General features: G+C 49.3%; 1 protein-coding gene across 5 annotated transcripts; it reads right to left on the bottom strand.

Annotated features, from left to right (window-relative positions):
- Positions 1 to 4,799: 4,799 nt before the first annotated feature.
- On the bottom strand, positions 4,800 to 47,509 carry BCORL1 (BCL6 corepressor like 1). Of its 5 annotated transcripts, XM_045538007.1 has the most exons (14): positions 47,303 to 47,391; positions 43,233 to 43,269; positions 42,836 to 42,926; positions 39,241 to 42,579; positions 34,411 to 34,576; positions 33,264 to 33,344; positions 30,905 to 31,294; positions 26,966 to 27,189; positions 22,493 to 22,714; positions 19,940 to 20,106; positions 18,920 to 19,065; positions 11,851 to 11,928; positions 10,607 to 10,760; positions 4,800 to 7,037 (listed from the first exon to the last, which is right to left on the bottom strand). In XM_045538007.1, the coding sequence occupies exons 4-14, from the start codon at positions 42,460 to 42,462 to the stop codon at positions 6,755 to 6,757; spliced, it is 5,133 nt and encodes a 1,710-aa protein (XP_045393963.1). In that variant the 5' UTR covers positions 42,463 to 42,579; positions 42,836 to 42,926; positions 43,233 to 43,269; positions 47,303 to 47,391; the 3' UTR covers positions 4,800 to 6,754. The 5 variants fall into 5 exon arrangements, with proteins under 5 accessions (XP_045393963.1, XP_045393961.1, XP_045393962.1 ...); XM_045538005.1 differs by lacking the exon at positions 43,233 to 43,269 and having other exon boundaries at positions 47,303 to 47,509; XM_045538006.1 differs by lacking the exons at positions 11,851 to 11,928; positions 43,233 to 43,269 and having other exon boundaries at positions 47,303 to 47,509.
- Between the last annotated feature and the right edge of the window lie 18,027 nt (positions 47,510 to 65,536).

Genomic DNA, 65,536 nt, shown 5'->3' with positions numbered 1-65,536 from the left:
TTTAAATTCTTTCCACACTCACAGAAAAACCTTTCCAAAAAGCAAACAAAAGGCTGCCATGACTTACATACTTCTGTTAATGGTGCCACCATTTTCCTGACCTTCTAAGCTCAAAATGTCAGAGCCACCTAACGGCTGTTTTCACTTCTCCCAGTCCTCTCCTCTATCTCCTCAAAGTCCAGCACATGGTTTGTGATGTCTCTAAAATCTGGTCTTTCTTCCACATTCCCAGAGCCCCCAGCCTTGCCCAAATTACCCAAAAGCTCCCTCCAACACACACATCAACGGCCCCTAGTGTGACCTGTCGGAACCCCTCCCATCTGCCAGGGTACCCATTCTGTCCCTTCCTCTGCCAGAAAGCCTTCAGTGACTCCTCGTGGCCTGGTAGGGGTGATACTCAAAACACTGACCCTCCAATCCTTTCTAGGCAGCCTGGCATTAACCCTTTAGTTGCTGAATCCAGTCCAGGGGTCTTGGAGGAGGAACGGGGGAACACATGTAGGGCTCAGGGCAGTAGTTCCAGAAGTATTTTAAGTTTAGCATCAGCCCCGCCTTTGGGACAAAGCCCCAAGTCCTTGGCCTGCCGTCAAGACCCCTCACCATCAGGTCCTGACTGACTTCCCCAGACAACTCCCCCTCCTCCCTCCGCTGGCCTTGGAACATGCCTCTGTGCTTTTGTTTTACTTGGCTCTGCTCAACCAGAATGCCCTTCCTATCCAGCTGGTACCAACTAAATTGTGTCCATCCTCCAACACTCAATTCATGGAAGCTGCCTCCCCAGACCAGCCTATCCTTAAGTGAGTGAGTTCTTTATTTTAAACTCACTGCAATTGCCACTTTTTAAAGGCAACTGATCATAAACAGCCTGTGACATCTCCTGTGGTTATTATAATAAATCACAAACTGTTACTTAAACCTTCAATGGCCTGTACCTATTCAGTCTCCCCAGCTAGGGTGTTACCTCCTGAGGAACAGGGGGGCTGTATCACCCACAGAACAGGGCACAGTACGAAGCAGACAGCATCAAGGAACGGTTACTGATGGAGTAGGTGGGATATGGGGACCCAACTTGGAGTTTGGTGACCCCTGATCTCCCCTCTGCACAGGCACTCACCCCATGTGCTCCACTGCCCAGGGCCTGCCGTCTCTGGCTCAGTGACCTCATGGTACCCCAGCCCACCCCTACCTTAGCACTTGAGATTTGTTACTACTCTGAACATCCTATGCCTCTAAAGAAACTTCCCTGTCCAGTTTCTTTCCTTCTGAAAGTGTTAAACCAGCTAATCAGATAAACTAACCTGTGCTGATGTAGTTATGGGAGAGGACTAGAGGAGAGCCTCAGGAAAAAGGTTCATTTTAACCAGGGTCATGTGGCGACAACATCTCTGCCTTTGTGATGGTTTTAATGGAGTCACCAGTCAAGAGATGACCCTTATCTCCCAGCAGCTGATGTGTCAGTCCCTCCTCTGGGCTCCCACAGCACTTTGTATATACCTCTTATCATAGCACATAGCACACTGTAGTTCCTTAATTATGTGTTTATGTATGTTCCCCCCCATAGACTGTGAGCTCCTCAAGGACAGGGACTGTGTGTTAGTCACTGATGTATCCCCAGCGCCTAGCACAGTGCCTGGCACACAGTAGGTGCTCAATAAATGTTTATTGAAAGAATGAATAAGTCCTGATTCTAATTGTGAGGACTTATGCCCTCTCCTATGGCAGACAAGAGAGGGAGGACAATTCATACTTGGGAGCTATTGCAGCTTTTGCCCCCGCATGTAACACTGCAGGCAGTTGCTTTCTTTGCTTCTGTCTATAGCCATCCCTGGACAACAAGGTCCGCAGGGAGCCCAGGGCTGCTTCCAGCTGTGCCTGGGTGCCACAGGCGACTCCTGAACTCTAGCCCTCTGCTGCTGCTGCCTCCTTCCAAGGACTGCCTCACCACTATTTCCTCATCCCTGGGTGGGACTGAGTGGTGGAAATGTCAGCCCTGGTGGGTGGGGCGGGACGAGAAGTTATTCTGACAGTCACAGGCCTTTCTGATCCCATCACGTACTCTAAAAGAGGCAGTTGACTTCGGAGCCGGAGTGATAGTGCTGAAACCGCCGGACCTGGGGTAAGGGCTCATTCCCCTCCCAGAGGTCGCAGCCTCGGAGACCTCGGCCCTGGCACGCTAGACGTGGGGGCCGACGTCCAGCAGGTGGTGCTGTCGAGCCGGCGACGGGGGCGGGTGGCCTGGCGGAGCCCGGGAACGGAGGGAGGGGTGTCCAGGGCGGGGCCAACTGCTCCCGGCAGAGGCTGCCGCTGCCGGGGTCTTCCCGTCCTCTGTCATGCCGCTGCACCCCCACCTGTCCCTGGGCGGCTCCGGCCCCACCAACGCCCTCCATTGCTCCGGAGCTTCGAACTTTCCCCCGGCCCCCGCCGCCTTCACTTTCCAGGGGGAATTTAGCGGTCCGTTGAATGCGCTCTCCCCATTGGCCAGTCGCGCCCTGGCCCCGCCCCCGGAGGCCCCCTCCCCCAGCCTCCCTGACCGGCAGGTGAGCGCACGCCGCGCCCGTGCTCCCGCACCAGCCGCCGCCAGCCCCAGGGCCGCGGGCGTGAGCCCCAGGCTGTCGCTGCTGCGGGGCGCCGGACCTGGGCCACTCCTCGCCCGGCCTGCCTTTAGCTATACTCGTAGGTGCCGCCGCTTTCTACCTTGAAACAGGAGAGCGAGCGAGGCACCCGTGCCATCCGTTTGCCAGCGAGGGCCCGAGCCCGGGCTCAGGAGGGAGGAGGGCGCGGAGCCGTGGAGGCGTCGCACCCAGAGGCCGGACGCCGCGGCTGCCGGCGCCCCTCGCGGTGGAAGCCCGTGCGCTGGGGGGACACGTGGAGCCCCGCCCCGCTGCGGGTCCAGAAGGCCCGAGCATTCCGCGCCTCCCCCAGCAGCTAAGCAAGTCGCCCTCGGGTTAGACGCCCGCTCTCCTAAAACTCGCGCGCCGGTCCCAGCGCGGGCGGGACACAGTAAAATACCCAACAGGCTTCCCGGTTATTGGGTTAGAGTATGGAAGGGGCGGGAGTTTACTGCCCCCTCGCCCCACCCCCTAACCCACCTACCCCACGTCAAATGGGGATGCGGATATAGTCCCTTCTCTGGGAATACGGAGACTTCAGCAGGGCCGTTCTTTGAACCCCAAAGAGGAACATTCTGGGAAGGCAGTCATTAATGGTAGGCTCGAGACCTCGCTGAGGAGGAGGAACTAATGTTGCCTAAACAGCCGTCTTTTGTCCTCGGTATGATTCTTGTTGGTCGATGGGTAAATCGATTAGGTTCTCACCCAAGGTCGGCCTAGGCAGGTAGTGGTGGTGCTGGCTCTTTCTCCCACACCATACTGAAAGGATTAGGAGATCATTTAATAAGAGGCCACCGACTGACCAGAGTCCTCACCCCAAACCTTACTAGGGATGTAGATTTAATATCACAGTCCCTGATGTTCACAACGGGCGGAAGGGCAGTTGGACCCCAAGTAACATGTGGCAAAGGACCCCAAAGCAAGCAAACAAGAAACTGCTGTTTGGTTCCGCTTTTAACTCCTCTTTTTTTGTCTCCAAACATTTGCTCAGATTGTCCCCTCAGTTCAAATGTTCTTCCCTGCCACATCTAATTCTTGTATTTCTACTTATTTAAGTATCAGCTAGGCATCACCTCTCCCAGGAAGTCTTTCCCACCCACCCCAGTGTCCTTGCCCATCCCTTTGGGCTCCCACAGCATCCTGGTCCTAGTTGAATCCTACACTCACCACGTGGCTTTCATGACCTATTGATATGTCTGACTTCTTTACTTAGCTGCAAGTTCCAAAGAGAGGATGGATCTGAAATCAGAACCCTTATGGGCTTGTTTGGGAACTGAGAAAGGTGGCTATTGTAGGGGGCCTCAGGATCAGAAAGCGGGGAAGGGAAGGCCAATGAGGAAGATTAATGCTACGGCTCAAAGAGGATGATGTCTCTACATGTGAGCATCAAGACCCAGGACAAGCAGGCCCGAGCAAAGACAGCACAGCTCACAGTTTACTCCTGGGGATGGCTGGACTCCAGCCTGCCAGACACACAGGTCCCCTCGCCTCTACACTCTCTGATAGGGCTCTCCAGACACTTAAGCCACAGAGAGAAGCCCTAAGAACATAGCTTCAAAGGGCCTCATCCCACCCCCTTCCCCTCAGACAGAAATGGGTGGTGCATTCTGGAACCAGCAGTTACAAGAATCATAGCTTCTACCACTGTTTTTCAGAATTAGGAGGAAAAACTGTAAAATCCAGGATGGGCATCTTGCCTTCCTAGTAGCTGGGTCACAGGCAAACAGAACCATGGAAGGCCGGCACTGTGTGGGAGGTGCTGGCGTAACAGGAAGGCAGTGAGAGGGCCACGCAGCCAGAAGCCACCTAGGCAGGGTGATCCAGGGCGGGCAGGGGATTTCCTTAAGGAGGCTCATTCCCCACAGACACCAAAGAGAGGGCTCTATGGCAAACAAGGAACACTTGGGCACAACCCCTGCCTAATGCAACGTAAGCCGGATACTCAATTTTCCCCACCAGCCCATCCACCCCGGATTTGCCCATCTTGCCTTTTCTTTCCAGATAGTGACCCAGTGACCCAAATGTTCACTAGCCTCTCCACCTTGCCTTCGTGCACCATGCCCCTCTGGACCCGCAACTGCAAGGCGGTATCAAGCGTTTCCCCATTTGCTGAATTGGGATGCCCATCTTCTTAAAGCACCAAAAAGCCACAAAGGGGAGAAGAGTGAAAAGAGAGACAGGAGACAGAGGCCCCAACACAGGTTTTTCAGTATGCAAGTGTTTTTGACTCCACAGCCAGTTGCTTAAAATGAAACATAAAGGGCAGCCAGAATACACAACCAAATGCAAAAAAGTAAAGGCAAACGTAAAACATAAAATAAACCACACAATACCAGGAACCCCAACAAAACCAAAAAATTAAAATCCAAAACCCCTCAACTTTATATATATATATATATATATTTTTTTTTTTCTTAAAAAGGGAGAACAACTGTTCAAAACCAACTGGGCAGTATGGCAGGGGTGGGGAGCAGTCCTACAGAAGGGGGCCCAGAATCTGCCCCGGGGAACAAAGAACAAACACAATACAAAGAAAATATCCACCAATGCTCCCGAGTGGGTCAGGAGCCTCCAGAGAACAGATTGTCCCATCCTCAAACTGGCTTTTTTTTTTTCCTTTTTTTAAATTTTTTTTTCCATTTTCTTCTTTTGTTGTTGTTGTTTTAGCACCTGTACAATAAAACTGTACCATCTCCAACCAGAGCTGGCCACAGCGAGGCCCTCATGCCTTTGGATGGTACGTACTCTCTACAAGGATTGTTCGGAAAAATAGCAATCGGTAGAAAAATAAGAACAAGGGTGGGAAAGACAATGCCACAGAGGGGGTGGGGACAGGGAAGCAACCCAAGCTCCTCTCTCTCTCCCTCTTTCCCTGAACAAATCCAGCGCTGGAGGCCCGGAGGCTTGTGGGGAGGCCTGGTGGGGCCACACACTCAGCCCCAGGTCTCCAGCAGGAGTGGAGCCCGGGCTGGAGACCAGTTTCCTGCGCTCACCTAGGAAACAGCTGACGCCTGGATTTCACATCTGGCAGTCAGTCCGGGAGCCCTCTGCAGATTCCAAAGGAGAATGGGGAGTAGAGGGAGGAAAGGAGAGGAAGGGGTGCTGCCTGTCTGGGAAGGGGCAGAGATGGAAGGTGAGGGCTGGGAGGTTTGAGGCTCAGTATCTTGAGAGGGGGAGGCTAGGACGGGGCGGGGCTGTAGGGGAAAGATGCAGGAACAAATCCATATCGTGCCCTTTGAAGGGAGCAGTGAAGTAGGCATCAGGTGGGGACACCCTCACCCCTCAGACTCCTTTTCCACTCTCCTTTATCAGAGTAACTCATTAACTCCTCACCCCACAATCCTCCCCTCCCCGTAAACAATCTCAAGATAGCAGGGCTGCTGGGGGCAGGCCGAGAGGAGAAAAAACTGGCGGGGGAGGGGGAGCACCAAAGCCTCCGGATTTACCCCCAGCCCCCAGCCCTGGGCCAGCAGCAGCCAGCTTCATTAGTCACAAATCCAGGTCCCCCAATCCCACCCCACCCCACTCCCTCCCCAGTTGGGGGAAAAAACCACCTGGGAATAACTCTGTCAGAGCTTATCAAGAAAGAAAAAGAAAGGAGGTAAAGAAAGTCCCTCAATACAACAAGTTGTCTCAAATTGTCACAGTGATACAGACTTATCAGAAACCAATGAAACAATACAAATTAAATACTAATAAAATAAATACTATGGAAGACAGAAGAACACAGGGGAACAGAGCGGGGGCGCTCAGAGATTTGGGCTTTTCTCATTTCTCCATGGGACAGGCCATGGCCACCCAGGGCCCTTGTCAGGTCTTGGTCATACACAAGGAGGCCAGTCCAAGGGACCCTGGTGCCACCTCCCCACCACCCCTGGGACCTCTTGTCCTCAGACAAAGTTCAACTTTCCACCCCCATCACCAACCACGACAACAATGACGATGACAGGGAGATGAGAACTAATTGTAACCAAAAAAACAAAAACGGTCCAGTCACTAATGCTGGCATTGATAAGGCGGCTTCTTGTTGGTCCATATTATTGCCTCATTCTGCAGTCTGGTGCTCAGTGGGGGAAGACATGGGAGGTGGGGGAAGGGTGAACTCAGGAGGAGAAAGAAGAAAAGGAAGGGGCTGTTTTCCCCGGTCAACTGCTCCAAGAGTGGAATTCCACCTCCGACCCTAGGAGCCTAAGTAGCTCTATCTCATACTGCACCAGCTCTACAGTCTCAGAGGAGCCTGGGGGAGGTCTGTCCTCCAAGCCTCCAGGCCTCTCGGCAGGGGTCAGCAGCTGACTGGAGGCCACCTGCCGGTAGAACTCAGCCTTGGGCATGTTGACGATTTCAAAGTGCGGGAACCGGGCCTGAAAGATCCTGGAGGAAAGCTTCAGCCTCTTCAGGACATCAGTGAAGAGGAACCAGTTGGAGGGCCTGAAAAAGCAAGGATAGGAGTTAGGGAAGGTGACTCGGGAAGCAGAGGGGAAACCGACCGGGAGCACCCCACCAGGCCTATGGAGGCTGCTGCGTGACCACCTGAGTCTTCCACTGTGACTCGCTGCCAGTCTGGCTACCCCCAACCCCAACCCCACTAAACCACAGGCTTCTTGGGTGTAACTGAGGCAAATATTTTCTCCTGTCCTCTACATTACCTGGCCCAGATTTCAGCTAAATGGCGAGTACTCAATCCATGACTGACTTCGTCCAACAAAGAGTGAGCAGGAGGGAAACGGGGCCTGCCAGGGCCTAAAACTCTTAGCAGGCTTCCCCGAGGCTTAGCCCGCACCCCTGCGACCTGGGATTTACCATCTGCTGGGCCCAGTCTTCCACCCACCCCTGCCCCTGCCAACCCTGGCTAGTTTCCCTCTCCAGTTCTCTCTCCAGCCTCCCCTGCCTTCTTGTTCTCCAAGATCTTCCCCAGCAGAGGGGGAGCCGTGGAGAAAGGCCTAAACTGCGGGTAATCCAAAAGGCATTTCTTGCTGGCTCTGGAATGCATTAGACAAGTTTTTTCTCCGAGGCAGCACCATCGTTTCTGCAGGGCCGGAGCTCACATTACAGCAAGTCTGACTTTGCTGAGCACACCCGACTGGGCGGCAGCCTGGGGACAGCTGGGAGGGGTGCTGGAGAGGCCGCAGGGGCCAAACGCTTCCATGGACTAAACCGGGAAGAAAGCGCTGCCTCCCCGCATCAGTGGTTTACAGAGTTTTCCCTCCTTGCCATTCCACTGCCCCAGTTCCAGCCTTCACCATTTCTGTATTGCGTCAGCCTCCTGTTTTCCTTTTGCCAAAAGTCATTCTTTGGCACCCCCACCCACCTTCATCAGATCCTCTCTTACCATTAGAGTTTTCTAAAAAGAAACTGACCTACTCCCTCCCTAGACAGCTTTCAATGGATCCCCAGTGCCTCCAGAAAAACTCCAAATTCTTTAGCAGGATATTATACAAGACCTTCCAAACATAACCGTATTCAACCTCTTGAGCCCAATCTCTACCCAGTAAAACACAGACACACAAACACACGCTATATCTCCCACCCTATCACATGCCAGCCATGAGATGATAAGACTACCCCTGCTTTCTGAACTTTCTGAACCTGTATGTCCCAGTGCCTTGCCCTCCATCCTACCCTCCATTCTGGACTACCTCAGATGCCACAGTACCCATGAAACCTTCCCCCATGGTCTTGTGGTACTCGGTTCAGACCCCTATTATAATACTTCTAACAGAGCCCATTTCAGAAAGGATGCAAAAGAAACTTCACACTGTGGTTCTCCCCATGACACGGGAACAGGGACTTGGGGATGACTGGAACTTTTTTTACTTGATGAATTGAGTTTTTTACAATAACAAATCTGCTTAGGACATTTTGTCTTTTTTTTTTTTTTATTAGAGACAAGGTCTCGCTCGCTCTGTTGCCCAGGCGGGAGTGCAGTGGCACGATCATAGCGCACTGCAGCCTTGAACTCCTGAGCTCAAGCCGTCATCCCACCTCAGCCTCCCAAGTAGTTGGGACTACAGGCGCATGCAACCATGCTAGACTAATTTCTTTTTATTTTTTGTAGAAATAGGGTCTCACTATATTGCCCATGCTGGTCTCCAATTCCTGACTTCTAGCAATCCTCCTGCCTTGGCCTCCCAAAGTGCTGGGATTACAGGTGTGAGCCACTGTGCCTGACTCATTTTGTCTTTTATTAGAGTTAATTATATACTTGTCTGTCTACTCCACTAGCCTGTGGATTCTTTGAAGGCCAGAGATATGTTCTGGTCCTCAGGGTTTGACCTGGTGCAGCTGCTCAAGACATGTTTATGGAATCGAATGTTCTATATAGCACCTAGAACATCTGCCCAGACCCATAATCCTTATCCCTAAAGTGCAACATTTCTTCCAAATGATGGCGAACTCTGTCATCTCACATGATTAGGGAAAGGAGTATTCTGGGTTAAGAGAAAGGGGCTAGAGATACCATATACTAGGACCCTCACTCCCAAAGAATGGGGAAAAAAAACCCTCAGAACATTCACCCTGGTCATCGGAATTCAGTCTTGCCCATCTGATGATTTAGATGGCCCTTCTGAACCCCACGGGGCCACAGAGTCATCATTTTATATCACCACCAACCCCCCCCTTCTTGAAGAACAGAAAATTTCACATTATGCTACAGCTATGGGAAGGGCAGCTTCAGAACAAACGCTGGAGGATATAACATCAGGAAAACCAGCTTTGCCGGTACTGAGCTGCAGCTGCACGAGGTGCCTGCTACCTGGTTCACTGAGTAACACGTGGCCCTTGGTGGCCTGTGTTCTGTCCACACCTAAAGCAGACTACCCTGGTCCTTTTACTGCCTGGGGCCCAAGATCCTGTTTCAGAGAAGGAGGTGCTGAATACTTTGGAGGAATTAATTAACTGCGCAATACTATATCCCAGAGGCCCCGCCCCACCCTCAGGGATCAGCTTATGCCCAGAAGAACAAGGACCAAAAGCCCCTGAAACTTGACCCTATTAGTGTCATCATATAGGCTATTTTTATTCTTATTAGGCAATGGGGGAAGGGCTGCAAAGAAACTGTGGTCCAGTGGGTAGGGTCATAAACCGAGGGTCTCACTTGAAGGGTGCCTAATCCACCCATCGTCCACCCGGCTCCCTATCCTGTGCACCTCATGCTACTTCACTGGTTTTTCAAACAGGATCTGATATTTCAAGAAGAGTTATCAAAGAAAAATTATCCTTAAAATTGTTTGCAAAGGCATTTGAGATACATGAAGACAACCAATTAGGAAAAACAATAACGGAGGCTAAGAACAAAAGGGCAATTCATCCCACGTCCTCATTCTCTAAACCTGTACTTTCACATGCTGACCGTGTGGGAGACCGACAACCCTGGCCCCGCCGGCTGTGCAACTCCCTTCTGCATCATCAAATAAAGATTAAATTGGGTTCTGTCTAATGTTAAGTTCCAGGTACATTCTAGTCTCTGAAAATGGGCGATCCCTGTTATAATATGCACAGTAATCTGAGCTGATGACAGCGTTGGTGCCACCACCTCGTCAACACTACGGCTATGAGAAGCAAGGCTGTAGATTACTTAAGGACCCTAGTGACCCCACAGCCATGGCAACCATATGTCCTGGCTTTTCCAACAATCTCAATTTCAGATATTCTGTCTGGTTGTCCCCAGAAACCACAAAAATATTCCAGAGATTCTAATAGTGTATCAGCCCAAATATCTCCCAGATTATCTCTCACACCCAGGACCCTCCCCAGAGTGAATCTAGATTTTGGGTTCAGAAAATCCATACAGTTGATGTACTTAAAGCCTACAGCCGCTAGTTTGAACATAACTAATCTGAGCTGGAAGGGTCTTTGTCACATATTGTCTTTCCCATGCTCCAGCGCTCACTTGCCAGGTCTTCACTTCCTCCTGCAAAACTCCACCTCCCCGGGGAGGTGGGCCAGGGGTTGGCAGGATCTTGGCACGGGTCCCTGTGGATCTCTCAGCCACTTACCCGGAGGATACTGACACTTGGACATTGTAGCAAGGGAGAAGAGGCTTGTCTGAGAATTCGAACATGAAATCATCCTCTTCCCCATCATCTCCTTCTTGATCAGAGGTCCCAGGAGGATTATGTAGGAGGTCACAGGCAAACCCGTCTTTTTCCTCTGTAAGGAAAGCACATAGGGATTAGGACTCGGCTACATGCACAAAACTGAAGAAAAGAAATGCTCCAGCCAGATACAGGGGTGTGAAAGGTGGTGCTGGGGAGACAAGAAGGCCACAGGCCCCTGGTTGGGGCCAAGGTTTGCTGATCCCACGGCTCTCATCCTTGGGCGGAGATGTGAAAGTTCTAGTCCTGGAAGAAAACATTTTGTGGCCAGAGATTTATTGTATTCCTCTACCCTCCAACTGGAAAAAGCAAGGTGATGTGAAGGATGAGCTGCTCAGCTGTTGGAGATGGAAGCCTGAAGATACTTTCAGCAGTCAAGGGCAAGGTGAAAACACCTGCCCTTCTCTGGCTGCGGCTTTCCCAAGCTGCCTCACTGCCTGCCGGGCTCCCTGGAAGTCCAGCAGAGGCCCAGACGGTTCCCTTCCCTAGCCACGTGTCTGGGGGTGGCCTGCTGCATTTCCACCCAACCTTCTCCTGTTCCAGCTCCCCCAAGCTTAGAGGAGGGTGCTTTCCTTCACCTTCAGCCCCTAGCCCAATGGGTGAATGCTAGACAACCACCATGGATAAAGATGTGATCTTTCAGGAAAAGAAAGATGGGCCCAGAAGACTAAGGTCTCAGGAGAAAGCAGCTATCTGAAAACCGTTTGTGTATTGTGGGGCAGGGTGAGGGCAATGACAGCTTCCAGGTGAGGGGCAGGGCCCCTCTTGAGTATGAGTAATACCAAAAGAGGTGACAATACCCATAGGGGCTTCTGGCAGGCTTAAGACAAAGCAAGGGAGGAGACAGAGACCCTGGAAGAGAAAGAATTTAAAAAGTGCCCAGGCTGGGGAGTGGTAGAGGGCTAACAAGGGATGGCTTCAGTCCAAATCTGCGTTGCATCTCCTGGTGTAGGCCAATGACTTCTGAGTCTGGGGAAAGGATGTGTTAGGGTTTGGGCTAAAAGGGTCTGTAAGCTATTAACAGGTGAAGAAGGGATACCTCCACAAGGCTACTCCTATCTTTGAGAACAATCAGTGAAAGCCAAACCAAACTCCACATCTCTGTGGCATAGATGAGGGGGGCAAGAATCCCACTTAAAACTTACCTAGCACTGAACTGCTATAAAAATCCCAGGATACACCAGGATCACCCTCTGCCCGGCCCTGAAGATCCGAGAGGTGATCTGATGAAAGAAGAGAAGGCAGTGAGACAAAGAGGATAGGCTGAAGAAGGAATCTTGAAGCAAAGTCCACATTTATGGGGCTAAGAGAATGGGAGAAGGGAAGGAAGGACCATAGGAGTTGCCAGGTGTGACCAGGGAGAGACCTTTCTTGTTCTTGGTCAGAGATTGCAAACCAGCAACCAGGAGCCCAATCTAGCCCATTGACCGCCTGAGGCTTGGCCCAGTGTTTTAAAAGAAAAAATTTTTTTAAATTCTCTTCCAACATTTTAAAATTGGGCAATTTCCACTGAGAAATCCAGATTTCCAATTTTCTTGTGAAAAAAATCAGAAGATCTGGCAAACCGTGTCCAAATTCCTGCCTGTCAACAGTTGGCTAGAGAGAGTGGCAACACATGTGGGCTTCGGTTCACCACTCCCCACCCAGCCTGCTTCCCTCTTTTACATGATCAGCCTGAAGGCATTTAGCTTTGAGACCTCCTGCCTTAAATGGTATAGGGAATTACTCTACAAGCAGAATCCTAGACCTAGCTCAGTATTTTAATTCCCTGCTGGTCACAACGTTCATATATCCGATCACTATCTCTCCAATTTATAGTAAGATAAATAAGCAGAATTCCTTCTGCTTTGTCTTTGGAAAACATGGAGGGAATGGCCAGGTTTATTCTCATAAAAACCACTGGCTTCTACTCCTAGGAATATGCCCAAAAGAACGGAAAACAGGTGTTCAAACAAAAACTACACGAATGTTCACGGCAGCTCTATTCACAACAGCCAAAAGGTGGAAACCATCCAAATGCTCATCAACTGATGAAATTTCTGCTGGAAATATTAAATACTTCAGCTGCTGGCAAAAACAGCTGAGTGATTCCTCAAAAAGGTAAACACAGAATTACCGTATGACCCACCACTTCCACTCCTGGGTACATACCCCCCAAAGAACTGAAAACAGACACTCAGACATGTGCGTGCATGTTCACAACTGCACTATTCACAATAACCAAAAGGTAGACATGGCCCAAGTGTCCATTGATGGATGAGTGTGCTTAAACAAATTGTGGTATATCCATGCAGTGGAATATTATTCAGCCCTAAAAAGGAAGGAAAATTCTGACACATCACCACGTGATGTTAAGTGATAGAAGCCAGACACAAGAGGCCCACATTGTATGATTCCATTTATAGGAAATATTCAGAAGAGCCAAATCCGCAGAGCTAGAAAGCAGACTGGTGGCTGCCAGCAGCGAGGGAGAGAAGGGAATGGGGAGTGACTGGTAACAGACATTGTTTCCCTTTGGAATGCCAAGAAAGTTCTGAAACTAGGTAGTGGTGATGGTTGTACAACATTATGAATGTTCTTACTGTCGCTCAATTGTACAGTTTAAAATGGTTATAACAGTAAATCTTGTGTTATGTATACCTGAACACAATAAAACAGTTTTAATAACCTTTTGCTCACTTGCTCTAAAGAGAGACATCAGGCCATGCCCTTAGCCTCCCTGTTTCCTAGCTAGGCATTATCTAGTGGAACTGTTTCACCTCCCAGTCCCACCTGCACAAAAAGCTGGTCCACTTTTTGTTGGCTTTCGTGACAAATTCAGCTGTGTCATCTGTGGGCACATGGCCAGTGGTTGCCAATATGCCGCCTAGTAAAACTGGCAAACTGACTTAGTTGTATGTGGTTGCCACCAGCCCTCAAGTGACACCTGTGCAACTGGACAGGAGAGAGTCCAAAGGGCACAAGTAAGGTGAGGGTGTCCCCTGAAAACCAAATCCCAGGAGGAAGCTGGTGGCCACTCTTAAAGGAGTGGAGCTAGTCTCCTCCAATGGAAAGCACCCCCGTGACCCAATATCCCTCTGGGATCATCCTGTCAACAAGAACGCCTATGAAGTGTTGTGAGCTACTAAAAAAACCCTCATTTTTAAGCAATCTTCTAGGAAATGAAGAGTTCCCCGGGTAGGATAAAGCAGCCAGTAAGAAGCTTTCAAAGTAATGACTGATCAAAGTGGGAAACCTTTAGTCATGTACGTTAGGTTGTCTGTGCCCTCCGTGAAAAGACTCTGAGGTCCTGCTGCCAGCTCATGTGCTCTGCTGTACCCTGTGCCACTTGAGAGTTGGAAGTAGTTTCTTCCAGAAGCATCTGTCAGGCAGGTAGGTGTCTGTTCTGTGCCTAACCCTGTGCTAGGTGTCATGGGAGATAATAGAACAACAGTGTAAGTTCCAAAAGGGCAGGGACCATGCCTGTCTTGTGTACCATCAATCACCTCCCGTGTCCTTAAGCCCAGTGCCTGGTACATTAGTGAGAGCTTAATAAATATATGGAGAGGGAGCGAGGCAGAAACGAATTACCACAAGGTACGACTATGAAGTGCGTGTTTTACCAGCACGCTTGAACACATGCATTCAAGTGACTGCTGCCCCCACCCCCCACAAGAGGTCACACAAGGATTCCAGCAGAGCAGCCCTAGCTCACCACATTCCTGGGGCTCCTCTCTAGGAACTGCCTTCAGAGCCTCTAGCACATTCCTCTAATTCTCTTTGCTGACTGCAAATCTTTGTTATTTGCAGGTGAATTTGCCTTTTTGAGATAGCCAAAAGTTAACTGGCAAGAGCGAAGATGTTAAAGTTGGAGCAGGCCCATGAGTGGCACACAGGAGGAGCGCCAGGCTTCGCTCAATGGTGCAGCTTCAATTCACGTTTCCTCACAAACGTTCACATCCAATCAGGACGAAGAGTGACCTTCCTCTTCCTTGATTCTCCCTGTCCCCCATCCCTGGCCACAACTTTCAGTCCTTTACTCCTGCCCTTTCCTTGAAAAAGTGCCCTGGGCCCAGCAAGTCTAATCCGAGGTATATACCCAAAAGAATTAAAATGGAGACTCAAACAAATACTTGTACATGCATGCTCATGGCAGCTCTATTCACAATAGCCAAATAGGTGGACACAACCCAAATGTCTATCAGTGGATGAATGGATAAACAAAATGGTGTATATTATCCACACAATAGAATATTATTCAGCCATAAAAAGGAATCAAGTACTGAAATATGCTAACCCGTGGATGGACCTGGAAAACAGTATACTACATGAAAGAAGCCAGACACAAAAGGCCCCATATTATATGATTCCATGTATATGACATGTCTAGAATAGGCAAATCCATAGAGACAGAATGACTAGTGGTTGCTGGGGCAGGGAGCAAGGGGGAATAGAGAGCAGTGGGTACAAGGTTCCATTTTAGGCTGATGAAAATGTTTTGGAACTAAATAGAGGTAGTGGCTGCACAAGGTAGTGAATGCACTAAATGCCACTGAATTGCTCACTTTGAAATGCTTAATTTTATGTTGTGTGAATTTCATCTCAATAATTTTTTTTTTTTTTTAGAAAGCACCCTCAGGGCTTCATTGTAAGAATGGAGCCTCTCATCTCAATGTGAGCGGCCACCCTAGCAATCACCTTCTCTTTTCCATGATCCCATCACACCCCTCCCCATCTCCTCCAACTAAGCCACCAGCTGAGGGACATGAAAGGAGAGGAAAACAAAAAACAAGTGGTCTTCAACATGAGGTCAGATGGCAGAGGTCTCTGGCAGGAAAAACAAAAACCTGTGATTGAGTGACCTCAAGTGGCAAATTGCTAACCCTTTCATCAGTGGAAGGTAGAGCAGTCCTGATACTTCCTCTGATGCCCCAAACCAAACTGCACCTATTCCCCCCAACCCCCACATTCTTTCCTACAGAGGAGGAAAAACGAGTCTGTTTTCCTTCAGCTAGCTTGGTTATTGCTCTTTTCTTCAAGGGGTCAAAGGTAAATCAGTCACATGCCTGCCTATAATTTGGCCCAAGGGGGAGGCCCTTTAAAGGCCTCTCAGGGGGTTTGGACAGCTTGGTGCTCCAAGCCCGAGCATGAGGTAGAAAGGCCTCCTGTACCTAGCACAGCACCCAAAATCTAATAGGTGCTCAATAAGTAAGTAAATAAATAAATGGATAGATAAATGAATGGATGAAGGAGTGCCAGTCCCTCCTTCACGATCTCAGCAGAAATGGGCCTCACCTTAAGCCAACCCAATATAAGAAAATCCATGTTTACAGCCCAGATGAATTACCAGCATCTTCTGTTTTACAAAAGGACTCACTACAGGATACCCGTAAACAGAGACCTTTTCGTGTGGACTTAGGAGAGGATCTGATGCCCCAACAACTTTTCCAGAACAGGGGCCCTGCACAAAGCCAGGGAAGCTCTACACGAGGCACCTGATGCTCTCACTCACCTTTCCCTCCTGCAGAAAATGGAGTCCTCTGCACCCTACGGGGATTCGCCTTCATTTTCTGCCCAGTGGGACCTCCACTAGGGGAGGATGATGACAATTAATCTACAGAGAGTCTGGGCTGGCAAATGTTTGGGGATGAAAAGCAAAAAGCTTTTTAAATACCTCAGCCAGACGGCCAAGGTAAAAAAAAAAAAAAAAAAATCCAGGACTCCACGAAAATGTACCTAGGTGTAGGGGTTGGGGAGGCGGAAAGGTGGAGGGCAAAACTTCCCTAGACTCCGACCTCCGGCCTCCAGCACACCCTACAGCCACGACACCACTGCACCCAGAGGCTCCTGGAGATTTTCTGTGGGAGGGTGCACAGGGAGGAAAAATGAGAGACAAGAACTCAGTTCAAGGCATCAATACTGCCCCTGACCATGGCCACACCACATTATGAGTACACTAAATGCCACTGGATTGCTCACCTAACACATGGTTAAGTTAGGTAAATTTCACCTAAGTTTTTTAAGAAAAAGCTTCTGAGAATTGTCCTCTCACTCTCACCCCCTCAAGCAGCCTTTGGGCCCAAATACCCCCTTCCTTTCTGGGCACTTGCTGACTCCTGTCAGTGCCTGCCTCTCTGGGGTGTCGGGCCAAGGTCCTAGAACTTTCCCTAACAGCCAGACAGAGCCCTGCCTTTGCATGGAAAAGAGGTGGTCCAGTTTATAACACTCTATCGGCTCCCGAACCCCACTATTAAGCCAGCCCCATGTCCACAAATTGAGCAAGGGTGTGAAGATCTGAACCTGGGTGCCCAGCCTGGACAGGCCAGAGAGAGCTAGAGCTAATGAAAGCCTTTGCTATGTTCTGTGACAGACTGGTGTTCGAGTTAGTTTAAGGAGTTGTCAAAAGGCTGGCTACCATAATAACATGAATTGACAGAAAGAAGAAGATGAGAGAAAAGTGTTATTTCTTATTTTTCAACTACTTAAAATGGTTTCAACATTCAGACTCCTTTGGGGGTTGGGAGGAGGGCTTAGAGAAGCAAGGAGTTCATCTGCTCACTAAGGTGGTCAGAGAGAGCCTCCGGACCTTCGGGAGGGCAGGTTCTAGCCTAAAGAGGCCTCTGGACTAGACAAGTTTATCAAAGGCAGAGCTTCATGTGGTGCCTTTATCATATTGAGATGCTCTAGAGGTTTGTGCCAGACTTTCCTGGGAAGCCAGTGGAGTGCAGACGACGTGTGTATGTGTCTAAAAGAGAGTGCACGTGTGCACAGTATGTGGGAGGGGGCCACAAAGGGTGGCTTGCCCCGAGCCCTGTACTCCAGTGATGGCTCAGCTGAAGGGAACAGCAGTCATCACTGGCCCAGGAGGAATGACTGAATGAACATCCCAAAGCTGCTCTCCCCCTCAAAGACAGGGACTTGGGAAGCCAGAGCTCGGGGGGGAGGGAAACGGAAAAGGCAGCCCCTTCCTGCGTCCCACGAGGAGAGGCTGGGCCAGGCTGTGCAGGCCTGAGGCCTGTACTCCAGGGTTTAGTCAGCTTGACTTGAGACCTGGGTGGAGGCTGGCTGAGCAGGAGTCAAGATCTCCCTTGGCGGCCTCCTGTCATCCCCTCCCAGCCCCTGCCTAGTCCTCCTTCCATGGGGACCTTCAGTTCAAGTCCCTTTGTTTCTTCCTCCATCGTCAGCTCAGTTAACCTTTGTTCGATAAACAAACGAGCCCCTTGGTTGGAAGCCCAGAACTATATCTCTGGCAGGGTAGGGGTTCAGGACTAACTGGGGCCAAAGCCTGGGTGAGAGGAGGGAGTAGTCCTGGGCAAATCCTTGGTCCTGTTGGCTCCTGGTCCAAGAGCGGTTCTACCACAAACACTGAAGCCTCTAAGAAGGTTCAGAGATACAAGTCCCAGCTGCCCCGTCCCTCAAGCAGTCTGAAGAAGTAACTGCTAGAGCAAGGGCCAAGCTGTGATGTCACTAAGAGGCGGGGTTCCTTCATTCAGAGGTCAAGTCTGAGGAGATTGCTACTGAGCATGCCCAAGCTTGACTCCCCTCCTTCCCTCCTCCCCTGCCCAACTCCACAGAGCTGTTTAACTGCAGACAAACAGCTGCTATCCACTAATGAGAAATAAATGCATGTTGGCTTGTGGCCCTTGCCATGGGCTTCCACAATAGACACTTTTCCAGAAGGGGCAGGTGAGGGGGGAAAAGAAAGGCATGGAAAGAAGGGGGACGCTGAGATGCAGAGGAAACATCGCAGTTTGCACCAGCAAGGGCTGTGAGGAACAAAGCTTCAGGAAGGGTCCCAGGGGTTCCACTTTGATCATAAACAAGGAGAAATTGCAAAAACAAAAGCAAAATGCTAAGTGTCACTGCTTTGCAACTGACATCCCATTCAAAGCACAGGTCAACAAATTCTTCCCCCAACTATGTCTACTAGTGGGGCTGCTGTCCCACAAAGAGGCATGCACACCCAAGATACCTAGCTGCGAAATGGGTCCCCGTGGGCTCCCAGATCCTGAAGAGGATGCAGGCACTCACAGCTAGGGGATGAGAGGAAGCGGCCCTCTGGGCTTTTTAAGTGGACAGAGATTTCTGAGATGTTGGAGGGAAAGCATGTGAAAACGGCAGATGCCCCTCGTGGGAGCAGTTTGAGATGGAGGGAGATGAAGAGGACGTCCTCACCAGTTCAGGAATCAGAGGCCATCCCTAAGGATGACGGCTTCAAGTCTGAGAAGTGCTTACCACTGAGAAAGCGCTTCATGGTGTCGCTGCTGGCCAGCTTCATGGCCGTCTGGCCCGAGTAGGTAGCCAGTGTGGGGTCGGCCCCATAGGACAGTAGGAGCCAGATGGTCTCCAGGTTGTCGTTGACCACTGCATCATGAACTGGCCTGCAGAGGTGAGACAAGGGTGAGGATAACAGGGCCCAAGTGGGAACAGGGGTTTCTAGGCTACAGGCTGCCACATCGGGGAAAGAAATGAGACGAGCCCAGGGGAACCCTGGTGTGATCGGGGTTAAGGCTTAGGGCAGGGGAGCCACCTCTGGCCTGCAACCCCCACTACCATCTCCCCACCTCCTCCCTCCCATTACTCTCTCTCTCTCTCTTATGTTCTCCCCGTGTCTTGGGACAGCCCCTAGGGCATGGTGTAGCTCCACTGGTGGTTCTGGAGTTGGGCAGAGAATGGGTCCCTGACTTGGGATAAAGCTAAAGCAGCTGTGGGGGGTAAAAGCGAAGAACCCAGGTGACTGCCCAAGAGGAAGATGAGCAGAGTGCAGAGCCCCCTTCTACTTGTTCTGCAGCTCCTGTCTCTACTTTGCCCAGGAAGTAGGCCCTCTGGTAGAACAGAAGAGAATGGGTGCAATTTCTTTAAGACACAGCACGCAGAATTTTTAAAAAGTACATAGAGATCAAATTTAAAAAATCAAATCTGGAATGTGACCCTCAGGTCAGTCTCCCAGTTTCTAAAGCCTCGGATTCTGCCTGAGACAAGTGCCCGGCCAAGCTGAGTGCAGGGAGGCCTGCGTGGTCTTCCCGGTGACCGCTTCACGTGATGGGATGATTCCCAGACAACTGCAGCCTCCCTCTCCTTAGTAACCAATGAGGACTGGCCACCCAGGAGCTCATCAGCCCGGCCCTAAACTGGTTCCCTCTTCAGTCTAGACAGGTCTTTCCGACAAGTCCTCTCTGTAACTTGCAGCCTGGTGTGCTGAAAAGGTCCAGGCCGAGTGAGGGGCTGAGCCCGGGGAAGGAGCAGCCTTCTTGCCTCGTGCCATCCTGCGCGCTGCAGTTCACGTTGGCCCCGTGCTCCAGCAGGATGTTCAGGATGTCGGTCCAGCCCCGGGAACAGGCCTCATGCAGGGCTGTGTAGCCAGCATTGTCACGGTGATTCACGTCCTCACTGTCTTTCTGGAGGCAGTAGAGAACAACGTCCTGTGGAGACAGGGACAGCTCCGTGGGCAAAGAATGGGCTAATTCTTTTTTTTTTTTTTTTTTTTTTTTTGAGACAGAGTCTCACTCTGTTGCCCGGGCTAGAGTGAGTGCCGTGGTGTCAGCCTAGCTCACAGCAACCTCAAACTCCTGAGCTTAAGCGATCCTACTGCCTCAGCCTCCCGAGTAGCTGGGACTACAGGCATGCGCCACCATGCCCGGCTAATTTTTTCTATATATATTTTTAGTTGTCCAGATAATTTTTATTTCTATTTTTAGTAGAGACAGGGTCTCGCTCAGGCTGGTCTCGAACTCCTGACCTCCAGCGATCCACCCGCCTCGGCCTCCCAGAGGGCTAGGATTACAGGCGTGAGCCACCGCGCCCGGCCAGAAAGGGCTATTGAACTCATCCCAGCGAGACTCGAAGGTCCCCCAGTATCCAAGAATTCTCAGAGCCCACCCTTTATAGGAGGAACAAGTCTCAAAATCTTTCCTTAACAAAGTCTGTCCTGAGCTGCTATCACCAGTGCCCCAGCTCTGGGCTGTTTCTTTGGCAGTGGGGAGACATTTCTTATGGCCAAGAACACTCATCTGGGTAGTAGTTGTTGGGGTGAAGTCCTCAGGGAGGCTCACCTGCTCACCTAGAGCTCAAGCGCTTAGACCTTGACTCCCTGAGCTTGGCAAGCTAGCCCCAGACCAGAGAAATGAACACAGCCTCTGGTGGTAATTCGAGAACAAGAAGAAAGAATTGTTTTAAGGACTACCCCTGGATGCTGGTCTCAGCAGGACCAATGCTCATGCCAGGATCGTCCCCTCAAATCAGGATCATCTGAGTATTACCTAGTAGTCATTCATGCACACTTTAATGACCGACTTCCTCGGGCTGAGATGATGGGACCAGAGGCTGGACTTCAGGGACCTGAAGAACCCTAGCTAGAAAGAGAAGAAGCTGGTGGATAAGCTGAGGGGGAGGAGAGAGGCTGGCAGCATCACTGGCTGCCTGGCTTTCTGAGCATCGGACGCCACCGGTGCACTATCACCGACCCTCTCCAGGGCACTGGGGAGATGGGCTGCTCAGCTGTTCTGCCTGACAGCTCCAGGCTGGCTGGCTGGAGCCGCCTATATACAGAAACTGTCAGGCTGCCTTTACCCAGGAGAAAGCACGAGGCCTCCTACTCTCTGTACCTGTGCAGATGTTTGTCTCTTCCTGAAGCCCCAGAGAGCTTCTCCTGCCCTCCCGACTGGCTGCCCTGTGCTCCAGCCCCGTCCTCTTTGCTCCTCCAGTGGTTTCCCGTTTGCTGCTTTTGCCCAGGCTACAAGACAATTAACCTTAACGGCACAGACTGGTCTTCATTTCTGCTTCAGGTCTCCCTTTGGCAGCTATCCAGGCACCCACACCAGGTGCTTAGAAAAGATGGGCGGCTTGATGGTAACACACTGTCACGTCAGCTCTCCTGGGCTGACCAGCCTGGCCAGGAGCACAGCTGGCTTGAGCCAGTCAGGTATGGGGATCGAAAGCCTTAGAACAAAAGGCACGCTCTGCAACTAACCCAGCAGCTCCACTGCCAGGAGCAAACCCTGAGGAAATAATCAGTGTTGTGGATAAAGACACGTGTTCAACAATAAATGGGGAACAACTGAAATGTCCAACAACATAACTTAATTATGGTAAATGAGTCAGTCTTGCACCCCTACCCTGGCACTTGGGAATCAAAAGGCCTTGGTTTGAATTCAGACTCACGTATATGTAGTAGTTGAGTGATCTTGGACATATCACTTAATACTGCTAAGCCTCGATTTTCTCATCCATAAAATGTGGATAATAAAGCCTATCTCCAGGCTTACTGTGAAGGTTAAATGATATGAAGTAATCAGAAGCCCTTAACATGACAAAAGAGGTGTTCAAGAGGCCAGCTTCCTTTCCTGCCTTCTTTCCAATCTATAGGGCAGTAGTGTAAGGTGGGGTTAGCTCAGCCTTGCCCCTTAAACACACTCCGGACCCCTCTCCTGGATGCCGAAATGAGAGGATGCCAGAGGAGGAGATGAGATAAGAATGAGCAATAATCACCCCTTGTTCCTCTCTGAGCGGGGAGCCACCATACAGGGAAATTCAAGACAACATGAAAATCCAAAAATCCCACTCCTGGTCTAGGAATATACTGCATGATATTGTGTTACCATTTCAATCGCGTTCATCTCAAAGTGACATTCAAATGAGCTTGCATTCCCACACACTGAGATCAGAGCGACGAGGGGCAAGTAGCCCCAGGTGCAATCTGGGCAGTAGAGGGAGGCCAGCCTGGATTCGAGCCCCAGAAGGGCCCATGGAGAGAAGCTTCCCCACAGCTGCTCAGCCCAGTGGCTCCCCGTGGCTGGGGAGCTCCCTTACCTTATAGCCAAGACGAGCCGCCCTCTGCAGGAGGGTCTCGCCAGCGTTTTTGTTCACTATGAGTCGACGTGCCTCTGGGGGGATCTGCCTGGCTGTAGGTGACTCTGAGGCCTCCTCTGGGCCGGCACTTCGGGACTTAGAAGGTGTACATGGTTCTGAGGGTTTCACTGTGGTGGGAGATTTGGGAGATCGTGTCTTCTGCTGGTTCCAACGACCTTTGCCCTGGAAAGCAGAGATGCGGGTCAGGCCAGGCAACATATCCCATCCATCATGGCCACTCCACTCTGCTGCCAAGGCCATCTCATTTCACCTGTGTCCATGCCATGCTTTGCTTACAGTACCCTAAATGGCTCGGACCACCGCCAGGTTTGAAGCTAGAGGCTGGGCAGGTCACTACCCACATGAAGTACTGCCAGGATCAGCACAGGTTCCCATGCATTTCTGCTCAGTGGGGAGATGTGAAGAGGCTCAAATCCTCAAGCCCATAAGCCAGGGATTGGAAATCAGAGATTGAGGAGACATTCCAGCTTCTCTCAAGCACTCTGCTTGCCTTCTTTACCTGCCTCCAATCCCCACTTATTGAGGTTTTTACAAGTCCTATGTATAAATAAGCAGAAGCAGGCTCTGAGAGTAAAGAGAAGCGCAGACAGCTATCTTTGACTTAAAGAGTCACAGCTCCTACAGCCTCACTCTTTTTGCAAATACCTTCCCCCCCCCCCACGGGCCACCCTCACAGGTGTTTCCCATCTTTCACCACACCATGTCCCCAGATCATACTCAGGCCCACATGGGGTGGTAGAATGAGCTCACGCTTGAGAATCAGACAGACTGGAGTTTGAATCTTGCCTCTGCCATCCATTAGCTACAGGACCTGGGGCAAGGGCCAACCTCATGGAGCATCACTTTCTTCCTTGCAGAGTCTTTGAGATAATGAACTACAAAGGCTCCAGAACAATGGACAGGGTGGGTGCCCACAAAACATCAGGAGAGTCGTACCCTCCTGAGCAACTCCTGTGTGCCTCCCTTTTCCCCCCATTTTGAACTGGAATATCTACAGAGGGTTCCCATGTCTGTCCTACTGTGGTATATTGGGGCTATGGGGGCAAGTAACCTGTCTCTAGTTTAGGGGTCTTCAGATTGGGAGGAACTGTGCTTGAAGAGCTATGCTTAAGGAACCTGATCGAAGGAGCCTCGTGTGCGCCTGGACCTAAGTTAGATGATGAGATTCTCAATTGGGAGCTGATGCCATAATTAGATGAGCCTTTGGGGGGGCTTTTGGAGGGGGTATACTTTGCAGATGGGAGGGACATGAATCACTGGGGGCAGGCAGAGGGCAGATGGCCCCTGGCAATCCCCAGCCCCTGACATTCAGGCTCTTGTGTAGCCCCCTCCTGTGTTGTGTAGGGCTGACCTGTGTAACCCATAGGAGATTGCAGAAATGACGGTGTGTGCCTTCTAAGGCTAGGTCCTAAAAGCACTGAGGCTTCTGCCTTGCTCTACTTTCAGATCACTCTCTGTGGGGAAAGCCAGCTGTTATGTCCTGAGGACATTCAAGCAGCCCTTTGTAGAGATCCATGGGGCAAGGGAAGGCAGCCTCCTGCCAACAACCTGCATCAACTTGCCAGCCATGTGAGCAGATACCCTGGAAGCAGATTCTCCAGTCCCAGTCAAGCCTTCAGATGAATGCCACCCTGGCTGACACCTCACCGGCAACCTCGTAAGACACCCCAAGCCAGGCTCAGCTAAGCTGCTCTTGAATTCCCAGAAACTGTGAGATGATATTATACATGCTCATTGTTGTGTAAAGCTGCTAAGTTTTAGAGTAATTTGTTATACCACAAAGATAACTAATACTTCCTACTTATCCAAATCCCTCAGAGCATCAAGGTCTCACTTCGGTCCTATGTCTTCTACAATATTCTATAACCCTCTGGTCCCACTGCCCTGTCTCTCTGCATATCCAGAGCACCTAGTCTGAATCACATCATCTGATGCCTGATGCCTCACTTTCTTCTTTTGTTCCAGTGTTTCACGGGGAAGTCTTGCCTCTCCTCCTAGGTTTTAAGCTCCTTAGGGGAAGGGTTCGTATTGTCATCTTTTTTTTCCATTCCTTAAAGCACTTAAATCAGGGCTGGGCACATTATTGCAACAAATATTTGTTGACTTGATTCAAGCCAGCCATGAGCAAGAGCCTTGGGCAGCCAGAAAAGTTGCCTAGAAAGACAAAGTCAGGAAAGGAGCAGTAGCAGAGGAAAAATGAGGGCACAGGGCCTTTGTTTCCTCTGGTAAGCCCCAAGACAATGAGAAGCCACAATCAGTCCCCATCCTGAAAGGGCAGAGAGGTATAAGCTCTAGCAGGAAGGCACGAGCTCTGAGGGTATAATGCTGCTTTATCACCAAGAGGATAGAGTGTACAATGGCAGGACTGGAGGATGCTGGGTAAAGTACCCAGGGTTTCGCTAAGCCAAGCCAGGAACCAAAGGGTGCCTCTCCTTCTGGGGGCCAGAGCCGCCAGAGAGCAGAGAAGCAGGCTGCCTGAGACAAGGAGGAGCAAGAACAAGTGGGGGGACCCCTCCTCCCTCCCTTCCCCCTGGCTCTGAGCCCCCGTGGGAAGAAGCCCTTGGCCAATGCCCTGCTTTAGTGTTACAGGAGCATCCCCCGCCCTCCCGCCGCCCCCCGCCTTGCTTCCCACTACAAAGCCCTGTGCCATGGGGGCAACTGGAGCAGGTGGTGGTGACTGGGAGAGAAAGAAAGGCGGGAGAGAGAAAGGGAGGCCCTGGGGATGGACAAAAACCTCTCCAGGAGAACATTTCAGCAGACACACTGCCAGGCAGAATAACCAGACAGAAGCATTAGCGCATGCTGCCGAAGGTCAGGCGGCTGGTTACCTTTGTGTGGGACGGGGCCATCCATGTGAGTGTCTGGGGAGGAGCAGGGGGAAGGGGAGGGGAAGACCCACCTTTTGCCAGAGCTGCTTGGGGTGGCACTGTTTTCTGTCCAACTGCCCCCCTCCCCCAGTGTCTCCCGGATACAAACAGAAGCCACCCATTCAGAGCCTGGGAGGCATATGGAATAAGCCGAGGCTCCAGAGGCTGACAGGCCTGCTTCACGTCCCCAACTCTGTCACTCATGACCACCAAGTGACCTTGCACAAGTCCCTTAACCTCCTTGAGCCTCAGTTTCCTTGCTGAAAATGAGGATACTAAAGTGCCCACCTCCAAGAGGCGTTGCAGGAATTAAGAGCGATAATGTGAATGAAGTGCTTAGCACACATCAGAGTTCCCTGTCTTTCTCCCATGCTGAGGATCAGAAGAAATGGACACTGCTACCTTGCCATGCCATGCCTCTGTTCCCTCCTTCCTGCCCCTACCTGAAGCACAATGATGCACACCAGCACTTGGAAAGCACTTTATGGTTATCAAAGCCTGTCACAGACATTGCCTCCTTTGTTCCCCCAAGTACCCTTGTGAGACAGAGAGGGCATGGAGCACCAGCTACATTTTTAAAGATGAGGAAATAAGCTTGAGTACCTTGTCTGAGCTGGAATGAGATTCCGGGAAGAGGAAGGGAAAAGGAAGGAACACAAACACCTGGGTCTCCCAGCAGTGCCATTCAGGGACTCCTGCTCTGGAGCTGGAGAGAGCCATAGGAATCACAACCACCAAAACAAGCCCAAACAACCTTTTGCTTTTGCTTGTCAATGACAAACACATATTATGGGTATACACTTGACTCTGGACCTTCACTTCTCTCAAACGTGAGGCTTACCCTGAATGAGGACCGTCTGATTTTTTTTTTCTAATGGTACAAGATGGAACCCAACACCAATGCCATAAACACCAGACCCAAAAGAGATGTCAATTTTGAACAGGGGTTCTAGGAGTGCTTGTCTGGCTATGGATTGGTGAGTGTCCACTCGCTCCTATGCTTCCACGAGAAGCAAAGGAACTAGGCAGCAGGGGTGGGGAAGGATAGCTATAACTGGGCCCAAGTGGAATTCCGTTGGCCCCACCCTCAATCAAGCATTGTCTGGACATCAAAACCTTGTTCCTACAAGTTGTTTTCTACCTTGATTGACCCAGAAAGCTCCATGATTGATTTCCAGTGAGTTAAGCCCAAACAAAAGCTTCTTGATTGGATGTTAACAAGCTATTCAGGCTAACATCCTGCCATATTCTTTAACTCTTCCTTAACTCAAAGGAGATCCAAGGATTGTAGAGGAAAAGCCATCGTGGGCCAAACCCTATAGTTAGCTATAACTATAGTAGTAGTTCCCATTCTTCAAATCTGCCCTCCCACCCTTCTAGAACTAGTTTAGAAGACTTTCATAAATACGAGTTAATTTGATCCTCCCCCTCCACTCCCTCCCTCTGTTCGTCCCACAGAGGATTACTGGCTGAGGAGCGTGGGGGGAAGCCTGCCTTCTCCGGCCCACTCTCCTCTCCTGCACAACTCCCCTTGATGGCAACGTACCTTTGCCTCTTCTGAGACGTTTGTCATGTGCTTGGTCTTGCACTTTCGTTTTCCTGATGGCTTTTCTGAATTTTCAAGGCAGGCTGGCTCCTCCAGGTTATTTGGGAGGAAACCATTTGGTGAATCAGAGATCCCTTGGGCTTTGTTGGGCAAAAGAAGGTTCCTATTCCTGAGGCGGTGCTCCGAACTCTGTGAGGAAGTATTCTGCTTACGGGCCTTTAAATCTGACGTCAAGAAACAGGAAAGAACGGATGTCAGAGAAACGGAACACAGAAAAGCAACGCCTTCCTCTAAGATGAATCAGAGGACTTCGGGGATTAGAATTGCAGTGCAAAGATGTGTAACTATCAGCTATCGGTATTTAGTGCAGTGCTGCCTACTCCACTAAATGCTTCTTGAATGGACACACTATACTTCAACATCAAAGTCCCTCCTCTACAAGCAGGAGACAGCTCCCAGCCCTGCCAGCAGGGGGCGGCCCATCGGGCTATCTCCAAGATGAGGGTAATTTTAACTGTAACATTTCCTCATAGCCCAGAGCAAATGGGAATTTCTTTTCAGCTTTTCCTCCATCCCCTTCGTCTCTTTCTCCACTCCAGTATGAAAGCAAATTTAGCCACTCTGCTGACATTAACTGTCAAGTACAAGGGAGTGGGGAGTAAGTGATAGAAGGCTGCCTGCATAGCCTCAGCTCTATCCACTTGACTGCCCCGAATGTCACCCTCTGAGGATACAAAGATCAAAGCCACAGAAACTTCCCAAAACCAGAAGGTGCCATGGGCCTACTTAGCTGGCAGTCAAGAGTGGAAACCTGCTCCCCTCCCTGGGTGGAAATCAAGTTACCAGTGTAACTGGAACATACTGGACAACATCTCTAATTCTAGCCACACCTCACTGAACAAAGCACATTCTAATTTCAAAAAGGCCTGCTGGAAACTCCTCAAGAGCTTCATCCCATAGGGTCTGTCTTAAACCCCATGCGTAGGGGTAACAGATTGTGTTTACCCTTATCTTTTAACATCAGTGTTATGTGGCTGGGTCACTAACTGTGTGACTGGCTAGAGGCAAGTCATAATTGCTCTGAGCCTCAGTGTCCATATCTGTAAAATGGGGAGAATATAATCCACATCACAGGAGTGGCATGAGAATTAAATGAGGTAATTCATGCAAAGCCCTTTTGTAAAGTGTTATAAGGAATAAGGCATCATTATAGTATTATTTATTAATAAGTGCAAGCTATTAAGTAGGGCCATGCCCATGTGTTCTTTGTCTCCACCACAGGACTGAACACCATGCCTAGCATATGGCAAAAAATCAGTAAGTATGTCTGTGAAGTGAATTAACTGCAGCCTCAGTTTCTCCAATTTGTGAAAAGAAAGGATTGAGATCCAAGAGTTCTCAAGTTGCCTCCTCCGACCTTGACACAGGCTCTTGCATGTGACATTGCCAAGGGCAGATCCAGATGTGAGAGTCATCGTTCCAGTATGAGGAGCTGGCTATAGCTTATGCTCAGCTTTTGGAAAGCCAGTTGTCCTTACCACCCCTTTCTCCCAACTAGCCCCAGCCCACTAGTGGGTCCCCACACCCTGTCCAAGAATTACTGTACTACATGGTCTGTAATGACACTTCCAGCCAGAAAATTCTAAACTCAGGTTGGTTTTTTTTTTTTTTTTTCCTTTTTGAGACAGTCTTGCTCTGTTACCTGGACTAGAGTGCAGTGGGGTCGTCATAGCTCACGGCAACCTCAGACTCCTGGGCTCAAGCGATCCTCCTGCCTCAGCCTCCCAAGTAGCCAGGACTAGAGGCTAGTGCCACCGTGCCTGGCTAATTTTTCTAGTTTTTGTAGAGGCGGGGTCTTGCTCTTGTTAAGGCTGATCTCTAAATCCTGACCTCAAGCGATCCTCCCGCCTCGGCCCCCCAAAGTGCTGGGATTACAGGCGTGAGCCACCACACCTGGCCTAAATTTGAGATTTTGATCCAACAAGTTTGGGCTGGGGCAAAAGAGGAAGGAACAGAACCATGCCTTGTGAGGACCTCAAGAAATATGGGGAAGCCACATTATAGCATCCAATGCCCAGGCAAAGAAACAACCCCCTACCCCGTTTACCCAGGGCAGGGAAGGCTCTGGAGTTTATTTAATTACAGAGGAGCAAGGGCTTTATAGTAGCATACAAAGGACCAGAGAGTGGAGGCAGCAGATATATGAGTGGAAGTGGCTCTCCCTACCTCCTCCACAGGTCAAGAAGGGAGATAGCCAAGCCCAGGATGAAAGGAAAGGTCATGAGGCTCAGTCAGGAGTAGGGTGACCTGCCTAGTCTGGCCTTTGCCTGACCCTCTGATGTCAACCTGAAAGATGGGCAGCAGTAGGAGGGATTGGAGCTTTCTGAGAAGAGAGATGTTTGTCAGGCAATTCCTGCATGAAGATGCCATCATCAGATCTGGAGGAAGGTGACCACGCCACATGTCAAAGCCAGTTGCCTCAATGAAAAATGCTTAGACACATCCATAGAAGGTGAATGACCCACTTTCCAACAATTGGAGCTGCCCCCAAAGCAAATAGGATGCTTCGATCGGTGGTGTTCTCCGTGTTACTGGAGGTGTTCACACGAACACTAGCTACCAGTCAAGAATACTGTGGAGATCTCTATCTCTGCATTGGGTGGAAAACTGGACCAGGCAACCCTGAAGGTCCTTCTGGTTCCAAGAGCTGATAATTTCCATAGGAAGCTTCCAAGCTAGCAAACCAGTCGCCATTAGAGAAGATCGGGTAATATACAAAAGCTCCTCTTCATCCTAACACAAGTGGCTGAGGCCAACGGCTTGACAGCTCATTCCTGACCAATCCATTATGGCTCTGGCAGAAGAAAGAGAAAATTGTCCCCACTCTCTCACACAGTTGATGAAAATTAGCTCAATTACTCTCTTGAGTGTAGGGATGGGTATCACATATATTTCCACTTAAACAGAGCTGGAAATGAGGTTAAGCCTTCTTTGCATTATAGCAAACCCAGAATCTACTGCCCACTCAATGGGATTATTCAGTTATAGCTAATAAGGAAACTGCAGATGTTTACCGGCAGCTCAGGATGAATGCATTATAGAAGGCAATCAATTGGTGCTTCCAGGGTAGAGGTCAGAGAATGAGAGTGAGAAACATAGGTGTTCTTATGGAAGCCAGAGATACGCTTTTTGCTCATTTAGAAATCCACTATAGGAATGGGCCCGAACAGTATGTAGTGGAACATACTGCTATTAGGCTCTTGTGACAGTCTGTGTCTCCATGATTGTATATCATAGCATCTGATGCGGCCAAAGAAAGCCTGGTTTTCTCTTTGGGCTGCCTGCTTTCCCAACTCAGGTCCAACAAAAATGATGCCACCTTGCTTGGGTCACCTCAAAGCTTCATTCCGCCTCTGAATAATCATTGTGGCTTTAACTGAGAAAGCAAAGTCGTGCCCGCTTCTACTTGAAGTTCTTCTGTTGGTTTGAGGGAACCACTATACTTCTTTTTAGCTTAGGGGCTTGAGGCATCCCAGGAAAGGCAGCCGATGCCCTCTTTCTTCTTAAACCCAAGATTCTAGGAGAGAAAACCTGTCCTCCCGAAAGACTCGACTCCCTCAAGCCAACCAGAGAACTCCCTGGTATCGAGTTGTCCCATGCCAAGGATGTCACCATGGCCTTGCCTACAGGTTCAGACTTCTATAAGAAAGCAAAGGGCTTGGGCCCTTCGTCCTCAGCTCACCTGTAGGCCGATCCAAACTCATGCAATCTCAACCCAAAGCCAAAAGTTTGGGGCTGGAGTTGAGTGACCCCCTCTGGCAGCTGGAAGTCATAGCACCAGGTTTCTCTGGGTCCCGAGGCCTTTGGCTGGTGTAGAGATGCCCGAGAGTTGCCAGAAGCCACACTGGCTGCAGTGACAGCAGCCCTGGCCAGCCTTACCTGCTCTCCCTTTCCGCCGCTGCTCTTCTTCTTGCTCGGTCAGGTACTCCCCAGTCTGATACTTTCTGCTCTTCTGCCTTCTCCGTTTCTTCCTCTTCACCAGGCCCTCCTCTTCATCTTCCTCCTCCTCTTCATTGGTGTCCCACATTTGCCGGGCAGCCTCTGTCCTCCAGGGCATTTCTCGGGCTCGCCACAAGTGTCTGCGGCCCTGGCTCAGCAAAGTCTTGTCCTGGGCATGATGGCTGCGATACTGGGTGTCCCGCTGAGTCTTTCTGACCTTTCGACGCTTAGCTGGGGTGGGGGCCACCTCCTCTTCCTCTTCTGTGGGGAAGACTTCTTGGCTTCCCATGTCACTGTCTGCCATACCAGCAAAGGAGCTACAGATGCTTCCTGTGGACAGGATGCACAGAGGACGGTCAGGTACCTCCTCAAAGGAGAAAGTATGGTGTCGAAGCGAGTGCCCTGGACTAGGAGTTTGAAGGTCTGGGTTCAAGTTCAGGCTCTGCCAGTTATTAGCTGTACACTTTGAGAAAGTTCCTTCACTGCGGTTTCCTGATTTATAAAACGGGGATACAGTTCTCCCCTTATGGAATGCACAGGGCTGTTTTGAAGCTCAAATGAGATCTTTCACCTGTAAGTGCTTTAGAGAGTCTGATATACCAGACAACTATCAAGTATTAAACAAACACACACATCCTTACGCATCCACGTTACTGTGTCACTTGAATTCACTCCACAAACTCTTGCTTAGTACTTAAGAGGCACCAAGCATTATGTGAGGGGCAGAAGAGGGCCAAAGGCTCCTGGTGTTTGAGAAATCGGGGTCTAGAAGAGGTCAAGGGAGGGCTGAGGGCTCCCCAGCCCTTGCTCACTCTGTGACACCACCAATCTCAGGGACAGAGCCACCCTGGACAAGCAGAATCATCACAAAAGGAAGAGTCTCAGGAAAAGCGAAGCCAGCAGTCCCTTTCCTATGAAACAGCCTGGCTGAGTCATGCCCAAATGTGCCCAGCCAGGCCCTCTTCCCTTAAATTGACCCCACCTCCTCCTGAGTTGCCAAGAGCTCAGGGGTGGAGCTTTCTCATGGCACCTCCCCACACCATGCTGCAGCTGTCCCTCACCACTGGGCAGGCTCTTCCCCCTTCTCTCCCAACCAGCAGGGGATGGATGGCACCTTTCTGGCCCGCCTCAGCCAACTTGCCAAGAGACCATTTTCTCTCCCCACTCTTTCCTCCAACTCTGCTAACAACAGAAGTCCAATCCTAAATTGGCCCAGTTTCGCACTACAGGAGATCTGACACCTTCCTCGGAAACAGCTGTGAGACATTGCCATCTTTCTCCCAAGGCCCAGCTATTAACTCGACAATCGACAGACCCAAGCAAGGTCAGCAGAAGAAAGAAATGGTTCGAGGCAAACAGAACAGCCCTTGACCAAAGCTTCGAGTCAGTCAGACCATGTAAAGACAGCAAACAACCAGCGATCTTTCCATTGTATAGACCAGGCAGGGAACGAAGTGTTCTGGTTAATCTAACATTCTGGTTAACACAGAATCACCATAGAGATCACCAATTTCCAAAGAATCAAATGCAGTATGGCGTGTTTAACACTAAAATGGGACTGGCTATAACGTAATCACTCTTTGATTGATTCAGAATTTTGCGAGGCCTCCAGGCCATCATTACGAGCCCCAATTACCACCACCGCACTCGCCATGTGTGGAGGTGCCAGTTAATAGAATGTCAGACAACTGAGTTTACCCTGCGCCCTGCCTCCCCATTCTGTCCAATTTGCATGGAAATCTGGGCAAACCTAGGCCACCACCTCTAGCCCTGTGCACCAACACGGAGGCTCACAGAAGGCAGTGGGGACAGGAAAGGGCTATTTTTTCTAGCCCCTGGGGGTTGACTGATACAAACTCAGGGGGCCAAATGTGATTCTGCTGGCCCTAATGAATCAATGAATGACCTTTCCAATTTTGATGATGCCGGTCACAACGGGCAGTAAGACCGAGACCCAAAGGTTAAATGTCTGTGCCTGAGATTGGCCCTAAATCACAAGATGCCAAAACATGGAGGAGAACCAGCTTTCTTGAATGGAACAGGACTTTCCTCTTTCTCCCACTGGGTCCCAGTGAGATGTCAAATCCCTGCTCTGAAAAGTTAAATAGCCTTAAAATCATGGGCAATGCCCCCTATCCCCACCCAGGGCTCACTTGTCTCTGCACGGAGCTAGCCATCTTGGCACAGTGAACTCAATTCCCAGCACTCCACCTGGACCAATGGCAAAGCGCTCAACCAGATTGCTGCCTCTTTTTTTGTAGGCGATCCCAAGAGGGGCCATTGCCTTAGTCTCACTCACCAGACTGACTGCGCGTCCGGGTGCTCAGAACCACAGGGATGAAGTCACGGAAACTGCTCTTTGCTTTCTTTTCCAAGGAACCTGGAGGAATGTGTGATTTCAGGGCAGAAGGCAGAAATATCACAGATTCTAAAAACCAGGAAGCCTACCTGAGAGGTTCAGGTGGCAAAAATCAAGCGAGGGTTTGCGTTTACCCCGTGGTTACCCTGGGTTGCACTGATTAGCTCCCTTTACGCTGCTATCGCATGTGTACCTCTTGTAGAGAATGAGTATTTCCCAGTAGTTTTTGAAAACTGGGAATCTGGTCACTTTTGCTGACACCACAGAAGGCAGCACACAGTATCGATTCGACAGCATGCCAGAAAGGAGGCCCGGCCACCCGTGCGACTCTGAGGCTGCCGCGTCTCAACAAAGTTATAACTGAGCTGGAGCAGGTCCCAGAGAAGGGCAACCTCAATGAATCTTAGAGGACTGAGCAAGGCGGGAAGATGGGAGCAGGGAGCAGTGAACAGAGCAAAACTGCCATATAAGAGCAGACTAGAAGAGACAGGTCGTGTCAGATGGGCGAGACCATGAACACGGACTACTCTGGTCAGGAACGCTTGGGAATCTCTCCCTGATGAGGGTGCGGAGGAACTATTTGTGGCAGAGTGCACAGGTTAAGCACACACACTCCCCCACACCCCCAACACCCTGTGTGTTCCTGAATGGTGATAAAGGTTAAGAACTTCTCAAAACCCTTCTAGCTGGCTAGCTAGCTATTTAATTTCATCTCTTTAGAATGGGAGTTTTCCAATATTCTCAAAGGGAGAGAAAACAGTGTCATGAAACCCCCATCCTGTTTTTGTCTAAATCCTCCTTAAGCCTGTTTCTTCTCTGAGCCTAGACCCACTGCAGGGAAATGGGTTGGCTACTCTCCTGTAGGACCCACATTTGTCTTTCTGAAAACCACCTCCTTCGGCCTTCAGAGTGTGCCTTATTCTAGCACCCAGGGAGAGCAGAATGAGCCCCTGCTCCTCCTCCCTTGCCTCAGCCTCCAGAGGTGTCAATCATACCTCCTTTCCCAAGTGAAGAAGTCTCACCTTCCCAGTCAGTATCTGACCCCCTGTCCCATCACCACCGTGCCACAGGCATCCTCTCAGCCTACCTTCCTCGTGGCCCTCGGCTCGTTTTCCTGGAGACTGGGACTCCAGCTTTGTTGGCTTCCGGTGCTTGTGCTTTCCCCTGACTCCATTGTGCTCTTTACCTGAATCTGAAGCCCCCCTGGGGCTTTTCTTGGTGGGTTCCTGGGGGTCACTGGGCGGCTTCCGGCCCTGTGGAGAGTTAGAGAGAGTCAGGTCTGAGGTCAGTTTTGCTTCATAAGAACGCTTTCTCGGGGTTGAGCCACATGTCCCGTTTCTGACACGTGGACATGAGCCACCCGGGGTAGGGGACCCAGGGGCAGGGCCCGCCAAGTGCTGCCTTCCACAGTGGGCTCCAGGGGCTCTTCTGGATTGAATCCAGTACCCTGGCTAATCCCCAAAGGCATCCATACCCCATCACTTTACAGAGGTCTAGAGAGTCTGCATTCGTAAGCTATTGAATAAACACCCAAAGTCATTTTAAAAGGTGCAAACTCAGGCCCCATACTCTCTATATCCAAACACCAATGGAGAGACGGGCATTAAACAAAATGCCTCTTCTGCAAGTTGGGTGACTACATTGTTCAAATAACTTTACTGTGAATGGTATTGACACCAACAACAGAAAATAATTCCCAGTACGGGCCAACTCAAGAAAAATTGTCTATTTTCACATGCAAATTAATACCAGAAAATAGATTCAACTAAGGAAAGAAGAAAAACACGAGACAGAAGCAATTCAAACCTCCCTATACTTATGAGACACAATGAAAAGGCCCAGGCATTAATAATACCACTTTATACTCTGCAGCACTTTCAACTTTTCAAAATGCTCTCATCTCTGTTATTTGACTGTATCCTCCCAACAACCCTGAGAGGAGAATCTAATATCATCCCCACCGAACAGGTGAGGAAACTGAAGCTCCAAGACAACAGGTTGAATGATTTGTCCAGGTCAACGCACAGCCCAATGTGTCTACTTGCTCAGGGGCTGCTACTTACCAGGCCACCCTGCAGGCTAGCCTAGTTGTGTTTGCAGTGACAAAGACACAGAGCAGGGACTAGGCTCCTGGTCCCCAGCCTATGCCTCTTGGCATCAGCTCTCACTACCTCTCCTCCCCTACTCGTGTTTGGCTGCTTCCACTCAGCCCCTCACGCCTACTGCCTGGTGCATCCGAGAGGCACAATGGCTGTGTCCACACACTGCAAGGGCACTCTCAGCCTAGCAGCCATGTATTCTCATAAGCTTTGAGGTCCCTCCAAGCAACCAAACAAGAAATAGGGCAATGTAGGGATTTCCAGTATTCTAGGATCCAGGGAGTGCAGAATAAGCAAAACATTTGAACAACAAAAGCAGGTACTAGGAGGAAAAGAAGAGCTAACCTGCATGAGTTGTTTTTCCCCTAAGCAGACCCACACCTCACCTTCTAGAATGTTATCACTGTCTAGCTCCAGCTGAGGGGATAGCAGATATCTAATGCAACATTTTCAGGGATGGGAGCGTATCTCAATTCTCCAGGGACAGGGAGTCACCACTACCCATCAAATCCTGGGGACTCCCCCACCCCATGAACTCCTCCTGCTTCTCATTCAGCAGAGGGCTGAGCTGCAAATTCAAGTTCAGTTTCCCCCTTTGCTTGCTGCCAGTTCCTACAAACCAAACTGTTAGGAGAAGGAAAGAACTGGAGAGGAAAGAGGAAGATGTGGAACTGCTGCTTCAAATCTGACCTTCAGGTATGGCCAAGAGAAAAACTATTTTTAAGTCATGGGGAATAAAGTCAAACACACATAAATTTGAACATGTCCTATTTACTTCTGAATATCATTTTTAGCTGGCTCTTTCAAGTACAGATCATTAACTTTTACTTCCTAAGATAGACAAAAACAAGTAAAACAGAACATCCAGAAGGGATTTCTGTCTGCATCTTCCTGCCAGGGCAGCACTGAAAGTAAAAATATATTACATTCTCCAACTTATGCAAAAAGTTGGGAGAATAGGGAGGCCACCCGAGATGAATGTTCCGGTTAACAGAGTTTTGAAATATTTTCCAAAGAACTTTCCAAAGAATGAGAAGACAATAAAATATGCCCAGCACCAAATGAAGCTCTCTTTGCCAATGATTCAGAAAGAAGGCCCTTTAGGATCCTGAGAGGCCTTGGGCAGGTGGTGCAGGCGACAGGAAACTGTTCTGATTCTTGGCCATGACCTGAAAGGGGCTGTTTGGAATGAACCCCTGATCTAAGTTTGCTGATCAATGCTTTCCTTCTCAGGAAAATGGAACATAACAAAAGAAAGAGGTAAGTTATTTTAATATTTGCTATACTCAAAAATGCACATTTACTAAATTGTTACAGGTAGTCACAAAGGGCTGCTTCTAGGCCCTTGATCCTGTAACTTTATTCTCTGCCCTCTGCATCTGTCAGTGGACATAATGAACTGTTAATCTAATGTAGGAAGGGGTAGTGCTTGCCTGTCATCTGCAAGACATAAGCTCCATGAGGGCAGGGACCACATCTATTTTGTTTGTAATCCTAACAATAACAGCAGCAGCCACTAATACTAACTGAGCACTTGCCATGCACCAGGTACTGTTCTGAGCACTTATCTTTATTGTTTTTGAGACAGGGTCTCACTCCATCATCCAGGCTAGAGTGCAGCGGCATCATCATAGTTCACTGTAACTGCAAACTCCCGGACTCAAGCGATCCTCCTGTCTCAGCATCCTGAGTAGCTGGGACTACAGGCATGCGCCACCTCGCCTGGCTAATTTTTAAAAACTTTTTTGTAGAGATTGGGTCTCACTATGTTGCTCAGGCTGGTCTTGAAGTCCTGGCCTCAAGCGATCCTCCTGCCTTGAACCCCCAAAATGCTGGGATTACAGGTATTAGCTACCATGACTGGCCTACTCCTTTTTTTTTTAACAATAGCTTTATTGAGATACAATTTATTCTGATATACCATGCAATTCACTTATTTAAGCATACAATTCAATTGTTATTAGTGCAGTCACAGAGTAGTGCAACTATCACACTTATCTAGTTCCAGAACGTTTCCATCACCCCAAATGGAAACCCTGTACCCATTAAGCAGTCACTTCCCAATTACCCCATCCTCCCCAGCCCTAGGCAACCACCAGTCTACTTTCTGTCTCTATGGATTTGCCTATTCTGGACATTTCACATCATCATCTAATTTAATCTTCACAACAGCTCTATGAGTGGGTACTATTATTGTCTCACCTACAGATGAGGAAGCTGAGGGCCAGAGAAGTTAAGTAGCTTGACCAATATCACACAGCTAGGAAGAGGTGGGGCCACAATTCAAACTTGGGCTCTATGCCTGGCTCCATACCACCCTCCTAAAGATAGATCCCCACTGCCTGAGAGGGACTGGCATATAGTAACCATTCAGCAAACACTTGCTAAACACTCAGTGAAACAGTCCTATAGAAGGAGAGTGAGAGAAAGTGTGGCAAAGCTGAAGCCAAAGGGACGGAGTTTGAGTTACAGCTCTGCCATTTGGTAAGTCTGTAACTTTGGGTAACTTATCCTGAGCCTCGGTTTCCTTCATTTTCTCACCTGGAAATTGGGTGTAGCATTCACCTCAGATAGTTACTGTAAGGACTAAATCAGACAACATATATAGAAAGCACTTGACATATAGTAGGGGTTCATCAAATGATAGCAACTCTCATGACGTGAATTATTACCGTTCTTATTACCACCAAGGGCAGATTGCAGTTACCAGACCAAATGTTACTTTCTGTACTATGTCATGATCCATGTTCCTATTTTGTGTGTCTCTGACATACACGCATGGTTGTGAGGTCACTGGATAAAACCCACCCCAACTCTTTCCCAGGGGTTCTTAACCTGGAGTCCCTGGGTGGGCTTTAGGGAAGGGGGTGGGTCCATGAACCCCCTGAAATTATCGGCAAAATTCTGAGGACAGGGTCCATAGCTCTCATCAGCTTTCCAAAGCGGTCTATGATCCAAAAAAGACTAAGAACTTATGCCACAAACACTGTACTCTGGCTAGAAATCTGTTCCTTAGTATATATCAACATCTGATTTGAAGGCTTGTTAACCAAACTTCAAATTATTCCACATTTGAGCAAGCCCTATCCTCAACTGTCTTAAGACTCTCCTGGGATCACCAGTGGCCTCCAGACCCCTTCTGGAGGACCAATGGATTCGAGTCCGATGTTCCTGGCCAATCTTTTTGCCTAGAACTCTGCCGCCATCTGGAGCCTATTAAGAACCAAGATCCAGATGCCCACCTGCCTTGCACGCCACGTTCCCAATGGGCCAAAGCCCAAAGCATTTGAGGGAGTAGGAAACTGGTGGGTTAGCCCCGAAGCCAAATTGGCTGTGACCTCACCAAACTCCAAGCAAATCCTAAGCAGTCTCCTCCCACAGCCCCCTGCAGTGGTGCAAGGAATGACCCTGTCAAAGGCCCCTTCCCTCCCGAGTCCCCAAGTTCTCAAGGCCAGTGCTCATCTCAGCAAAGGAAAAGGAAGAATGGTTATTCAGGGAAGAAAGAGCCTGTTATTAATTGATTTCCCTCACCAATACCTTCTTCTGCTTTCCAACCTCATCTGGGACAATGGCTTCCTTAGCCCCAGGGACGGAATCATTTCCCACATCCGATACTAAAACACTGTATAGAGAAAATATGACTTAGAAAGGGGACAGCAGGTCATTATTCACTTTAGAAAAGCCTTGCAATCAGTTCAGTTCACACAGCTACTCAAGAACACTGTGCCACGAAGGAGGGTCACAGGAGGTTACCATCTGCAGCGTGAGGCAGACCAGCAGCGTCTGGGCGCCACCCTCGACCTTAGCCTGGCACTCACCTTTGGTCTGTGGGAACTCCGGACTACGGGCTTGGTTTGTGGTTGCTGCTCCTGCTGCTCCTGCTGCTGCTGCTGCTGCTGCTGCTGCTGCTGCTGCTGCTGCTGCTGCTGCTTCTGCTGCTTCTGCTGCTCTTCGTCTTCCTTCTCTTTGCCACACTTCATCTTCTTGGGTAGCAGAGATTCGGTCACATCATCTGGCTGCCACTTGTTCTTGCAAGCAAAGACCCCTACACTTTCCTGTTTAACTCGAGCCTGCCCGGCCTTACCCCGAACTTCAGTTTGGCCCCTCTGGGGAGCTGCTGGGAGGCCATCGGCCCGGAAGCAGGTGGCTAAATTGAAGACCACGTCACCATCCACTTTCTCCATTTTCACCCGCCCCAGATCCACCTGGCTTCCAAGCTGTGAAAGCTCTGTGCTGGAGCCCCTCTTGCTGCTCGGAACCACATCCAAGATGAGTTCCTTGGGGTGGCTGTCATGAGGTAGCAAAGGCAGCTCAGGCATCTTGCGCAGGTTCTCGGGGGTGGCCAGGACCAGCTCATGGGACATATAGGTAGCTAGCACTTGGTTCTTAGGCTTTGTGTCTCCTGCCAGCTTCACGCCACAAGCTCCCTGGGGGCTTTCCATCTTAGGAGTGCTATCAGAGCAGAGCTGGCTCTCTGATTCCTCAGGGCCCTGATTTACTCGAATGTCCCCACTGCTAGGCTGAACAGACAGTGCCAGGGTCCCTGTCTGAGGGCTGAGGGTCAGGAGGACAGGGTTGACTTGTTCTTCATAAGGCTTGGCAGCAATCCGGCAAGTTTTGTTCTTTGTGACAGTGTCCTGCTCTGGAGGAAAGGGGCCCCCAGGCCGTGGCTGCCCCTCAGGAAGTCCGTGCACGGCTTCACTGGAGCCAAGAGATGGCACACCAGAAAACTCAGAAATGACGCTGGTGGGCCTAATGGGCACCCCCTGGCTGGGGGTCAGCTGCCCGGCACTGGAAATGCCAATGGAAAGCAGAGATGTAGGGTGGTATGGTGACCAGCCAACAGGCAGGACCTGGGTGCTGGTGGGTTTCCCATTGACTGAACACCGTGGATAAATATTTGCCGGCCCAGTGGGTTTCCACAAAGAAAGCTCCTTAGTTTGACACCCCGGCAGCCCAGGGGCGATGCGGGCTGGGGTATATCGTTTGACTGTGCTTGGCTGTCCCTCAGCACCAGCCTGGTTGCCCTTCTTGCCACATGTGGCACCAGTGCTCTTAGGCTCTCCTTGATCAATGATGGAGATGGGCTCTTGCTTGGGGAGATGGCGGGGGTCACGGTTGGGACCCAGGTTGGTGTCTTTGTTCAGCAGCAGGGATGCAGGCACTGGGTTGGCCACTCCCACATAAGTGCCAGGAATGGTGCTGATCAGCGCAGTTGAGTTTTTCACCCAGGTGCTTGGGTCTCCGTTCCTCACAATCTCGGGAAAGATGACAAAAGGTGAGGAGGTGGAGCCCAGGCAGGAGGTGACACTGCTGCCGGCAGCCTGGGTTGTACGCTGAGACCTAGACAGGACCGTGGAGAGGAGGGCCTTGCTGCTGGTGTGCACAGGCGTCAACACGGGCATGGGGGGCGTCTTGCGCTGGTTCGGCAATGGAAGCTTCTGGCGGTTGGACTTAGAGGAGAGATCAAGGGGCATCTCACTGCACTCAGGTGGAGAGGCCATCTCTCGCTCCAGCTGTGGAGGTGACTTGAGGGGAGAGAAGGTAACAGAAGTCCCTTCTGTTTGCTGCTCAGTGCCACCTGGCATCTTGGCGGGGTGCAGTGGGGCTGAGCTCCCGCTGGGGGCTGGCAGCAAAGGCTGTGGAGTTGGAAGCACCTTGGCAGACGCAGTGGCGAGAGAGGTATCTGCCAAAGGCCCGGAGACCCCATCGGGTGCAGGCTGGGTGGTGGTGCTGCCGGACGGGGAAGTGGAGGGGAGCCTGTTCACCTCCAGGGAGACCAGCTTCGAATCTGAAGTCAGAGGCCGGGCCACAGAAAATGCATATGGGTAAGACCGGAGCTCTGGGGAGGCCAGCACACCCGGGAGACACCTGTCCTGCAGGTAGGATGGCAGGACAGGGAGTGTGAGAGTGGAGGAGACCCCCAGGGTGGTTGGCAGTGTGGCCACACTGAGCGGCTGCCCACAGCTCGGAGGTGGGATATATACCAGCGGCTGGCTCGGGGTTAGCACTGTCCCTGGCTGAAAGGACAGAGGGACTTTTTGCATAGCTGGTGCCTGAGCTGCAGGAAAACACACTCGACTCAAACTGAAAGAGGCCGGGATGGGTGCAGAGGTGGGAATGGCAGTTGGTGTGGCAGCAGGCATGGGCGTGGGGGCTGGAGTAAAGATTGGGGCCGGGGTGGGTGCAGGCACCGGTGTGGGAGCGAAGGCAGGGATGAGGGTAGGGGTAGAAGGTGGACCAGAAGATGGGGTCGGGGTGGGCATCGGCACGGATGGGGGTGCGGGAGCCGCTGGAGGTGTAGATGCCGGCAGGGGAGCCAGAACCGGAGTGGGGACAGGAGTGAGGACCAAGGTTGGAGCTGAAGGGGGCACGGGAGCCTGGATCAGAGCCAAGGGAGGAGCTGAAACTGGGACTGAGAGGGGTGCAGGAGCTGGAGCCGACAGGGGAACCGGGCCCGAGGGGGGAGCAGAAGCTGGCACGGGCACCAAGACCGAGGCCGAAACCGAAAGGGGGCTCGAGTCAGAGATGAGTGTGGGCACTGATGGTGGCGCTGGCGCCAGAGCAGGGACTGGTGCTAAGGGAGGGGAAGGATCTGGAACCGAAGTGGCAACCTGGACTGGAACGAGCCCAGAATGGGGCACGGAGGCAGGGACAGAGAGGGGAACCTGGAATGGATCCGGAACAGATTGGGGGACAGAGGCCGAACCCGGTGCAGGGGGACAGATGGGAGCTGGCAGCTGACTGAAGTTAGTGGTAACCAGAGGCAGGGTCCCCTCCACGGGGACTCCAGTTCCCAGAGTTGCCAAAATGAAAGTATTCTTCTCTCCAACGCCATGCCTAGAGTCCAAAGCCTTTACCCCTGCCGGTGAGCAGTCAACCTGTTTGCTCATTTGGGTGTTGAGGGGAGTCCAGGAGCAGTCAGCCCTGCTGTTGCTGGCCTCGCTGCTGTCAGGAGCAGGAAGCTTGAGCCCGTCTCCTGGGCTGCTCAGTGGCACCAAGAGGCCCTCAGCCTCTGCCACATTTCCAGCATAGTCCATTTTCGGCTGGGGGTCGTCAGGCTTGTCTTCTGACTTGTGCCCAAGTTTTTCTGTTGCACTGCCATCTGAATCTGCCCCCCGGGCATTGCTGCCACTTCCAACTGCCGTGAGCTCCACCTGCAATGACAGAACAGCACACATGTCTTAGCTAGTTCCCTGTGGATGGTGCAAATGTCCTGAGGCCCCCAAGAGGCAACTGCAGCTCGACCAACCACATCTCGGCAGAAGCAAAGGGCAGTCCCCCCTTTGCCAAGTCCTGGGAGGTACCCTGTCCCTTCCTGCCCCCTTCTTGGGATGACAGGCTGGGCACATCTCCCGGGCAGCTCAGCTCCACCCTTTGGCAGGCAGTACGTAGCTCCACATGGCCCCTTACCTTGGAAAAACTGCTGCTGACACAAAACTCCTGAGATCCAAAGTGCTGGCAGTCACCTGTTGTGCACTCCTCATCAGAAAGAGGTGCTCTTCTAGCATGGAAGACACAACCAGAGAAGGGACATGAGGCCCACTCTTTGAGCCATCACCACCTTCCCCAGAATGCCCATACCTGCCTGGGTTCCCATAAAACCTTCCTGTCTCGCTTCCCTTGGTGGTTTGGGGGGATCATGGGGTCTAGGTTGCAAAGTGGAGCCTCTACACTCAGCTTTGCAAGTTCGGGCCAAGGAGCCCAATCTGACTAGTCTCCTCCCCCCTCCCTTTGGGCTGTTTATCCCAGGTTCTTGCCAGGAGTGTGGCAAACACCCCAGCACCTTCACCTTTTCCCCAGAGCTTACCCGTCGGGGTCACCATCCAGGATGTACAGGGCATTGGCTGAAAGGGAGAGAGACAGGAACCACTAAAGGCCTCAAAAGGCATGCAAACCGTTTTTCTTTTCAATACAATCTTATTTTAAGTCTATAAGGGAAGCTGGCTGAAAGTGCCATATGGACAATCCTTTTCTAAAACAAATAACCACCCTCATTGTGTTTTCAGGTCTAGTCTAAATCTGAATCACGTTTATTAGCACAGGTAATGATACTGCTTTGAGGCCACCAGGTCACTGGGTACTGACTACTTCTTTCCTTCTAGGGGACATCTCCCCCTTTTCTAGAGTTCCAACCAGCATCCTCCCTTCTACCTTCCTTCTATCCTTGCCTGCATCCCATTCCCTGCAAGCGCTCCACACCCTCCTTGGCCTCCTAGCACCAGCACACTCTCTCCCATCCCAAAGGGAGCTCCTCAAGGCCACAGACTCCAAATTCAGGTTGGTGTAGCCCAGAGAAAAGGGCTCAAGGCCAGTGAGCTGGGTTCCAAAGGAGGAAAACTCAACTGCATCGCCACCTGCTCAAAAGTCCTTTCCAAATTGCAGGTAAGAATCTTAGAAAATGGTCTATCTAGCCAAAAAAAAAAAAAAGAGTCAGACTGGGAGGGTGAAGTTTGGTGTTTTAAGTAAGGCGAGAACTACTGCCCTCTGCCTTAGGGAGGAGACCCCCTGGGCAGGAGCCTGAGGTGGGAGCGGCTGAGGAGGAGGTTTGGGTTAAGGAATAAAGCTCCAACATAAACACTGTGTTTGCTGCACAGGCAAAGTATAGGACTGCTCTGCGTGCCCCTGGGGAAACAGGCTGTGCTTGGGGTCACTCCCCTGGGGTCCCACTGCTTCTTCAGAGCCTCACCCCAGCTCCTGAAGACAGCCACAGGAGATGCCGGCTCCCACCTCACCAGCCACCCTAGCCAAAGGCCAGTCAGGGTGCCCGAGCCAACACCACCGACATGGGGCAAAGCCCTGCTAACTCCCTCCTTCCCGCTGAAAAGGGGACTCCAAAATTGTACCTGGAGCAAGAGAAGCCAAAAAGGTAAGGGGAGGCACCACAGGCCTCTCCCCAGCTTTTCGGAGCTCCAGAAGGGGCTAACCAAGGGGGAAAGGCTTGTTCCCTTTAAAAGGCAGCCAGGCTGGCAGAAGTAGGAGGGTTCCACTGCTGGAAATGACTGTTGGTGACAAACAGAAATGATTGTAAGGAGAGGCAAGGGCTTTAGATGTAGTCAGGGGGTCTGGAGGAAGGGAGGGCCCAAGGGAAAGGGAAAACACTTTTCACATCAACTCCTGAGAGACCAGAAAAGCAGGACCTATACCTAGCCTTGGGCTGGGGAAGTGTGTTCCGACTAGACTTGCCGGGGATGGTCTTGGGGGGAGGACGGTAGTGGCAGCAGTCCCCACTTCACCAACCCCACGTGGGAAGGCACTATTTATTTACATTCTCTCCTCTCCTGACCACACAAAAGGGAGTGAGCTGCATACTCGCTCCTCCCCTACCCCCGTGCTGGGCTCCCACCCCACCTGAAATTATACTTGAAAGCAGGAACCCTGTCCTCAAATGAAGCCACCAGAGAATGCAGAGCCAGGCAAAGCAACGGCAGTCCTGGCTACTCCAGGCATCTCCACGCCTGAGTGCCAGCCCTCGAGGCGCTGGGAAAATGTCCTACGGCCATGTTTCAAATCCTCTGAGGAGAGGGGTGTGCAGAGCTAAGCAAACATTAAATTGCTCCATTGAGAGAAAAGCCTGGGACAGGGATAACTTGCAGGGGAGGGGTCCTGGAGCGAGCTGGGTCAACTAGGCAGGGTTATGAGGGTACGGGGTAGGGATGCAGGGGCAGGAGGGAACAGGGGTCAAAGCAGGCTTCAATCAGGATGGAAAATCAATCCCGCTGTTTCTTCCCACCAGCGAGGTCACAGGGCTGTTATGCTCAAAGCTTTGTTGAACTTAAACCAGAAACAGCCATGACCTCTCAGGGGCTTTTTCCTAATTATTAAGGGCTAGCACCACTGTCAAACCAGACCTTTTTCAGTTCCCATTGAGCTCAGACTACTCATAAGAAAAATATACCACCAGCACACACCAGGCTCCTTACCTTCCAACCCCTGCAGACTTTTCCTGGCTCGAGTCTCACCACATCCCAAGACTGCCTTCATTCCACCCAAGGCCTTCCCCAAACATGCTGTGCTCTCTTATTGTCCCAGGGAAACACCAGCTCTCACCTCAAACTCCTACTTATCCCTCTAGCTCGAATGGCACTGCCTCTAAGAAGCCTTCCCTTATTTCCTCAGGAAATTGGTCATTCTTGCATCTAGACTCCCACAGGACCTATACATGCCACTCTAGAGCACTAACCACCAATGTACTATGAGTATTGGTTTGCTCTCTTAACACCTCTTTAAGAGTTAACCCCCAAGTACAGCATTATACCCCCAAATTTCTACGTTCTACACATTATAAAGGGCTGAGGAAGATGGTTTTTAAATAAAGTAAGATCACGTTTTGGAAATCAGCTGTGGCATGGCCTAGACTGCGGCAAGAAAGTGACAACAAAGGGCAGATGAGAACAGAAGTGATAACACTTAAAAGGTCATCTTAATCACTAGGCACATTTGGTCAGTTAGCATCCAAGAAAGGTCCAGAGGAGGCAAAATCAGGTTTCAAGCTCACTTCCTGCTGCGTTCTTGGCAAGGGAACGAACTGGTCCACTGGTTTTCTGAAGGCTCTAGTCCAGATCTCTGCATCAAAGTCTCAACTATTTATAATTAGATCAACATAACTTGCCAATGAATACTTACACAAATCAATACCACCACTCTGCCTTTCCCTAGATCATCTCTTAGTAATTATCTAAGGACATACCTCATATGCAAAGGAAAATACTTTTCTTCCTCAGCATCTGAGAGGAATTTTGTCTTATTTTCCTTGGTCTTGACTTTTGCATTCTGAATTTCAATTCCTTTTAAGTCCATCTCTAACTTGTTCCTCAGTGCAGACAACATTAAACCATCAGGCACTAATGGCTTAAGAAAATAAAAAGGTCTATTCTCCTAACCTTAACCTTGAACAAGTACACACTTCTCCAGTTAGGAACAGAAAAAGAAAGTAGATAAACACAAAGACATCCATTCCTTTTCCCTTCAAAACCACCAATATCCCTCTACAAGCACACACGCACTTCTAAGATTTACTCAAGATACATCATCAGCTCTTGAATCCCAGGAAAAGCCATGTCATTCTATGTTCTTAGTAATTTAACTGCTGTATTTGAATTTAAACAGTCAATGGATTCAAACAACAGCAAAACGCCAGCAAGCATGCCATGCCTTCTCCAAAGATGGAAGAGGCACTGCAGCCATCATACAGAGCTCTTTGGCCAAGGGTTATGAAAGTCAAATACGAATTTTGAAGGCCATTTTGAGTGCCCTTGGTATGGGGCATGATCAGGAAATGGCAGCTCATGGTCAACCAAATATTTTGGTGAAGAGAAAACTAAAAACACACACATCAAGCAAGCATCGCCAACTCTCGATATTGTATTAAAACTCTGTTAGACAGGCTCATCTTCCCTTGATGCTTCAGAAGGATCTCACTTCAAATCAGCATTAACCTCATGAGGCAAGAAAGCGATGACCACCAGAATGCCCACTACCAGTTCATAAAGCTGAATGATGAAACTGCCTTTCTTCCAGGCCTAGATCAAAGACCGAAAATATCTTACACGTATCCTCAAGCACCAAACTTTAAAGCAGGAAATAAAAACTGCAATCACCTGCGCTTCTCCTTACTCCACAATCTCACAGTTCTTAATAAGTAGACAAGTACTAGCTGGAAAAAGGTCATCTTTTGACCTCCTCACCTTCATCTGAACAGGGACAGCATGGCAGAGCAGGCCACTCACTCATCCCCATCCCATCTCAGGAACATTAAAAACAACCAAGGGTCTCCTCCCCAGGTTCCCTCCCCAGGCCCTATTGCATGCGGCCACCCCTCTGGTGACCAGGTATCACTCAATGGAGGGCCAGCAACAGCCACCTTCCCAGCCTCCTCACCTCTCTTCGTTGATGCCACACATGCGAATCCGGTCAGAACTGGTCCAGTTGTGCACGCCGCTGTAGAGCGGTGCTGTAGAGATCATGACAGCCACTCACCACCAGATAGGACCCTCTGTGGCCACTCCCCCTGGGGAAAAAGCCAGCACAATCAAAACTTGTAACAGGGACAGCTGCTTTAACCACTTTTTACACAGAAACGTTTTAATAAAGGTAATTATAGCATCGAAATGTTAAAGCAGTCTCTCTCACAAGCCAGCCTGCTATGGAAAATTAAGGTCCAAATGGGGAAGAGGGAGCGCCAGCCTTCTAGGAATCCATAGGTTTCAGGATGGAGATGAGGACACTGTTAATCACCTAGAGTGATTTTTAAATTATCGTAAAAGACAGATATGCTTGAGCGTTCGAGGAAATTCAATCTATTTCAGACAAATGAGATGACAGTATATTTTTCTACACATTTAACCTAACCAACTACAATTAGAGGGTTGTACCCACATATGAACAGTGCATTGAAAGACTACTGTGGGGATCTTTTTCTCGTCTACTCTGTAATCCATGGGTACCGAAGTATTTGAGTGACGTAGGCAATTTAAGCTCTCCAGAGGAAGCACACGCTTTTTTATAAGCCCTTCAAATATACTCTATTTTGACTTCAAGTTGGACATAATGCATATATATCTAACCTAGTTTAAAGATTCCCTCCAAATCAGGTGCGATAATCCTTGTACTCTGATCACCAACAAACAAACAAAAAACAATGTTCCATCAAGAACCACATGTTTCTGTCCTTGTCCCTTCCTATTAGTCTGTCATGCCCATGACCTACCACCCCCTTCACCACCCAATGTCCAGCTCTCACTGTTGACAACCAGGGCATGGTCAATTCACCTTCCAGAGAAAATGAGGCATCAAGAAAAAGAGCCTGTCTCGAGACCCTTGAACTCTTGAGTTAGCTTATTAGCTAAAATCCTTATTCATCAAAGCTCAACTGAACAGAGCCTTACGGTGATCAGAATTTTATGCTGTCCTCCATTTTCCAAAGAAGTAAATCACATTAAAATATAGTCACATCAGGGATTTGTTTCATTTGTCTTTTTGTTCAGTTTTCAGAAACTGTCCCCATTCAGCACAATATCACAATTTACTGAGCCTCTACCACATGCCAGCACTGTCGTAGGTACCAGGGATTTAATGATTAACAAAACAGACCAAAATCTCCGCCTGCATGGAGCTTATATCCTAGTGGGACGAGATGGACGATAAACACGTTAACTAATTCTGTGTCACAGCATGTTAGAAAGTGATACAACACAGGCTAAGGGGCATGGGGACAGTCAGGGGGGTGTGGGATGGGTTGGCTATAATTTGTAATAGGGTTATCAGGATAGGCCTTGCTGAGAAGGAGACATTTAAACAACCTGAGGGAGGCGAAGGAGTGAGCCATGTGGATATCTGGGGGAAGAGCATTCAAGGCAGAGGGAAGGGTGCGTGCCAGGGTCCTGAGCAGGAGGCTGCCCGCTAAGATGAAGAACAGCCAGGAGACCAGCATAGAAGGAAAGAGGGAGGTATTAAGAGGCAAGCAGAGATGTGTCCACCCATGCCCTTCCTGGGCCTCATCCTGCTTCCCCATCTCTGCAGAGCAGGACACTGCTGCCCTCACCCCTTTTCTTTACACTTTCCCTTGTCCTGGCTCTCCTGACCCCAGTGCCTGCTGGCTACTCTGGGGCCCGTTTCTCCCAATGCCAGTCTCAGGGACCTGGGTATTCACGGAGGTCTGCCCTGCATCTGCCTCTCTGGCTCTCCTCTCCTCTGCCACCTCCTGTTCCTTCCCCTTTCTGTTTCCCAAGGCTCCTTCTCTCTTTCCCTCCCTCCCCCACTCTCCCCCTTCTCTCTCTCCCTCTGTCACCATCCCCTCTCCTCTGAATTCCTCTCCCTTCCCACCTCTCTCCCTTGTGTTCTCCTCACTTTATCTCACCTTCCCAATTTCCCTCAGTCTTCCCCTCAGACTCTCCTCCCTCTCCCCCTCCTTCCCTTTCTTCCTCCTCTGTGCCTCATCCTCCCCTCTACTCTTTGGCCTTTAGTCTGTCTGTCTGTCTCCCTCTGCTTCTCTTTTCCTCCTCCGTCTTTTTCTGGCTCTCCCACCCCATCTCCCTCCCTTTGTGTGAGTTGTCAGCCCTGCCCCTCCTCTCTCAGCACATGTTTCAACTCACCCCTTGGTGCTCCGATGACGCCCAAATCTGTATCTCTAGCTCTGACCTCTCTCCTTAGGCCCAGACCAGAATTTCCAGCTGCCAGCAACTCACCGTTAATTGGATGTCCACAGAGCCCCTCAAACTCAACGTGTCTCAAACCGTACTCATTATCTGTTCCCATAAACCCGCTCCCCAACCCCCATGCCCAGCACCAGCACGCAGCATGTTTCCCATCTTAGTTAATAGCACTACTGTCCCCTAGCCTGGAAATTTCCACCTTGTCGTCTTCAACTCATTCTCTCCCCCAGCCGCCCATATCCAATCAGGAGTCAAGCCTCAATAATACCATCTTCATCCTCGCCTTCCACCTCTCTTGCCACTACCCTGGTGCAGACCCTCATCAGCTCTCACCCAGAATATTACAAGTGCCTCTTAACTGCTCCCTCTGCCTCCAATCTCTTGATTCTACAATCAATTCATCTTCTAAAGCGCCTGTTCGATCATGTCACCCCCTCCCCTCCTCAAAAGCTTTCAATAGCTTTCCTGGGCCTTCAGCATCAAGCCCATTTATTTCTTAGCATAGCCTTCAGGGTCCTCATGACCTGGCCTCAAACCCCCTCTTCGGCCTCCTCTTCCGTCACATCCTGCCAGTTCCCTGCCACCCTCGCCACCCCCTGCTCCTGACCCTTCCTAAGCAGACCATCCGGCTTTAGGACTCTGCTGCTCCCTCACCTACAACAGCCTCTCCCTGTTCCCCCTTTTCTCTCTCTGTTATCCCCCAAGACCTAGCTTAAATGTCATCATGTCATCCCCAGCCCCTGATCAGTTAACCCCTCCCTCTCTGGTTCTCCTCAAACATCTAATTCCCACCTCTACCACAGCACTGATTCTTATTCTCCTCTGCAGTGTGGTACTTGAGGGCGTGGCATGTCTGTCTCCCCCACCAGACAATCAGCTATTCAAGGTGAGAAACAGCATTCTTTTTTTGTTTTGGGTTCCTTTGCAACACCTTATATATAGTAAGTACTTAGTAAATGTAAGTTATATGGAACTGAATTCTGGATGAGAACTGAGGTGATGACCCTGAGAAAAATCAACCAAAAAAAAAAAAAAAAAGCATTCACCATGCTTGCTTACTATAGAAAAGAATTTTGTATTCCAATGAAAATCTATGCATTGTCTATAGCACACCCTTCTGGGCGGTCTGATTTTAGCCCGGTTCATTGTCTTTGAGCTATTTTGCACCTCTATAAATTTTGCAAAGTCTGTTTTAGCCATAGAGTTTGGATTGACTTCCGTCCCTACTGTGGAAAAACCAGTTTTGCCTCCATTTGCAATTCGAATCCTTTACTCCATATAAATTTGTGCTTTTTGACTTTTTCTTTGAACTGGCTATAATATCTATTCCCCAGTTGATTAACGAGTAAAATAAAATCTTTAACACGTGTTCATTTTTGTATCTGTATGAGAGTCATGATTTTTTTTACCTTTTTCTAAAAATTATCTTTTAACATTACTAAGACAGTTATGTGGGTTAGCATAATTTTAGAAAGATTTTTAACAAGGACCCCATTCCCCGAACATCCTGGTTAATCAAGTTTTGACTGTTTCTTAGAATATCCTAGAATATCCTCAGTTTAAGAAACAGCAGCTCACCCTATTGGCTGATACACGAGGTACTTTTTTCATCTTTTCTCTCTAGGAAGCATTAGAGGACTTAGGCAATGGAAGGGGCCATTCTTGCCATAAGATGCATTTCAACACAAAGTACAAGTTTTAGTTGCTACCCAAATACCTGTAGGCAGCAGATATAAGTCAGTGACCATGGATTTTTTACTCTCACATTTATTTTTATTTTGTTTAGAGGGGATTAGTAGTTTATAGGGTCTGGGGCAGCCATCAGAGGGGGAATCCCGACATTTGGAAAAAGAATGTATAAAACATCACCTAGATAAAGAGTTTTCAAACCAAACAAAAAATAAACCAAAAAAAGAAAACCAAGTTAAAGCCAAAATAATTACTATACAATACATATTTTATGGCTACCTAGAGACCAAAACTGATACTGGACAGCTCATACAAGAAATCAAGATTGGTGCCCCTGAACCAGAGAGAAAGCAAAGGGAACTTCTGACGCAGCACTAGAGAACAGGCTCCTGGCTGCATCAATGCCCACGTAGAAAGGGAGGAGTCAGGATGGCCAACGTAAACCAACATTTCCCAAGCCACAATCACTGAGGAGCTTGTCTGAAATACAGAGTCATAGGTCTCAGCCCTGGAGATTCTGATTCAGTGGGTCTAGGGTTTTGTTTTGTTATACGTCATGCCCAATCAAATTAGTAACCACTCAGCTGTAAAGTACTCAGGAGAGGTGAGCAAAAAGGAAAAACCTTACGAACATGCCACATTTGGTAGGTTCCGCTGGTGTACACACTCCAATACTGGCTTGCTTTTTACTTGAAGCACCCATACTCGTGTTCGTTCTCTCTCTCTTTCTCTGATAGGAACCATCATATCAAAGGCGAAGTTCCAAAAAGGAACTTGGATGAAACCTGGCAATCCCAAATGACCCAGGAAGCACAGGCACAAGGATATGAAATACCTCAAAGGATTTTCCCAGATGTCACAACCATGTAATTGTTAAGAAATGAACAGCTGCATGGCCCAAGAATCAAATGTTGGTCACTGCCTGCAAGGCAGTGGGACCACTGTGAGCTATCCTCACTTTGCAGGGGGGAAATTCAAAAGACACATCCAACTCATGGTGAAGACAAAGAAGAGACATGCTCAACCAACCCAAAGCCAGGAGCATGGCTGAAAAAAATAAAAATTAAAATTTTCAATTTAGGAGGGACACACATTCAGAAGTTAGGACTGATCAAGATCCAAGGAAATGGCCAGGTGTGGTGGCTCATACCTATAATCCCAGCTTGTGGGAGCCCAAGAGTTTGAGACCAGCCTGGGCAACATAGCCAGACCCCACTGCTAAAAAAAATTAAGATATGAGAAAATGAATCCAACTAGCAGGCAGCAGACAGCAGGTAGTCAGACACAATCACCACACTATGGAACAGGATAAACCAAAAAGGAAATGGACTGATAGGAGAGCAGTAATTTTAAAATGGTGAAAATACCAGCTAAGCTGAGGGCAGAACGGAGGAGAAACCATAATGAAGCGGAGATCTTTAAAAAAAAATCCCAAAGAAAAAAGAAAAACACTAGAAGACAAGGGCAGGTGTGATAGGCATGAAAGAGAAGCCCATCGCATATCACAACCAAAAGGGAAAAAATGAAATAGGGGAACCTGAAATATTTCACCATCATAGGCCAAACTGAAACACTGTGGGGAAGCACAGAAGACAGACATTTTAGAAAAGTTAAGAAAGAATATGTTCTCAAAAGGGAAAGAACAACATCAAATTACAGCCCAAGTCAGGGTTGGGGGAGTTAGTAATAGGGGATGGGCAGCACTAAAATCTCAAAGGAGATTGTACGGATAGGGTAGAATTTTTTTGTGTTTTGTTTTGAAATGAAGGTGCCCAAACAAGCAGATTTCACAACAATTACAAGCAAAAGGATGGTTGTCATCGTGCATATGAGGAAGAGAAGGACATTAAAAGAAGCAATAGCACATCTATCCAACAAATGTTTTCTACCAATGTAGGCACTATTTAAAAAGTTTTTAACTTCGAAAATGATCAGACAGGGTGTTCATCCAGTTGATAAGTGCACAGAATCACGTAGCTCCCTTTGTGGCCAAAGACCCCCTAATGTAGAACAATCAGAGCTGGCAGCTATAGAACACAACTAGTCCCTCTACACATAGCATGAAACCTGCCCATTTATTCATGTTAAACTCTACCATCAAGATAGTAAATCAGAAACCCAAGATTAAGAAGGTCTCGGCTAAACTAAATCTGGTAGTACTTCCCCAGGCTCCTTTTGGTTCATACTGCCTGGTGACCTGGAAGCAATTATGACTTTAAAAAATGAAAGAGCCGGAAAATATTCATCTTGAAGCCTGGCCCTGAATCTGTCCTCAAGAGGATAGGCGTGGCCAGTAGACAGTTTAAGGAGGAGGGTTGGGTCTGTGATGACTAATGAGTAAAGAAAACCAACTTTGGGACCTACTGCTCCAATAGAAACCCAGAACTCTTGGTAAAGTTCCCGTAAGACAAAGGCAAACCTCACAGAAGCAAAGGAAAGGCCCATTATCCCCATTATCCCACTTTGTGAAAACCAGTATCTAAGACATCCCTGAGATCCAAGAGACCACTGACGTTGAGATCCCAAGGCTAAAGGGAAAAGGCCATGGCTTCCGCCCAGTCTCTAGAGTGCCTTCGGAGAGAAGATAAAACTTCTCATCGTTTTCCATAGAAAAGTGTACACATACCCAGAAAGGATAACTTTACCCAGCTTTAGATATGGAACTCTACTACAGATCTTACCCTCCTGGTTGTTCTACCTCCTTTCATGTGTATTCAACAGGACCTGTATTCAACAGGAGACTAACATTCCTGTCTTCCCTACTTCATTACATACCCCAACCCCTGTCCCCAATGAGGAAGTTCTCCTACTTTAAATTGTTCTATTTTAATGATGTTCCATGTAAGGATACTCTAATATTATCCTTAGGCTTTCCCCGCAATATCTATATCCCTTTATCTTTCCCTACCATTAACCAAATAGCTTTCCCTGAAATCCAAGAGTCCCATAGACATGCTTCAATTACTTTATTTTTTTATTTTTTATTTTTTTTTGAGACAGAGTCTCACTCTGTTGCCGGGGCTAGAGTGCCATGGTGTCAACCTAGCTCACAGCAACCTCCAGCTCCTGGGATCAAGCAATCCTCCCGCCTCAGCCTCCCGAGTAGCTAGGACTACAGGCATGCACCACCATGCCCAGCTAACTTTTTCTATATATTTTTAGTTGTCTGGTTAATTTCTTTCTATTTTTTAGTAGAGACGGGATCTCGCTCTTGCTCAGGCTGGTCTCGAACTCCTGACCTCAAGTCATCCTCCCGCCTCGGCCTCCCAGAGTGCTGGGATTACAGGCGTGAGCCACCGTGCCCGGCCCTCAATCACTTTACTTTGTCTCCCTTCATGCAGAGTGGGTTCCTCTATCACCACACACACACAATCAACTGGAAATAATCTGCCAGGCAATTTAAAGGAGGAAGAAGGGCCCTTTGTGCACTCCTCATCCCAACCTTATGCCTGACTAAATTTATTCTAGCACTTTCTAGTTCCCTGGATTTTCTTTTCCTATCCAAATAGTTCCACTGGTATTTACCCCAAGAGATCAGTCTTATAAGGGACCTTGCATCTTGTGCCCAGATACATTAATTCTTGTATTTACCGAGAAGGCTAAGTAGTTGCCTGCACATGGTTCCAGCATGGATACCTTCATAGACTAGTTGGGTACCTCCTTGTTTAAAACCTTGTCTATAAATATTTATGAGACTGGATACAAAAGACTGTTAACTGTCTATTAAACATATGAGAGTTTACTCATTCAAATGAAGGTAGTTATCTCCAAAGTAGTCACCTCAGGAGGCTGGCATTCATCTCAACTGAGTGACCCAGGTTTGCAATCTCCCTGAAGCTCCTCTGTGAGCATTACCATCCAAACCCATGCCACACCCTTGTCAATCTCCTCACTAGTAGTAAGTCCCTTTCTTTCAGGGACGATCTGATGTTTAGGAATATCCAAAATCCATTCAGAATCATCTAATCAAACAGCAGCAGTATTAAACAGATCTGTCTAAGCAAGCAACACCGATAGCCTACACTATGGTGGGAAAACTTGGACAGCACTCCCAGTCCCCACTTCTCACCATCTCAGACCATCTCACTATTATCATTTACCATGTCACCTGCAAAATGGGAATAAACTAGTTCCTACCAAAAATTGAGAATAATGTGAAAGCACTTAAAAGGACCAAAGGCAATCTACTCCAACAATGAAGTAGGCAAAAGCAAAAGTTTTAATCTTTCACTTACATTTTCTTTCTTTCTTTTTTTTTTTTTTTTGAGACAGAGTGTCGCTTTGTTGCCCTGGCTAGAGTGAGTGCCGTGGCGTCAGCCTAGCTCACAGCAACCTCAAACTCCTGGGCTCAAGCGATCCTACTGCCTCAGCCTCCCGAGTAGCTGGGACTACAGGCATGCGCCACCATGCCCAGCTAATTTTTTTTCTATATATATTTTAGCTGGCCAGATAATTTCTTTCTATTTTTAGTAGAGACGGAGTCTCGCTCTTGCTCAGGCTGGTCTCGAACTCCTGACCTTGAGTGATCCACTCGCCTCGGCCTCCCAGAGTGCTAGGATTACAGGCGTGAGCCACCGCGCCTGGCCTTACTTACATTTTCATACCACCAGATCCTTTTAGCTTTTCTACCTGTTGCCATGATACTTTTTCCCTATTATTCAAACAGTACTCACTTCCATTTCCTGCAGTAAGGAAATTATTTTACTCCACTTAAAGAAGACACTTCAGCTGGACAAAGTGGCTCATCTCTGTAACCCTAGCACTCTGGAAGGCTGCGGTGGGAGGACTGCTTGAGGCCAGGAGTTCGAGAACAGCCTGAGCAAGAGCAAGACCCTGTCTCTACAAAAAATAGAAAAATTAGCCAGGCATGCTGGCATGCACCTGCAGTCCCAGATACTTGGGAGGCTGAGGCAGGAGGATCACTTGAGGTCTGGAATTTGAGGTTGCAGTGAGCTATGGATGATACCACTGCACACTGGCCGGGGCAACAAGGCAAGACTCTATCTCAAAAAAAAAAAAAAAAAAAAAAGACACTTCATTCTAGCTTTATACTAGACCTAGGCTCTAGCTACAAGATTTTATACAATTTCTAGATGTCATAGACGTCTAGAAAACTTAAGCAATTACTGTGAAATTAATCAGTCCTTTTCAAAATATAAAGCCACCTCAAAATATCAGCCTAGGCTGGGCATGGTGGCTTATGCCTGCAATCCCAGAATTTTGGGAGGCCAAGACGGGAAGATTGCTTGAGGCCAGGAGCTCAAGACTAGCCTGGACAACATAGAAAGACCCTGTCTCTATAAAAAAAATTAAAATTAGCCAGGTGTGGTGGTGCACACCTGTAGTCCCAGCTACTCCAGAGGCTGAGACAGGAGGATTGCTTGAGCCTAGGAATTCAAGGTGACAGTGAGCTATGATCATGCCACTATACTCCAGCCCGGGTGACAGAGCAAGACCCTATCTCTTTGAAAAAGAGTCACCCTAAGTAGCTAGGGTCATTTTTTGAGCACTTCTCATTTCTGCTAGACCAAAAACAAGAGTTGGCTTTCCTCAGTCTTGGTCTTCAGCATGATCACATAAATACTTAGTGTGTCTTTCACACTGCAAAGTTGAATCATTATGAGACTTGAATTGAATCCCTTTTCTGATGCTTCTGCATCCTGCCTGCCATAGACTGTGACAGTGGCCCTCTGGTGTCTCCATTTCAGTATACTGCATTCATGATATGGAATTTTTCACCTAAAGAGGATTCCTCCTCACCCAACTTTTGCTTTTTAAAAAAGTCTACTGGAATGCATACACAAATATTTGAAGAGACCACTATAAGGTTATTTTTTCTATTCTCTCAGCCCAGCCCAAAGCCAGCTATGGGTTCAGCTAATTTTATATATATTACTCATTCAAAGGTATACACCTTTTTTTAATTTTTTTTTATTTTCAAATTTTTTTGAGACAGAGTCTCACTCTGTTTCCTGGGCTAGAGTGCTGTGGCGTCAGCCTAGCTCACAGCAACCTCAAACTCCTGGGCTCAAGCAATCCTCCTGCCTCAGCCTCCTGAGTAGCTGGGACTACAGGCATGCGCCACCATGCCCGGCTGATTTTTCTATATATATATTTAGATGTCCATATAATTTCTTTCTATTTTTAGTAGAGATGGGGTCTCACTCTTACTGGTCCAAAGGTATACATCATTCATTTAACAGTATTAGTGCAAAGAGTTTCCAGTTCTTGGTACTGACTCAATCTGCTACCAGTCCACAGGTTCTTCAAGGCTAGAAAGAATATTTTCTACTTCATTCATTCATTCATTTATTAATTAGAGACAAGGTCTTGCTATGTTGCTCAGGCTGGACTCGACCATATGGGCTCAAGTGATTCTCTCACCTCAGCCTTCCAAGTAGATGGACCTACAGGCACATACTACTACACCCAGCTAATTAAAAAACAAAGTTTGTAGAGAGGGGGGTCTCGCTATGTTTCCCAGGCTGGTCTCAAACTCCTGGCCTCAAGTGATCCTCCTACAGCCTCCTAAGTTGCTGAGTCTATAAGACCACCACACTGCACCCGGTTATTCTCTACTTCTTTTAATAGCCCCCTCCCAGTAGTGTCTAGCATGATAGAAGGCACACAATATGTGCTCAATAAATTCTTGCTAAACTACTGTGGAAAAATGAAACCCTCTCTATTTCACATGGAGACCAAGAATTCCAAGTAGGAATCATTGGGTCTATGGATTGCTTTTACTTCCCTTGGTCTCACATAAACTTTCTCTTCTTTCTTTCCTTTACTTCCATGATAAAGACAATCACCGAAATAAAATAAAATAGAGCCAGGCAAAACAATAAAATCAATTTCCAGTTATCTGAGTGTGGTTTAGCCATAGCTAATGTTTAAACCCAGCCAACTTATGGACTGCCTTCTGCCACTGTCAGTAGATGTGTGTTCAGGGAACAACTCATTTTAATATTTGCCTAAACAGAATATAAATAGGAAGGTAAATCTGCTGGGGAGGGGGGCAGGTAGAAAATAATAACGCATTTCCAAAGTCAAACCAGAAATTATTAATTTGTTAACCAATATACTGTTTTAGATTGGCCTGGTATCACTCTCTCCCTATATTGGCATAGCTAATAGAGAACTCACTGTTGGCATCAAGTCCACCCTAGCTATAGAGGGGAGGTCTATTTTATAAGCCATCAGTTTTCTGTGCTCAGAAGTTTGGCTTGGGGAATCCAGAGCTATTTGAGATGTTATTCTGGCCCATTCTATCATTGATGAACATCCTTGTCATAGAGCCACACCAGACCCTGGCTCTATCTACCAGCTTTTGTAGAATTTCCAGATGTCAGAGACAGCTGGAAAGCCCAACCAGTCATAATTAAACACAGCAGCCCTTTTCAGAAAGCAATGGTTTTTTAAAATGTCACCCATGGCCCAAAATGTCCCCTAAAGTTTCAACTGAATATACACTCTTCAGTTCCTGTCCTGAAATACTGAGCAGTGTTACGGCACAGCTGTTAAAGAAGCTGCCACTTCCACCTCAAAGGTGGATACAGTGATGAGTCAAGCTATTTCTTCCTACCATGCTGTAAATGCTAAAAGAGTGCTAATATAGTAGGAATATGAAGAAAGAAGACAGAGAAGCAAGCTATAAGGGGAGCAGTCAGGAGCTACTGATAGTTTTCATTCTACCACCATGTATACTATACTTCTTTTTTTTTTTTTTTGGCGGAGGGGACACAGTCTTGCTCTGTTGCCTGGACTAGAGTGCTGTGGCGTCAAGCTCACAGCAACCTCAAATTCCTGGGCTTAAGCAATCCTTCTGCCTCAGCCTCCCAAGTAGCTGGGACTACAGGCATGAGCCACCATGACCGGCTAATTTTTTTCTATATATATAATTTTAGCTGTCCAGATCATTTCTTTCTATTTTTAGTAGAGACGGGGTCTCGCTCTTGCTCAGGCTGGTCTCAAACTCCTGATCTCAATCAATCCTCCCACCTCGGCCTCCCAGAGTCCTAGGATTACAGGCGAGAGCCACTGCGCCCGGCCCATGTATACTATACTATAAAAGGTAATGTCATAAGATACAATTGAACAAGAAAAATTAGATTACAGTATAATATAGATCCCATTTATTGGGTACCTGTTATGGGCCTGGCGCTATATATACACATCATCTTGTGTAATCCTCACAGGCCTGTGAGATTGGTATTATCATCTCCATTGTATAGATGAGAAAACTGAGGCTCAAGAAAGTTAAGTGACTTGCTTCCTGTGACATAGCTAGGAAGTAGAAGAGCAAGGACCCTAACCTAAGGCTGTGTGTCTCCAAAGCCCCCCAGGTAATTCTGATGTGTGCTCACATTTGAGAACAACTGTACTATACTAACCTGGGCACGCTACAGGCAAGTTAACCCCCCGAGTATAGCCTCATCATAAGGAGATACCTAACCATTTCATGGATTCAGGTATAAAGTGTACCAACTCATCCTTGGGATCAGAGTCACATATGGTACACTTTTCCACAGAACTTGGAAAAATGAAAATCTGCTTGTTCTTGTCCCTAGACACCAGCATTATAACAAAACACACTGTACCCTTAAATAGCACTAACACCATGATTTCTAGGCATACCTTAGTAATGAGGTAACCAAATTTTGTTTCTTAGCAGACAGTCAGTAAGGAAGCCCAAAACACAAAGCTTTCCCTCCTCCTAAGTACTCTTGATTGTTCACAGACAAGAAGCTTAAGGTCTTCTTAAAATCCAAATGAAGATATATCCTGTCTCAGATACTCTGATGGGTAAATCTGAAAATTACCACATTTTGCAAATAATAAATCATCTCTCTTCAAATTCATCACAATTCATTGACCAGGGAAAATATGACCTTGACAAGCAGCCTGCAATTACTTTTTAAAAAATGATCCATTTCTTAATGTTTTATGGGGAAAGGGTGGTTCTGCTTCAAAAAAAAGAGGGAACTAGAGCAGCATATTTGAATTATGAGGATAGAAACAGAGTTAAATTTTACTCTTGACCAGAATGCAGCTTCAGTTCACCAAAGAAAGTTCTCATCAAAAAGATTGTTTTTAAGTTATGAACAGTGTGAATGGGGATGATTTGGAAAGAGAACTGTTTCTATGTTATTTTAATGATGACCATTTAAAAACTGGTATTAATAAAGCCTAATTTGTATATGAGGTTATATAAAATACTGTGTTAGCATCCTAGTGACCAAAAGGTAGGTATTAGCTCCCTCTTTGGCCATCCTGATGCTACACATTCTTGCAAGCATGGACTCACACCTAATTCAAACTCCAGCATTAAGAAATTTCCTTTCAGCCAGGCGTAGGGGCTCACACCTGTAATCCTAGCACTCTGGGAGGCCAAGGCAGGAGGATCACTTAAGGTCAGGAGTTTTAGACCAGCCTGAGCAACAGCAAGACTCAGTCTCTACCAAAAATAGAAAAAATTAGCCAGGCATGGTAGCATGTGCCTGTAGTCCCAGCTACTCGGGAGGCTGAGGCAGGAGGATCACTTGAGCCCAGAAGTTTGAGGTTGTGGTGAGCTGTGATGATGCCACTGCACTCTACCCAGGGTGACAGAGCGAGACTCTGTCTGAAAAAAGAAAAAGAAAATAAAGAAAAAGAAATTTCCTTTCTTTTTGAAAACTCAAAGGTCTAGGATCTTCTTTCCCCTTATTAAGTGATCATTAGTGGCTTCTCCCCATTCCTATTTTACCCCAACAATTTCCACTTTACACAGCACTCACTCTGTTCCACTCTGGTGTTCACTTTCCTACCCAAACTTAACCTCGAATTTCTTCTGATTCTCAGATGCTGGTTGGCCTTGGAGAATAACTCTCTACTCTGCATGGCCATTCTTGTCCATCCCAAGCTTAGCTCAGCCCAAAATCAATGAGGAGCTCCATAAAGCCTCCAGTGCAACCCCTGATTGGAGCCTCTCGTCCATGCCCCTACCTTACCCTCCAATTCTGGCCCAAGGCTCTCATGCCACTGTTCTTTATCCGGTTTCACCCTGGAATTTCCATCAGTCACCTCCTTATACCTAAGATCCCTCCCATCTGTTAACTGGAAAAACTAGTGTATTCCCACTTTCTCCTCCTTTCAAGGCCATTATATTTAGGAGAGTGAATCCCTTCCCCTATTTAGTATCCTTACTTTAGTAAAGATTTTCTAATTAATGCTTAGGTGGGTAAGCCCTAGAGCCCTAACCTCTGCTTCCTGAGCCCTCCCAGAGCAGTGGCTATCAATGGCAAACTTTTCCATTCCCCAACACCAGCTCCAATGACAGCTGGGTAAATTTCTTCCCCCTTTGGCTTTTTCTCTTTTCGTCCTCTCACATTCTGCATTTTTAACCTGTATACTAAGTTCTCTATTCCCTTGCAGGTTAACATATTTGTATTTCTACCAAAATGCCAGTTTCCCCAACCCTACTTTTACCCAAGATCTTATCTTCGTTCTCTCTTACCCCAAACTTAGTGATTCTAGAATAAAAGTGAAATGATCCTTCAGGGTTCTTGAAACATTACTTTGAAAAACATTATCCTGAAGATTTCAAGGTTCTACCTTTTCCTTAGTTGGCCCTAACATGGGACCAAGTGATGACCACCTTTCTTCCCCCTTCATTGCCCAACCAACCCTCTTCTTGACTTCTCTATTTGCCTTCCTCCTTTCTCCCATAATTCTGTTTCTCTCAAAGAAGGCCCCCACAGCCCATAATCCAGATTAATCATGTGGTTAAAATCTCTGCCACCTATAGTAAACATTTTTCTACTTATAGAACTGCATCATGAATAGAGAAGAGACCTTAGGAGTAACCCCCTTTGCTTTCAAGAAAGTCTATGCCACTGAGAAAGACAGGGACCCTCCCTCTCTCCCTACCCTTTCCTGGCAAATCAAAACAGCCAGATCCATATGAGCACCTTTGGTGCAGCCACCAATTCTTCTGGAACTCCCTCCACTCTGCCCAATCCCCACTCCAACAGCAGAGCTTGCCAGGGCCTTAGCTTTTCTCTGCCCTATACCAACGATTTGCCATCCCTTCCTTATTGGCCTATTCTAAAGAACTAGTCCTCCTTAACCCAGACATCAGCATCCCCTCCCCTTCCTCCATCAATGATTTCCCAAGTCCTGGTCTTCTCAGAGCCAGAATGAAAAGAAACCTACCTATCCTCGCTGCAAAGCTGATGACAGGGTCAGCCTTCTTAAAGTCAATTTTAGTAAGCCTCTATGCTCCAAGGCCTGTGCCTCTCATTCCCCACATCCACCCCAAGGGCAGTTGCCTCAGTTGCCCTATCAAAAGATGTCTGCCTATCAACACCCCCATGACTTAGTCCAGGTGGCCATGTCCCTCCTAAACTCTATAATCAATCCTCAGGTTCTATTGACTCACCAAGCTCCAGCTCCTCCAGTCTTTCCTACTAACTGGTTCTCCATCAGAATTTCACAGATTCCTCCCCAACCTTTTGCTTCTATTTGGAGCCCCTGGGTGGTTCTTGGAATTGGGTTATCCCATTTAATCCACAATGGAATCCCCCATTTTCTTTCCTACATACTGCCATCTTCAGTACCACATGATGACATCACCATCCAATTAGAGTACCTTAAACTCTGCCCCAAACATCCTCTATTGTGCCCCCTACCATCCCCCCCCAATAATAAAGCTCTCTCAATTCCAACATTCAAGGACAGGACAGATAAACAGAGAACTAGATAACGTTTAAAGTCCCTTCCAACCTTGGAATTTTATTATCCACCTAATCCACTCCCGACCCCAAATGCATCCCGTTTATTTTCCCATAACCCGTTTCAGCAGCGTGCTTTTGAGAAATAGCCTTCTAAGTTGAAAGAACCATGGGGGTAATCGGTGTAATGCTAACCTACAACTGCATCCCCAGAAGTCTCACCAAAGATTTTTGCAACTATATTCCACCTCTGTGCCACAGGGACGACCTCCAAACTGCCTTGAGAGTATTCTGCTGTGGTGCAAAGTTCCTGGGCCTCCTTCTCACACTCTCATAAAGGAGCCCCTAAACCCTGGGCTAGACTGGTGCTCACCAAGGGACGCCTGTCCTTACTGTCTATTCTAGGAGACACCAAGAATGGCTATCGCCACATCGACAGTTTCGATCAGCCAACATTGAGAATTTCAAAACAATAAAACAAAAACGTAGTGCTTCCACTGGGGGAGGGGGTAGGTGCTAGCGAAATAGAAGGGCACCCCCACCGGCCTGTGCTGTTGGCCTCCCGCGTTCGCAGCGTGCTTCCCTCCCACCTTTCCCCCGGACCACATCTCTCCGTACAACGATCTCCTGGCACCACCATAACGCGAAATCCCCAGCCGAGGTGCAGCCGGCTCCTCCCAGCCTTGCCCCGGACGTCCCTCTGGCCCAGCCTTCCTCTCGGCGGGACCCCGGCGAGGAGGGCCCGCTCCACAGTCCAGTTCACCTCCCAATCCCTTCCCGGGCCTGTGAGCGCCCCAGCAGGGTTCTGTCCCGGAGCCGAACCTCGAGGAGCCAAGCCCACGAGGCCCGTCGCGGGACCCACACCCCCCTTCCTTCTCCCAGCACCTCGTCCTCCATGCACCCGGCCCCCCGGGCTCCTCATCGTCGTCTTCCCGGCTCGTACCGCCCCCCGTCGGGGGCTCCACCCCCCCGCCTGCCCCCGCCCCCAGGACGGCCCCCTCCCCACCGCGCGCCGCCTGCGCCCTCTGCCCCGGCACGGGACTCTCTTTGGCCTCCGCTCCCCGCCCAGAAGCCGCGGCGGCGGCGGCGGCGGCAACGGCTGCGGCGGCCCCAGCAGGAGCAGCAGCGGCGGCGGCAGCAGCGGCGGCGGCAGCAGCGCCGCCCCGGCCCCGCCCCGCCGCCCGCCGGAGCCCCACGCCCCGCCCGCCCGCCCCGCCGCCGGACTGCTCCCCCCGAAGCCCACTACTAAGCCCCCCCATTCCCCGGCAGCGATCTGCTCGAATCCAGCTCCACTGGGCCTGCTGTCCGTTCCTCACGCCCCTTAGGACCTGGGGTGGGGGAGCCCTGGGGTTCGCGGCCATCCCTCTCCCTCCTTCTCCAAGGGCTGGGGGATTGCCCCTGATCCCGAAACCCGGCCCCGTAACCGGAGCCTCCCTCCTTCCAGCCCTCTGCTTCCCTAGCCGACCCCTAGCCTCCAGGCCTGGCGCGAATCGGGTGGAGGGCTTGCACGCCGGATCTCCCCCGTGGCTTGCCGGGGCTAGTAGGAATTGCCCCCGATCTCATCCTCCTTCAATTTAAGCCCCCTCTCCGCCGCGCCCGGCCCGGCGGCCCCCGCCCCTAGAGCGAGGGCAGCGGAGCCAGGGCGCTCCGAAGTCATCCCCCGCCTTTTTTCCAGGGACTCGGATAATTGCCCCTGCCCCCATCACAGCACTCCCACTCCCGAACCCAGGCCCCGCCGCCACCTAGGGGTACCCCTTACCCTACGGTTCCGGCACCCCAGCACTGGGAAGAAAGCAGCCCGGGGAAGCACCCGTCACACCTCCCCTTAGAGGTTGGAGGGTTATTTTCTCCTGGTCTCTTCAAGACTTCATTACGGACGCCCCCCCCCCCAAAAAAAAAAAACCCTTTTCCCACCCTGCCCTACTAGCCAGCCTACCTTCAGATCGTCGGATCCCTGGATCGGGGATTGGGGCCAGGTAGTTAACAAGACTGTAGCCTCCACCTCCCTTTCCAAGGAGTGGGGTAATTCCTATGGTTTCTCCCCCAGGATCAACCGACCCCCGTTTCCATGGAGACCCCCGCCCAGCCGGGAAGAAGACTCTCTCGGATTGTGGCGAACAAGTCTTACCTGGCTAAGAGAGAAGGGGGTCGAGGAGGGGGCAGGGCAGGGGATGGGGTACGAAGGTAGGAAGTGGAGGGGAGCTGTCCCGAAGGGAGGGGCGAGGACAGAGCAAGCTCCAGGGAGCGCTACGTCCGGGGACACGAAGAGGACGGCGCCCCCGGGGGGCAAGCAGAGCGGCCGCAGGGCGAAGAAGGGACAGGGTTGGAGAAAGGCTTAAGATAGAAAGAAGCGGGTGGGGGGATACGAAAAAGCCAGGGAGTCAAAAGGGGTGGAGGGGTTGGGGGAGAGAGAAAAAAGACGCACCTGTTCCCGGGTCGGCTCCGCGGGGAGGCTCAGGCCGCCACCCGGGCTCCCTCTTACCCCGTCTGAACCTCCACCCGCCTAATACTGCCCCGATCTGATGTCCCCCTCCGCCCCTTATCACCACCGACCTCCTTCTCCT

This window comes from Lemur catta, chromosome X (assembly GCF_020740605.2).
Source record: "Lemur catta isolate mLemCat1 chromosome X, mLemCat1.pri, whole genome shotgun sequence".
Classification (NCBI taxonomy): domain Eukaryota; kingdom Metazoa; phylum Chordata; class Mammalia; order Primates; family Lemuridae; genus Lemur; species Lemur catta.
This window is presented reverse-complemented; position numbering and strand designations above follow the sequence as displayed.

Bases quoted from the DNA above. Each gene is read 5' to 3' on its own strand.
- BCORL1 (XM_045538005.1), bottom strand. From the start codon at position 47,388: ATGATCTCTACAGCACCGCTCTACAGCGGCGTGCACAACTGGACCAGT. The intron at 34,577-39,240 runs GTGAGTGCCAGG...AACTCTCCACAG, and splicing joins GGAGTTCCCACAGACCAAAG to GGCCGGAAGCCGCCCAGTGA. The intron at 11,929-18,919 runs GTAAGCACTTCT...TTCTTTCATCAG, and splicing joins CATGAAGCGCTTTCTCAGTG to ATCACCTCTCGGATCTTCAG.